The sequence below is a fragment of the Amblyomma mixtum genome, chromosome 6 (genome assembly GCF_055824585.1).
Source record: "Amblyomma mixtum isolate Tamu chromosome 6, ASM5582458v1, whole genome shotgun sequence".
NCBI classification, from domain to species: Eukaryota; Metazoa; Arthropoda; class Arachnida; order Ixodida; family Ixodidae; genus Amblyomma; species Amblyomma mixtum.
The window spans coordinates 30,977,154-31,049,078 of record NC_143017.1 but is presented as its reverse complement, the minus strand read 5'-3'; the positions used below and the strand labels follow the sequence as shown (position 1 = coordinate 31,049,078).

Sequence of the window (71,925 nt, the reverse complement as noted above, 5' to 3'; positions counted from 1 at the left end):
ACTGTATTCCCGCAAATTTCTTAGTCTCATCCGCCCACCTAACTTTCTGCCGCCCCCTGCTACGCTTTTCTCTTGGAATCCACTCCGTCACCCTTAAGAACCAGCGGTTATCTTGCCTTCGCATTACATGCCCTGCCCAAGCCCATTTCTTCCCCTTGATTTCGACTAGGGTATCATTGACCCGCTTTTGTTCCCTCACCCACTCCGCCCGCTTCCGATCTCTTAAATGTTACACCTATCACTTTTCTTTCCATAGCTTACTGCGTTGTCCTTAACTTAAGCTGAACCCTCTTTGTTAGTCTCCACGTTTCTGCCCCATAGGTGAGTACCGGCAAGATACAGCTGTTGTATATACTCTTCTCTTGAGGGATATTGGTAAACTGCCATTCATGATCTGAGAGAACCTGCCATATGCGCTCCACCCCATTCTTATTCTTCTAGTTACTTCCCTCTCATGATGTGAATCAGTGATTACTACCTGCCCTAAATAGACTTACTACTTCCAGCACCTCGCTACCAATTGCAAACTGCTGTTTTCGTGCTAGACTGTTGAACATTACTTTGGTTTTGTGTATGTTAATTTTTAGCCCTACTGTTCTGCTCTGCCTGTCTAACTCATTGATCATGCTTCACAGGTCATGTCCTGAGTGACTTAGCAAGGCAATGTCAGCAGCGAATCTCAGATTATTTCGGTATTCTCCATTAACTCTTATCCCTAACTGTTCCCATTCCAGTCCCCGGAATACCTCCTGTAAGCAGTCAGTGAATAGCATTGACGAGATCGTGTCTCCCTGCCGGACACCTTTCCGTATTGGAATTTTATTGCTGACTTTACGGAGGACTGTGGTACCTGTGCAATCATTATAGATATCTTCCTATATTTTCACATTACACTCTTCTACGCTCTGATTCTGCAATGCCTGTATGACAGCTGAGATTTCCATTGAGTCGAATGCTTTCTCGTAATCAATGAAGGCTATATATAGGGGTTGGTTATATTCTGCGCATTTCCCTATCACCTGATTGATAGTGTGAATGTGGTCTATTGTCGAGTATCCTTTACGGAAGCCTGCCTGATCATTTGCTTGAATGAAGTCTAACGTTGTCCTGACTCTATTAGCGATTACCTTAGTAAATTACTTGTAGGCAACGGACAATAAGCTGATCGGTCTGCAATTCATCAATCTCTAGACCTCTCGTTTCTTATGAATCAAGATAATGTTACCGTTATTCCAAGCTTCTGGTACTCTCGAGGTCACAAGGCATTGCATATATAGGGTGTCTAGTTTTTTTAGCACAATCTCTCCTCCATCCTTCAACAAATCTGCTGTTATCTGATCCTCAGTAGCGCCTTTCCCCCTTTGCATTGCCCCTAAGGCTTTCTTTACTTCCTCCTTCGTTACTGGCAGGATGTCCCATTGCTGTGTTCCACTGCCTCTCTCAGTAACACTCTGATTGCATTAGCTACTCTATAGATTTGTGTAGAACCCTTCGGCTACTTCAACTATCTTATGCATATTGCTAATGACATTGCCCTCTTTGTGTCTTATCGCATACATCTGATTTTCACCTATGCCTAGTTTTCTCTTCACTGCTTTTAGGCTACCTCCGCTCTCTAGAGCATGCTCGATTTTCTCCATGTTAAACTCCTTCCTGTCGGCTACCTTGCGCTTATTTATTAACTTCGACAGCCCTACGAATTCTATTCTCTCTATGGAGTTAGACGCCCTCATGGTTTGCCGTTTCTTAATCAGATCTTTAGTCTCCTGAGATAGCTTTCTGGTATCCTGTCGAACCATCCTTCCGCCTACTTCTACGGCGCACTCTGTAATGATAGCTGGCAGATGGTCGTTCATTGTTTCGACACTACGGTCGTCATCTTCAGTTAAAGTGGAAAATCTGTTCTGCAGCAAAATCCTGAATTCCTCCACTTTCCCTCTTAATGCTAACTCGTTAATAGACTTCCACTTCACTAATTTTCTCCGTTTCCTTTTCAAATCTAAGCTAACACGAGACCTTACCAATCTGTGGTCGCTACAACGGACCTTTCCGAAGACCTCCCCATCCACTAAGATGCCAGGGTGTGCGCACATTATGAAGTCTATTTCATTTTTAGTCTCACCATTGGGGCTCTTCCACGTCCACTTTCTGTTTGCTTGTTTGCGGAAGAAGGCATTCATGATCCGTAAATTATTTCTATCTGCGAACTGCACTAATAACTCTCCCCTGCTATTCCTAGAACCTATGCCATAGTCACCTACTGCCTGGTCTCCAGCCTGCTTCTCGCCTTACCTTCGCATTGAAGTCGCCCATCAGTACAGTGTACTGTGATTTCACTTAGGTCATTCTCGATTCCACGTCTTCATAGCAGCTTTCAACGATCTGGCCATCATGGCTTGATGGAGGCGCGTAGGCCTGCACCACCTTCAGTTTGTACCTGTTATTAATCCTAATTACGACAGCTGCCACCCTCTGGTTAATGCTATAAAACTCCTTTATGGTGCCAGTTCTATCCTGGTTGATGAGGAATTCAACACCTATTTCTTGCCTATCTGTTAATCCACGATAGCACAGTACGTGCCTGCCCTTTAGTACTGTATACGCCTCATCTGTCATCCTCACACCTCACTAAGCCCTATAACATCCCATTTAATACCCGCTAGTTCCTCGAACAGCCTTTCTAGGCTAGCCCCACTGGATAAGGTTCTAGCGTTAAATGTTGCCAGGTTCAGTTTCCAATGGCGGCCTGTCCAGAGCCAGTGATTCTTAGCACTTTGCGCCGAGTCACAGGTCTGACCGCTGGCTTAGTCAGTTGCTCAGCAGCCGCTGGGGACTGAGGGCGGAGGGTTAATTGGTTTGTTCATAGAACGTTGCGGCCAAGTACTACACCAGGGTGGCCAAATCTGGTCACCGAGATCAGGCCGCACCCCAGGCCTGGTTTTACAATTCCATTGATACACGGACGTAGCAGGCCCCGCAGCAGTGGCTCAGTTGTTACGGCGCTCAGCTGCTGACCCGAAAGACGCCGGTTTGATCCCGGCCTGCGGCGGCTGAATTTCGATGAAGGCGAAATTCTAGAGGCCCGTGTACTGTGCTTTGTCAGTTTACGTTAAAGAACCCCAGGTGGTCGAAATTTCCCGAGCCCTCCACTACGGCGTCCCTCATAGCCTTAGTCACTTTGGGACGCTAAACCCCAATAAACCAACCAAACCAAGCACGGATGTAGTGGACAGTTTTACCGCTAGATGGTGTTAGTAGGGAGCTTCACGAAACAGCTGTGCAGACGACATCCGTTTGTAGGTTAGCGTTTGAGCATAGTGTTATGTTTCTCTTGCTGTTGTTTTGTTCCGTCTGCGAAGTTGTTATGGCAAATTTAAAAGAACAAAGAGTCTGTTTGAAATTTTGTTTCCTGCTTGAAAATTAACGGAAGCTTACCAAACGTTGCAACAGGCTTTTAAAGCGGATGTTATGTGCCACACACAAGTTGTCGAGTGGTTTGGGTGCTTTAAACGTGCTGAGATGAGTGTTAAAGACCATGCTCATTTTGGGCGCCCTTCAACATCTCGATGAAAACGTTGAAAAAGTCTGCCATAAAATCAATTCAGATCATTGTGTCACGATCGACCAAATTGTAAAAGAGACAGGAATGGGTTGGAGCTCATGCCAGCGGTTTTGACGGAGCAGTTGCAAATCAGATGTGTTTCCGCTAAATTTGTGCCTCCCCTTCTCACAGGATAGTCAAAAAGACATTCAATTAAATTTGAGCCATGGCTTCACGCTACTGATCCATTATCCTCTCAGATAAAGAGCTTGTTTTTCTGAGGAATTGATACTGTTCGCACATGTGATTACTGTTTTCTGGCGTATAAATGTGATACTTCAGGAGAATAAAATCTGTTGGAAGTTAGCGCTCGTGTTGTTCGTCTCTCGTCTCTTGTGTCCTCGTCTTTTGCTGCGCTACAGTATATTGGTTCAAAAAAGAGATTGAAAGTGATCCATACTTTTTGACCAAAGTCATTACAGGTGATGAGAGTTGGTGTTAGGGTATGACCCAGAAACTAAGCAAGCGTCAAGGCAGTGGAACACTCCCAATTCTCCCAGACAAAAAAACCAAAACTATTGAAGTTGAATGTGAAGACGATGATCGTTGTATTTTTTGATGTTCGTGAAATTGTGCGTCAGGAATTCCCCCCCCCCCCCCCCCCGGTCACACTAATAACCAGCACTTTTATTTGGAAGTTTTAAGACGCCTGCAAGAGGGTGCGCGGAGGTAACACCCAAAATTTTAGCGATCAGGTGACTGGTTCCTTCATCACGACAACGCCCCCCGCACACACTGCCTCACGAGTGACCCACTGTTTGGCCTGTCGTTCCCCACCCTCCGTATTCACCAGACCTAGCCCCGTGCGATTTTTTTCTCTTTCCGAGAATGAAGAAAAATCTAAAAAGGAAATGTTTTCGGTGATTAGGTGGTAAAAACATCTTCAGAGCAAGGGCACTGGACGATATAAAAGTGTAAGAGTTCCGGAGATGCTTTAAACAGTGGGTGCATCGCCTTTAATGGAGAGTACTCTGAATGTGACTGAAGGAATTGTATACAAAATTTCATAAAAGTTTTTGGGCAAAAAATCAGTTTTTTTTGGGTCCCCCTTTGTACAAGCCGCAATGTCTGCCATAAGTGCGGGGTAAAAGTGATGCCCTTCGCATCGAAATTGCAGTAGAGGTATTCCATCTGACTGAAAGTTGGGAATAAACCATTTGCTTCTTGGTAGGAAGTTATTACTAAAAAAAGTTCCGTGCTCTTCTACGTGTGAAGTTGGGACGAGAGTACGCATTGGTCGGATGAGAGAGTTGCAGTGGAGACGTCAAGGGCAAGTGTAGGGTGGCGTCCGCCAGCCAGAAAATTTACCCGGCCTCACATAATTTGAAGACCACTTCCTTGACACCTTGTCAGCATGTATGCAGTCCCCTCACTGGTTAGATCTGATAAAATTTCTATGGAAACCTCTCGCCGCTGCATTTTGTGCATCTGTTTTAGTTTACTTCTTGAGGATGAATGCCACACAGGCATCATGCGTACCTTAAATTGTTTCAGCGTCCTCTTCTCCGTGGCACGTCACTACGGATATCCTGGTGCCTTGTCTGCCGAGTCGTGGTGAACCCAGTAGGTCGCGAATGGCAGTAAGGCTAATGCCAATAAATTGTAGTGTGTCACTGCAAGAGTGGCTTTAGGACTCAAGGCATTAGATTTGTCTGTGTAGCACAGGTATAATAAGTCTTAAACGACTACAGACACCTAATTTTATTGCATGTTTTCTCTCTCAATGATTGTTTAGACATTAGAATACATGGATCATCGCTTGGTGTTTGCCTACGACCACTAAATAATTTATTATGAGATTTCTTTTCTCATGCTGTTTTGGTTTCATCAACCAAAGGGTGGCTGTGACGTGCACTTGAACTTTGTCACATAACGTATGAAAAAACGGCAATATAAACGCTGTTACTACGCAACTACTTGGTTTAACGTGCTTAAACCTTAACACAAACCACCCTGCTTCACGAGATAGAATTTGCAACAAATGACATCTGAGCAGTTATATTTCTATTTTTTTGTGCCCCACGTGAGCAGGTGCAGTGAAGAGGAATCTGAATTCGTCTTTTTGCTGCGAGAACTCAATCTATTTGTTCCTAGCATTCTTATAAACTTCGATTTATTGCCCTGTGTGGCCGATTTCCCTAATTAAATCGAATTAACGTCCGGCTCCCGGCCCTTTTTTTTTTTTTGCATTCTCCCCGTACGGTGGGCGGAGTCGACCAACGCGTGGAGTGCCTTTCACCCAGTCCCGTGGCGGCTTGCCGCTCTGCCATCGGCGGAGTAATACGTAGTAACCGTAGTAGCAAATAGTCCGCATGTATTTTTATTTCTGCGGGCTTATTTTGCGGCTATATTATCTGCGAATGAAACTAATTCATGGAAACCTAAAAAACAAAATAAAGCGAAAGCAAAGTCTCCACGGAGCTGGCTGAAAGGCACTTCACACGTTGGTCGACTCTGCCCACCGTACGGGGAGAATTAAAAAAGTAAAGGCTGGAGCCGGACGTTAATACGATTTAATTAGAGAAATCGGCCACACAGGGCAATAAGTTGCAGTCTCTAAGAATGCTCGGAACGTGTAGGTTGAGTTCTTACTGCAAAAAGACGAGTTCAGATTCCTCCTCAGTGCACCTTTAAGTTCAACTACACATCACTGCTATCGTTCAGTTGATGAAACCGAAACTACATCAAGAAGAAATTCAGTTGTAAATTATTTAGCGGTCATAGGCAAATTCCACCGGGTGCTCCATGTATATCAATGTCTAATGCATTGTTTGAAAGAAGACACAAAAGCAATATTAACGTTTTTGTATTGTTTAAGTGTCCTGTTGAAAATAGAAAAGGAAAACGGAGCAGTGAATTAGAGAGGAGCTGTCCTGTTGTTTCCATTCTTTCTCTGTCTATCAATTAAGCACACAGTTTTTTCAAACTGGATGGGCCAACTGGCTCGTGTAGAAAAATCTGACAGGAACTAGTATTTGCTGAGAGGTTGAATTTTTGTGCCCTGCATCAAAAGGGACGAAGAAATGATGGTCATCAGTGATTTTGCCTTGTACCGTCATCGTGAATGTCCTCTAGGTGTTGATATGGTCTCATGAATACCATTTGGTTGTACTAGAATGAATGCTGAGGACAATAACAGATAGCTCAGCTCTAGTGATGACCGGCTTTTCTGAATACTGCTGTCTTTAAAAGTTTGATTCATACCATTGCATTGTCATCTTGTGCATAACTACAATAAAATGAACTTTGTGGTTTGCGCTAGGTTTCAGACCAATTTTATTTCTTCACATTACGTGCAATTTTTTTGAATGATGTGACTAATTCTTTTTCACTTCCTACCCAGGCCCTCGGTAACCAAAATGAAATACCAAGAATTGTCTTTCAGGACATGGGCCGCATGATTGGTTATTTGTTGCCCACCTCTTGTTGCTATCTTCACGGTTGACATCAGGACTGAATGGATTGAAGAAGAGCGAGGGAGTAGTTCAGATAGGGGGAGAAGGAAACTGGCATAATTGACCAAAAAAAGGCACGCTTACGGGAGTTGCTCTTTTTAAGCTATACTCTGCTCTATACATAGCAGACGGTGCAGCTAAGCCTGCGGAAGTAACTCGCAAAATCATATTTCTCCACCTCGTATCATTCATTCCTCTCGAAGCTTTGGTGACTGTTTAGGTGAAAACAAAGAGCAGTATAAAATGAAGAGCTGACTTTGGAAGTTACGGTCGAACCTGTGAGGTGCTCGGTGTTCGACCTTTTGGCTATAATTTTCGTTCGTTGTGAACTACTTAGGTGCAGATGAAGCCGGAGTGATTTGCCATACTAACCACATATACTGCCACATGTAATTCTTACTTATCGAAATCTTGAGTTGCAGGATGAAAATGCGGCTAGAAGTGAAACGAAATGCAGAAGGTTGCCAGTCATGGTACTTGATATTTGTTGAAACTGTGCCTTTACACCGCACCCTTTTCAATGATCTTTACCTCGTTTCCCATCCCGCCTCTCATTGTCCGTTGCGAAACGTTTCATCTGGCTTGGCCTCAATGCCGACGTTCACAACTGGGCTAGGGTGTGCCTTGCCTGTCAACAGTGCAAGGTTTATCGTCACATTACGACCCCCCTAGAAAGTTTCCAGCCTCCGGACTCCCATTTTGCAGTCCGGGTTACCATTGTAGAATAAGATGTTGCTTCCATAATACAACATTTTGGGCGAGTTGGTTAGTTACATTCATTATTACAGCGCAAAGACGGCACAGAACAAGAAGGGGACACAACAGCGCTGACTGTCAACTAAGTTTTATTCGAGACCAGTAGGGTTTATATACCACCTGGTGATCAGAACGGGAAAACAAACATAAAAGTATAGCTGTAGACATGCGCAAGGGTACAGTAACGGCAGTTATCCGGCACTTGTCAGATTTCACATTCTAGATACTTCATCTCTTTCTGGGACAATGCCACTGATGGTGCGCTTATGCACTCGTCCTGCAGTCTAATAATCATAGCAGCTTCTATTATTTCTCTTGTTAATGTGTCTCGGTGTTTCCCTATGACACTGCATTGCCTGTACATCGGTTTACATTTATCGTCGCTGTCATCTTCTGTGCTGCAGTCCCTGCAATGTTTGGCTACGTGGCCTGTGGTAGCCACACGTGCGACATTGTCACTGTGCTCTTTTAGCCTTTTGTTCAGACAGCGGCCAGTCTGCCCGATGTATTTTTTCCCACAGGACATGGGCAGTGAATATACCACACCTTCTTTACATGGGACAAAATGATACCCGTGTTTCACTTTACACCTGCGCGTTTCGTTAGTCGTGCAGTTAACTTTTTTGCACAAGCTGGAAAGCTTTTCCGGCGCTGGAAATACTACGTCAACGCCTGCCCTACTTCCAATTTTTCGGAGGTTGTGCGACACCTGATGGAGATAAGGCAAAACAACAACCTTTCTTTTTTCCCTTTGCCTAACCGGTTCGCTAATGTGGCGAGGTCTCAGGTTTTTTAGATGCTTTTCTGCCACTGACACTAGTACATCGGATGGATAACCAGCCATCGTAAGGCGATCAACTTGTTTCGCAAAGCTTATTTCCATAGTATGCTGGCAACGCTTCTTTAAAACATTATTAAAAACAGAATGAATTATGGCCCTTTTTACAAGTTTCGAATGAGCTTATGCATATGGCAGGATGGGTTTTTTTGCTCGAGGCTCGTACGACCAACACACATGGGACGGAGTGAAATGAAGGGCGAGATCTAAGAACCTGATAGAATCATAAAGTGGGGTTTCATGTGTTAAAACCAATGGTTTAAGACACTCTGTGAACACTGAATGAATCTTTAAGAACTGCTGCTCAAAACTGAGGTTGTCATTCTGTACTAATACAAAGTAATCGTCAACAAATCTAAAAATGCGGCACACACCAAACCCTTCCAAACGATCTTGCAGTGTTTTGTCACGCAAGGCCAAAAACATATCGCTAAGAACCGGGGCAAGGCACGAACCAATACATATCCCGTCTTTCTGAATGTACATATCCCCATTCCATTCCACAAAAGTCGAACTAAGATAAAACGATAACAAATCTAGGAAGGCATCAGCGGAAATTCCGCACTCGTTTTGGAAGGCTATAACACCATGCTTTTCGATGTGCTTGTTCACAGCTGACAAGATTTCCGCCTGGGGAAATCCTTTGGCAACAGACCCTCCCAGCGCTTCGTGCACTTCTTCCTAAGAGGACTCCAGTTACCGGACAACAGATCCACGTCATGGAGGGCATCTCCCTTCCCGACAACATCAGGCAAGTCCTTGGCCGGGGGCCCAAGTTTGCGGTCGAGCCAAAAACATCGAGACCGGAGCTCTTGGCTATGGTGAAACAAGTTTCCCGACGCGCGGAGAAGACCGAAGCAGACCGTTGCATCTCTGAAGGTGTCGACGTTTTCGCAAAGTACAGACAGGCAGGCAGGAAGCTCCCCTTGTTCAAAACAGTTAATTGGTTGAAAGATAACTCGCTGTCTCTTCTTCCTGCAGACAAGGATGGAGGTTTTGTTGTTTTAACCAGAGATGTGTACATGTCAAAAGCAATAGACAGCATCCTTGCTGTGTTTGACAAGCGTGATGATGTCAAAATGTCGAAAATTAAGAGTCAAGCAAAAAAGCTAACCAACAAGTTGAATTTAAACAAGTTGTCGAGTATGATTGAGAACTGCCACAAGAGCAACCTTGAGATTTTTTTCTCTGCAAAGACCCATAAACCTAACTGGCCGTTTCGTGCAATAGTTTTAGAAGCAGGGACATGGCAGAAGCATGTTGCAAGATACTTGCAACAGAAACTCAACGTTTTAACGATTGATGACCCTTTTAGAATAAGAAATTCTGACGAAGTAATCACCTTCCTAAAAGGATGGGATCACGATAAAAAGCTGCAGGGATTTTCAGTCGACGTAAAACACTTATATTACACTTTCCCCAGGCGGAAATCTTGTCAGCTGTGAACAAGCACATCGAAAAGCATGGTGTTATAGCCTTCCAAAACGAGTGCGGAATTTCCGCTGATGCCTTCCTAGATTTGTTATCGTTTTATCTTAGTTCGACTTTTGTGGAATGGAATGGGGATATGTACATTCAGAAAGACGGGATATGTATTGGTTCGTGCCTTGCCCCGGTTCTTAGCGATATGTTTTTGGCCTTGCGTGACAAAACACTGCAAGATCGTTTGGAAGGGTTCGGTGTGTGCCGCATTTTTAGATTTGTTGACGATTACTTTGTATTAGTACAGAATGACAACCTCAGTTTTGAGCAGCAGTTCTTAAAGATTCATTCAGTGTTCACAGAGTGTCTTAAACCATTGGTTTTAACACATGAAACCCCACTTTATGATTCTATCAGGTTCTTAGATCTCACCCTTCATTTCACTCCGTCCCATGTGTGTTGGTCGTACGAGCCTCGAGCAAAAAAACCCATCCTGCCATATGCATCAGCTCATTCGAAACTTGTAAAAAGGGCCATAATTCATTATGTTTTTAATAATGTTTTAAAGAAGTGTTGCCAGCATGCTATGGAAATAAGCTTTGCGAAACAAGTTGATCGCCTTACGATGGCTGGTTATCCGTCCAATGTACTAGTGTCAGTGGCAGAAAAGCATCTAAAAAACCTGATACCTCGCCACATTAGCGAACCGGTTAGGCAAAGGGAAAAAAGAAAGGTTGTTGTTTTGCCTTATCTCCATCAGGTGTTGCACGACCTCCGAAAAATTGGAAGTAGGGCAGGCGTTGACGTAGTATTTTCAGCGCCGGAAAAGCTTTCCAGCTTGTGCAAAAAAGTTAACTGCACGACTAACGAAACGCGCAGGTGTAAAGTGAAACACGGGTATCATTTTGTCCCATGTAAAGAAGGTGTGGTATATTCACTGCCCATGTCCTGTGGGAAAAAATACATCGGGCAGACTGGCCGCTGTCTGAACAAAAGGCTAAAAGAGCACAGTGACAATGTCGCACGTGTGGCTACCACAGGCCACGTAGCCAAACATTGCAGGGACTGCAGCACAGAAGATGACAGCGACGATAAATGTAAACCGATGTACAGGCAATGCAGTGTCATAGGGAAACACCGAGACTTATTAACAAGAGAAATAATAGAAGCTGCTATGATTATTAGACTGCAGGACGAGTGCATAAGCGCACCATCAGTGGCATTGTCCCAGAAAGAGATGAAGTATCTAGAATGTGAAATCTGACAAGTGCCGGATAACCGCCGTTACTGTACCCTTGCGCATGTCTACAGCTATACTTGTATGTTTGTTTTCCCGTTCTGATCACCAGGTGGTATATAAACCCTACTGGTCTCGAATAAAACTTAGTTGACAGTCAGCGCTGTTGTGTCCCCTTCTTGTTCTGTGCCATCTTTGCGCTGTAATAATGAATGTTGCTTCCACAACAGCCGCAGGCAAAACTGGTTTATTCCAGCTGCTGCGTCTCTTCTTTCATTTTTGCACCTCAGCGCGTAGCACTAACATGTGACCACTAGCGCGTGGCACTAACGTGGGACCACTAGACGAAATATGTCTGTTCTTTTTGGTTGTATGGTCAACTACTTTTCGGGCATGGACTTAGCGTACGCAAACACGTGCGCTAGCGTTGGTAGCGTTGACTGCTATCTATGAAATGGAGTACAGGTGACAACCTTCATGCACATTCAGCCTCGGAGGTCTCTATATGTGAGAGGAAATTGAGAACTGTGGACCTGCAACCTCTTCAGTGGGTCTCAAGAGGCAGTTGATTTAACACTAAGTACCTCTGCCTCTTCGACGTTGGAGGAGTGGTGGCGCTTGTCGGAGCATGACAAAAAGGAAAAAACCCATATCGCAGGTCCATAACTAAAAGCTAACTTATATCCTACACCTGCAGCTAAAGAACTTAAAGCATGGTATTTGCAGTACAGTGGAACTGCAGAGATCTAATAAATAACTATCCTTAGCCCTTCTGTAGCTTTATCCTTACGAAAGACAAACTTGGGTCCACAGAACGTGAACATTCCTAGGGAACTAGCAGTGTAATCCGTGCTATGCCTAGACTACTCCAGTGCAGGAATGCATGTATGCTGATTTGTGCTTCGTTGCCATGTAGAAAGAATGGTTTTTCAGAAAGTGTTCTTTTATTTTATTCATCACTGACACTGGAAGGAGACAGAGAAGGCACAAAGGTAATGAGCCTGGGCCTAAAGTTATAGCGGAATATAAAAAGGGAATGGGAGGCGTGGACTGTCAAGATGAGCAGCTGGCGTCATTGCCCATTATGCGTCGGTGCGCCAAAGGATATAAGAAGATATTCTTTTATGTTCTTGACACAGGAGTGTACAACACCTGCGTTCTACAAGCAAAGAAATGTGAGAAAAAAGGAAGCTGCACTGAATAGAAAATCTGCCTTGCCGAGGAAATCATTGAAGAATCCGCAGCTCTCGGCTACTGCAGACGAGGAGTCCAGACAGCTGGCCCATCTCCCATGCATTTGGAAGCAGCCAAGTGGGCTCATTCCCAAAATCCCTCTTGGCAATGCAAAGTGTGCAAAGTGAAAAAGAAAAAAAAGAGAGCCGGTGGGAGTGTGAGTAGTGTGGAGTTGCGCTACACATGCCCGAATGCTTTAAGCTTTTTCACACAAAGAAAAACCTGTAAAATTCTATTCTAATGCAGATGGAACTCAGGACTCTAGGTTGAGCGAAGGAGTTTTTTTTTTTTTATTATCTGAGCTTTCCCTTTTACTGCAACGGCTTGCAACCGAAGCAGGAACGCGAGCAAAGAGCACCTGAGCTCGGAGCGCCGAAAATGGGCGGTACGGGAGGACCGGCCATGCACGCTACACGCCACAGCGAATGGGCTAAAATGTGACTTTGTTACAACAAGATTAGATTATTCTGGTTGGAGTGAGGAGTGAAATTTGATCTCACTCCCTGCATGAACGGAATCCCACTATCTATGAAATCTGAACACACAATTCTTGCTCTTACTTTCTTGCCAAATAGTAAATCCCTAATGGCTAAAGATTCTAGAGCCATGACTATTAGCCTTATTGCAGAAATGTTGGGGCTTCGATAGGAGCTGTCTTTTACAGATATCATTCCTCATTCCCTCGTATCCTTTTGTTTGGCTTGCGGGTTACAACTTGGTCTTAGGAGAGAATGCAGTAGTAGACTTTTTACAAGTGTTTAGTTTTCTAAAAAAAAAAGATTTGTAGACGTAACTAATAGTTGCAAAAGATTGTAGTTTGTAAACAGAACAGTAATTTTTTTTTTTAACCATGTATTTGGCACAAATAATAGCCTTAGTTGCTTATGCTTCATAAAACCCCCAAAACATGCTCACACAACAGTCATCATCTGGCGTGCTGCCCTGCACTGGGGAACGGGGAGAAGAAAGGGGGCTGTGATCAGTGTTGGTGTGGACAGAAGAAAAGTGGGAACCCTGTCATCAGTGCGCCTAATCACAACCTTAAGCCAATACCTGTAGTGCGAAAAAAACGAAGAAAGTGCCCGCATTGTGTGCAGAGCTTTCCAACTGTGACTGCGCAGTGCAATGTCCTCCGAGAGTGGCCTGCTCTGAATTGCACCGAGGAAATATCCAACGGCAATGTTTTGCATTCATACACAGTGCGTGTCACAAGTACATGCTCCATAGTCTCAAATAAATAGCAAGAACTGGGTCTAGTAGGTTGTTCATGGTGGATTAACGCGCTTAACTTTTCACAAAATGCATTGTCGTCTCTGCAAAGAATGCAAGCTTATGGTCGAAGGAACCACGATCATTTCGCATTCCAATGACAAAATAGAACGACAGATTGCAAAAGCTTTTGAAATCAAATCTGCCGGTGCCGGAATGTATATACGAGCAGTATGTAGTTGTCGTCCGAGAAAGAAGTTGACCTGCTTAGGCTATCACGATGAGTGTGTTTTGTAGTGTGGATCTGCTTACGATTGCTGATATCAATATGTTCTCAATTCTTTATGTGCCACTAATGACTCTAACGTCTTGTGTGTAAAGGAATACCCGTTTGCTCTATTTAAAACTAGTTGTAAGTTCGCGCTCTCTGTTGTGCCGTCATCTCGTTCTTTGAAAAGTTGGGCGCGTTGACCCTCCATAGTCTCATTGATGCCCAATTGAGGACGGTTCGAAGAGTCTGCAAATCCAATTAAATGCAGGTACTACTTATGTGTGAAAGCGACGCCCAATCATGCTCGATTGAGGAGTTTTGCACTGTAGCCTGGAATGCCACGTGGAATGGTAAAGGTCGTGGTTGGGTCCTGCCTTTTAAGACGCATGTTTAGCGTCTGGTTGAGACCAGTGTCACGCTGTCACAATCCTGGTAAAAGTGGAAAGAAAGCAGGTGGCGTCAAGTCTTGATAATGGCACCACTGAATGGAGGCCATCACTAAAGGCACCCGTTGATTCTGTGTCGGTGTTCTTGTTTCCGTGCTGTGTTGAAACAGTGTCCTAAATTTTAAAATGTTTCTTTTTCAGGGCACACATTCGAGGTACCACCTTGTACAAGCATCGCCTTTCATACCTATTTGTGACCTGAGCAAAATGGTTTTCACGAAGGTAAGTGCAACCAGAGCTATGCCTTCGAGCATGGCTAGCACGGACATTTAGCTGCGGGAACACACGGCCACAACCAATACTTTCCCACATGATGCGACAAGGATGCGAGTGGAACGAGAGGTAAGTTCCCTGCTCTTCCTGTATCCGTGCTCTCTCATCTGACCGGATGTACACCAGTTTGAGCAGAATGCCTTAAACAGAAATATGCCCTGCATTTTTGCTGTGCAAGTATTTCAAAAATATATTTGGTTGACATACATAACCGGATAGGTTTTGTTTTAATTTTGTGTAACTTCGACGTAGAGTACCAAAAGGGATCGCAAAATGTCGTGGCCGATGCGCTTTCACGCCTACCTCTTGACTGTGATTCGCAGCAGACGATGCAGGAAGAAATTTTGTCCGTTGTATCAGAGTGCCTAACAAAGGAACGGCTGCAGGTGGCCACTGCTGCAGACAGCACACTGCAACAGGTTGTTGTGCACGTGGTACATGGTTGGGCGCCTAGAAAAGTTTTGCCAGCAGAAGTAATGCCGTACTTTAACGTGCGGGAAGAGCTTTCTTTCGTTGATGGCCTTTTGATGCGCGGCGAGCAGGTAGTTGTTCCGAGTGAATTAACCTCGCTCCTGGTTGGTTTTGCGCACGAAGGTCACCCAGGAATTGTGAGGACGAAGCAGAGACTACGTGATCTTTACTGGTGGCCGCGTTTGAATAAACAGGTAGAAGAAGCAATTCATTTTTGTCATATCTGCCAGGCCGCGGACAAGTCCGCTAAACCGTCGTTTGCACCGCTGCAGCCGGTGACGTTTACAGCGCTACCATGGCAGAAGCTAGCAATGGATATAGTGGGACCGATTGACTGGGCCCCTTCAAACTGTAGGTACATGATATCGCTGATCGATTATCATTCCAAGCGGCCAGAGGTTGCCTTTTCATCTACAGTAACGTCACAGAGTGTGGTCGATTTTTTGCAGACTGTGTTCAGCCGAGAAGGCTATCCGGAAGAAATTGTCACAGATAATGGGCCTCAGTTTAGATCGCAAATGTTTGAAACATTCTTGAGAGAGAGGGGTATTGCGCATCGTTGTTCTTCTCTGTACTATCCACAGGGAAACGGCGCGATTGAACGTTTTAATCGCGTGCTGAAAGATTTCATGCAGGTTGCCCGATTGGAACCACGGCCCCTCCAGGCTGCTGTGGTTGACTATCTCGGCATATATAGGTCCACGCCGCATGCGACAACGGGTGTGTCGCCAGCTAAGTTGCTCCACGGGCGTCAGCCAAGGACAAGACTCAATACAGTGGGTTTGCCGACAAGAGAGGGTGTCCATGCCGGTTCGAATGTTCCTGCTAGGGTTAAGGCGAAGCAGATGTATGCAAAACAGTATACGGACAGGAGGCGAGGTGCGAAAAGACCAGCCTTTAGAGTAGGGGACTTCGTTCGTGTACGCAAGCCAGCAGGCGGTGGGAAAGCGTCGGTAAATTACATGGGACCTTTCAAGATTGTCGGCAGAAAAGGCAAAAATAGCTTTTTGATGAGCGACGGTCGTTGCTGGAACGCGTCTAAACTAGTTCGGGTTCCCTGCAATCAATCGCAGACAATAGAACAATGGGCATGGGAATTGCCTCATCACTACTCGGGTACCGCTGGGCCTGAAAGCCGCGCAGGCGCTGAACAGGGTGAATTGTTGCGATTGCCGGAAACAAGTGCTGAAGTTAATGAAGAAGTGGTTGCTCCTTTAGAGGATTCGGTGGAGCAACCTTTGCGTCGAAGCACTAGGGTACGCCGACCTGTAGAAAGATTTGGGTTTTCTTTACCTGAACAATAAGTGTTTAGTTCGTGTTATTTTGGTTGTTGTAAATTACTATGTTGAATTTGGTTTTCTTTACCTGAACAATAAGTGTTTAGTTCGTGTTATTTTGGTTGTTGTAAATTACTATGTTGTATTTTCAAGCGGGAGGCGATGTTGTATCCTTTCTTGTTTCAGTTTCGTTTCTTTCAGTGTACATATCGCCATCGTCATTCGATATGATTTCCTATATAAGTGGCTTGACTGTGACGAATAAAGGAGAGTGTTTCTGCATACTGCGCTTGCGTGGTCCCGTGTCATGCGTCGTGTCATGCGGAAGAGGAAAAGCATCGGCAATTACTGCCTTGTTCACTTCACGTAGGTCCACACACAACGTAATTGAACCGTCCTTCTTCCTCACGACGACGATCGGTGAAATCCACTCTGATGCGTCGACAGGTTCAATTATATCTTCGGCCAGCAGGCGTTGTATCTCTACCGATACCTGTTGCCGTAGCGTGAGCGGCAGGCGTCGGAGTTTCGCAACGACTGGTTTCACAGATGAACGACAGTTAACATGGTGAACAAAGCCTTTCACATGCCCTAACTGTTCCGTGAACAAGTGCGCAAACTGGTGCGTAAATTCTGAAGGCAGTGAATCAGGGCATGTCACCTGGCAGCAATTCAAGGTTGAGCCGTTGATAGTGATTCCCAGGCTCCGAACGGCATCAAGCCCCAGCAGCGAAGTGCCCTTGGTTGTGACATGAAAAAGCACACTGGCTCTGTTTCCCTTGTAAGATACGTCAGCAAGAAAGCAACCGCTTAACTTGATTTGTTCTCCGGAATAGTTGCACAAATTGGCAGTCGGCGGTCGTAATGAGTACGTGTCGGCTTGATATTTGTGGTAGTGCTCTTCACTGAGCAAAGAAACCGTAGCGCCTGTGTCGACAATCAACGACAATCTTATCTTCCCGATAGAAATGTTGGCTCGAATATCTTTCGCCGACGCATTACGGTCACCGATTTGAAGTACCGTGACGGCGTTGGCCTTCTCGGGCTTTCGAACGGCATATTTCTTTTTCTTCGATTTGCACATGCTTGAAAAGTGACCAATTTTTCCACAAGAGTGGCAACGCTTGTTCCTCGCCGGACATGCAGTCGAGTTAGCCATATGCGATGACGAGCCGCACCTGTAGCAACTTCCTTGCTCAGCGTCTGACCTTTTTCGCACATCTTGAATCTTGTTCACAGTGCTATGCGCGAATTCCCCGAGCTCTTGTTGTGTTTCCTCAATTTGCTTCCCGATGTCAACAGCACGCTGCAATGTAAGCGAAGACCCTTCATAAAGCATGCGTTCACGTGTTGTTCGTGACGAAGTGCCTTCCAATAATTGGTCTCGAATCATGCTATCGGTAGCACTGCCAAAATTGCAAGTAGACGCAAGGTCCCGAAGACTGTTTGTAAATGCTTGAAATGTCTCACCAGGCAATTGTCGTCTTTGGCGAAACCGGCGCCGCTCCACCAAATCATTCGTAGCGCTCGCGAAATGCGTATCCAGTGCAGCAAGCGCGTCCTTGAACTGGTCCACCTCTTCCTTCTTGTCCCCCTTGTCCTCGGCCTTGGCGTCCGCAGTCACGTCTGCTCCTTGTGCAAGGATGCTGTAGAATATTCGCTGGCCTTCAACCCCGAGCGAGTTTAGCAGAATTGCCTTGCAACGCTTCGGCTTCAGTTCATCGCCGCCAATGGCCTCCAGGAAATTCAGGAATACGCGTTTCCACTGCTGCCAAGGCACAGCCGGGTCACCGGGTGCAGGCAAGAAAGGGGGCGGTGCTGGGAAACACCCGAGTGACATGGCTCCGATACTGATCCTCGCAATATGTGGTGTGAGCAAATTTCACTTATCTGCGTTCTTGCGCTCCTCCGGTGTTCTTGCGCACCTCCGGCGTTCTTGCGCTACTCCTGGCCGCCGATGAGATCGTGGCTGCAAGGGCTCCGTGTCGCCTTGCACCGTAGGCGGTTCATCCTCGTCGCCAATATGTGGTGTCTAGTTCAGACCAGACACATGACACTGGACCACGCAAGCGCAGTATGCAGGGCATATGGTGAGCTCAAAAGGGCTCACACCATTGCAGTCTAAGGTTGATGCTATTGTCAAAGTGCCTGCTCCTCACGATGTTGCCACTTTGAGGTCATTTTTGGGTCTCGCTGGTTACTATGCTCGATTTGTGCCGCGATTTGCTGATCTCGTCGAGCCGCTTAGAAGGCTCCTGCGGTCTGGTCAACAGTTCACGTGGGATGATGCGGCTGAGCGTAGCTTCCAGCTTGTTAAGACAGCTTTGTCTTCAAGCCCAGTCATACAAATGTTTAACCCAGACCTTGATGTAATTGTTACGACAGATGCTTCTGATAAGGGCCTGGGAGCCGTTCTTCAGCAACGCGATGGTGACAGCGTACGCACGGTGGCCTTCGCATCACGTGCCCTGACTCCTGGTGAGCGGAAGTACTCCACTGGGGAACGGGAGGCCCTTGCTTGTCTCTTCGCGTGCGAGCGCTGGCACGTCTACTTGTGGGGTAGAAAATTTTTGTTACGTACGGACCACCAGGCACTGGTGACGTTACTTTCAGCTGCCGGTACAGGACGCCGACCTTTGCGTATATCCAGATGGTCAGCTCGACTTTTGTACTATAACTTCGACGTAGAGTACCAAAAGGGATCGCAAAATGTCGTGGCCGATGCGCTTTCACGCCTACCTCTTGACTGTGATTCGCAGCAGACGATGCAGGAAGAAATTGTGTCCGTTGTATCAGAGTGCCTAACAAAGGAACGGCTGCAGGTGGCCACTGCTGCAGACAGCACACTGCAACAGGTTGTTGTGCACGTGGTACATGGTTGGGCGCCTAGAAAAGTTTTGCCAGCAGAAGTAATGCCGTACTTTAACGTGCGGGAAGAGCTTTCTTTCGTTGATGGCCTTTTGATGCGCGGCGAGCAGGTAGTTGTTCCGAGTGAATTAACCTCGCTCCTGGTTGGTTTTGCGCACGAAGGTCACCCAGGAATTGTGAGGACGAAGCAGAGACTACGTGATCTTTACTGGTGGCCGCGTTTGAATAAACAGGTAGAAGAAGCAATTCATTTTTGTCATATCTGCCAGGCCGCGGACAAGTCCGCTAAACCGTCGTTTGCACCGCTGCAGCCGGTGACGTTTACAGCGCTACCATGGCAGAAGCTAGCAATGGATATAGTGGGACCGATTGACTGGGCCCCTTCAAACTGTAGGTACATGATATCGCTGATCGATTATCATTCCAAGTGGCCAGAGGTTGCCTTTTCATCTACAGTAACGTCACAGAGTGTGGTCGATTTTTTGCAGACTGTGTTCAGCCGAGAAGGCTATCCGGAAGAAATTGTCACAGATAATGGGCCTCAGTTTAGATCGCAAATGTTTGAAACATTCTTGAGAGAGAGGGGTATTGCGCATCGTTGTTCTTCTCTGTACTATCCACAGGGAAACGGCGCGATTGAACGTTTTAATCGCGTGCTGAAAGATTTCATGCAGGTTGCCCGATTGGAACCACGGCCCCTCCAGGCTGCTGTGGTTGACTATCTCGGCATATATAGGTCCACGCCGCATGCGACAACGGGTGTGTCGCCAGCTAAGTTGCTCCACGGGCGTCAGCCAAGGACAAGACTCAATACAGTGGGTTTGCCGACAAGAGAGGGTGTCCATGCCGGTTCGAATGTTCCTGCTAGGGTTAAGGCGAAGCAGATGTATGCAAAACAGTATACGGACAGGAGGCGAGGTGCGAAAAGACCAGCCTTTAGAGTAGGGGACTTCGTTCGTGTACGCAAGCCAGCAGGCGGTGGGAAAGCGTCGGTAAATTACATGGGACCTTTCAAGATTGTCGGCAGAAAAGGCAAAAATAGCTTTTTGATGAGCGACGGTCGTTGCTGGAACGCGTCTAAACTAGTTCGGGTTCCCTGCAATCAATCGCAGACAATAGAACAATGGGCATGGGAATTGCCTCATCACTACTCGGGTACCGCTGGGCCTGAAAGCCGCGCAGGCGCTGAACAGGGTGAATTGTTGCGATTGCCGGAAACAAGTGCTGAAGTTAATGAAGAAGTGGTTGCTCCTTTAGAGGATTCGGTGGAGCAACCTTTGCGTCGAAGCACTAGGGTACGCCGACCTGTAGAAAGATTTGGGTTTTCTTTACCTGAACAATAAGTGTTTAGTTCGTGTTATTTTGGTTGTTGTAAATTACTATGTTGTATTTTCAAGCGGAAGGCGATGTTGTATCCTTTCTTGTTTCAGTTTCGTTTCTTTCAGTGTACATATCGCCATCGTCATTCAATATGATTTCCTATATAAGTGGCTTGACTGTGACGAATAAAGGAGAGTGTTTCTGCATACTGCGCTTGCGTGGTCCGGTGTCATGCGTCTGGTTGACATACATAACTGGACAGCCCTGGATTTCATTCTGTGTACCTTTTCCCCTCCGAGGACAGAGATGGTCGTCTGATCCCATTTCTGGAGGGACCTAACTCTCAGATTGGCCGCTTAGCATGTCCGCTGGTATAAGTGCAAGTGGCTTATGTTGCCAGTTTCACAATGCCTTGCATATAAATATGCCTTGCATCTTCGCTGTGCAAGTATTTCAAAATATATTTGGTTGACATACATAACTGGACAGCCCTGGATTTCATTCTGTGTACCTTTTCCCCTCCGAGGACAGAGATGGTCGTCTGATCCCATTTCTGGAGGGACCTAACTCTGAGATTGCTGGCCGCTTGGCATGTTCGCTGGTATAAGTGCAAGTGGCTGATGTTGCCAGTTTCACAATGCCTTGCATATAAATATGCCTTGCATCTTCGCTGTGCAAGTATTTCAAAATATATTTGGTTGACATATATAACTGGACAGCCCTGGATTTCATTCTGTGTACCTTTTCCCCTCCGAGGACAGAGATGGTCGTCTGATCCCATTTCTGGAGGGACATTACTCTCAGATTGGCCGCTTAGCATGTTCGCTGGTATAAGTGCAAGTGGCTGATGTTGCCAGTTTCACAATGCCTTGCATATAAATATGCCTTGCATCATCGCTGTGCAAGTATTTCAAAATATATTTGGTTGACATACATAACTGGACAGCCCTGGATTTCATTCTGTGTACCTTTTCCCCTCCGAGGACAGAGATGGTCGTCTGATCCCATTTCTGGAGGGACCTAACTGTGAGATTGCTGGCCGCTTGGCATGTTCGCTGGTATAAGTGCAAGTGGCTGATGTTGCCAGTTTCACAATGCCTTGCATAGAAATATGCCTTGCATCTTCGCTGTGCAAGTATTTCAAAATATATTTGGTTGACATACATAACTGGACAGCCCTGGATTTCATTCTGTGTATCTTTCCCCCTCCGAGGACAGAGATGGTCGTCTGATCCCATTTCTGGAGGGACCTAACTCTGAGATTGCTGGCCGCTTAGCATGTTCGCTGGTATAAGTGCAAGTGGCTGATGTTGCCAGTTTCACAATGCCTTGCATATAAATATGCCTTGCATCATCGCTGTGCAAGTATTTCAAAATATATTTGGTTGACATACATAACTGGACAGCCCTGGATTTCATTCTGTGTACCTTTTCCCCTCCGAGGACAGAGATGGTCGTCTGATCCCATTTCTGGAGGGACCTAACTCTGAGATTGCTGGCCGCTTAGCATGTTCGCTGGTATAAGTGCAAGTGGCTGATGTTGCCAGTTTCACAATGCCTTGCATAGAAATATGCCTTGCATCTTCGCTGTGCAAGTATTTCAAAATATATTTGGTTGACATACATAACTGGACAGCCCTGGATTTCATTCTGTGTCTTTCCCCCTCCGAGGACAGAGATGGTCGTCTGATCCCATTTCTGGAGGGACCTAACTCTCAGATTGCTGGCCGCTTAGCATGTTCGCTGGTATAAGTGCAAGTGGCTGATGTTGCCAGTTTCACAATGCCTTGCATAGAAATATGCCTTGCATCTTCGCTGTGCAAGTATTTCAAAATATATTTGGTTGACATACATAACTGGACAGCCCTGGATTTCATTCTGTGTACCTTTTCCCCTCCGAGGACAGAGATGGTCGTCTGATCCCATTTCTGGAGGGACCTAACTCTCAGATTTCTGGCCGCTTAGCATGTTCGCTGGTATAAATGCAAGTGGCTGATGTTGCCAGTTTCACAATGCCTTGCATATAAATATGCCTTGCATCTTCGCTGTGCAAGTATTTCAAAATATATTTGGTTGACATACATAACTGGACAGCCCTGGATTTCATTCTGTGTATCTTTCCCCCTCCGAGGACAGAGATGGTCGTGTGATCCCATTTCTGGAGGGACCTAACTCTCAGATTGCTGGCCGCTTAGCATGTTCGCTGGTATAAGTACAAGTGGCTGATGTTGCCAGTTTCACAATGCCTTGCATAGAAATATGCCTTGCATCTTCGTTGTGCAAGTATTTCAAAATATATTTGGTTGACATACATAACTGGACAGCCCTGGATTTCATTCTGTGTATCTTTCCCTCTCCGAGGACAGAGATGGTCGTCTGATCCCATTTCTGGAGGCACCTAACTCTCAGATTGGCCGCTTAGCATGTTCGCTGGTATAAGTGCAAGTGGCTGATGTTGCCAGTTTCACAATGCCTTGCATAGAAATATGCCTTGCATCTTCGCTGTGCAAGTATTTCAAAATATATTTGGTTGACAGGGACATCCCCGCAGGGGGATGATGGTGAACATGCGTCACCACGGACCCGAGCATCCGCGCTTAGCCGTGCGTGGCATCGCCGTGTCCGGGGAAAAGGGGATCCTGGTGGTTGAGCCGATGCCGAGCGTTTGGACCCTTATGGCCCCTCGGCGGAGGCAACACACCACTTTGGCCCCAGCTTCCTGTAGACGGCACCTCCGGCCTGACCCGACCGGGGGAAATCGGCAGTCGCCTTTTCCTTTCCTCCCCTCTATCTTTCACTTTCCTATCTCTTTCTTACAACTCTCCTGTCTCCTCCTGTTTTCTTCGTTTTTTCCTCTTTTTCCTGGCGGCGAGGGTTAACCGTGTGTGACCAACTACCCTGAGTTGAGTCATATTAGGTTATAGTTGAGGTGTACAGCTGGCGTGGGCAGGACTTGCGTGCAAGTTCCTGTCCCGTCCCCGTGTTGGGCTCGATGGTGGGTGGCTGCCACCACAGCTGAATAACAATTTTCTTTTATGGATTCCTTTCCTCAAACAAATGATCGCCCTCAGAAACGAGGGCGGACCGATGTCACTGCGCAGTTCCTGCAAAAAAAAGAAGTCTTCCCCAGATACCATGTTGTACATAGAGGTAACAGAAAAGCAAGCAAGAATCATCTCTCCTTTCATAGTTTCCAAGTCTCTGACAGAATCACTGGGCCTTGGCTACAAGGTGTCGAAGCTAGCCAGTGGGGACCTACTACTGCAAATCAAAGACAAAACACAGTTTTCCAAGCTCTCAAACATAGCAACCTTTGGAGAAATACCTGTTTCCGTCAGTGCCCACAGATCCCTCAACACTGTCAAAGGTGTCATCTCAGAACAAGACTTTCTCACCCTGACTGAAGAAGAAATGCTGGAAGGTCTCAAAGACCAGAATGTCACAAATGTCCAGCGCATAAAAATCCTAAAAGATGACAAAGAAATTCCAACAAAGCACTTAGTTCTCTCTTTTGCGTCCAGCCAACTCCCCGAAACCATAGAGGTAGGTTATATGAAAATAGCAGTCAGACCATACATCCCAAATCCTCGCCGGTGTTTCAAGTGCCAGAGATTTGGCCATGGATCCCAGAGTTGACGTGGCCGCCAAACTTGTGCTAAATGTTCATCACACGATCATGAGTCTGAAAATTGCAATGCAGCACCGCAGTGCCCTAACTGTGAAGGGGATCACCCCGCGTACTCGAGGTCGTGTCCGACCTGGAAAAAAGAAAAGGAAATAATAACCATCAAAACAAAAGAAAACATAACTTTCAAAGAAGCACGTCAACGATTCAGTCAAACACAAGGCACATTCCTCTTCACAGCAAGAACAAATTTCGCCGATGTGGTGCGACGGGGCGGGGCATCACACCAGGCTTCGGCACCTGTCCAGGCCACATGCAGTGAGCCTGGGGCAGGGCCATCCGCGCCCCGGGCAGATGCAGTGAAAGCTGCTCTGCCACTTTCGAAGAAGGGCCCGCCGGCCTCCGGGTTGGCAGCCCGCAAGGCTTCCCCCAGTCGGGAGAGGCCTACAAACCGCACACCCGTGGGTTCTCCGCGGACCTCCAGAGCCTCTAGCGAGGCGATGGACACAACGCCAAACTCGCCCCCGCTTCAGCGGCGGCGCAGCTCGCTTGAGCGAAAAAGAAAAGACAAGAGCCCAGTAATGGCACCCCCAAATCCTCTACTATAACTTCCTTACGACACTCCCAAAAATCATCCAACATGGCGTTCCTTATACATTGGAACTGTCGTGGAGCATTAAATAACTATTCTGATATAAAAGAACTTCTAAACACATTTTCCCCTATGGCTTTATGCCTACAGGAGACAAACTTAGGTCCCAAACACCAGAATATCCTAAAGAAGTATCAAGTCTTTCGGTGCGACCGAGAGCAAGCTGATAGGCTCTCAGGAGGTGTTGCTATTATTGTGCAGAGTGGAGTTGCAACCCGTGAAATCAAGATAAAAACCAAGTATGAAGCTGTTGCAGTCACCGTCCTCCATTTTAAAACCATCACCATATGCTCGGTATATCTACAGCCGCATCTATCAGTAACACTGCATGACTTAGAAACACTTTTACAACAGCTACCAGAGCCGTATCTGGTAGTCGGTGATTTTAATGCGCATTCCTCTTATTGGGGCAGTGAACAAACAGATACTAGAGGCCGTATTTTAGAAGATTTTATTCTATGCAACAATGTCTGCTTACTAAATACAGGGAAACAAACGTATTGCAGTCCCAGCACTAGAAAAATGAGCTGTTTAGACCTGTCTTTTAGTTCGCCTTCTATTTTTAATGATTTTAACTGGGATGTTTTAGACAATCCGTATGGAAGCGACCACCTACCAGTTATCATTAACATGTCATCACCACCATCAGTAACCCTGACAAAACCACGCTGCTGGAAGCTTCATTTAGCCGACTGGGAACTTTTCCGAGCTGAGGCCAGCCTCGATAAAATATCCACAGAGTATTCTAGTATAGATGAACTCAACGAAATATTTACCTCATGTATTATTGCTGCAGCACAGTTAGCCATTCCTCAGACTTCGGGAACGGTACGACCAGGCCATAAACCCTGGTACACACAAACATGTAGAGAAGCAAAAAAGAAACAAAATAAAGCCTGGGGGATCTTCCGACGATACCCAACGCAGGAAAACTTTATAAATTTTAAAAAAGCGAAAGCTAATGCCCGGTATATACGCCGCATAGCTGAAAAAGAATCATGGCAAAAGTTTGTGTCATCAATAAAGAGCTCAATTACGTCGAAAAAAATGTGGGAACAAGTGCGTAGATTAAATGGGTGCTTCTCCGCTTTCACAATCCCTTTTGTGACAGACCCCGACAGACAAACAAACATCAAAGAACAGGCAGACATTTTGGGAGAGCACTTCTCTCAAGTTTCTAGTTCCCTCCACTATACCGACTCATTTCTAAAATACAAAAACACTGCTGAAAAACAAAGACTTCCCACGAATAGCAGGTTGAATGAGACATACAACAGTTTAATAACGTTTGAAGAAATCAATAGAGTACTCTGCACCGGAAAGCAAACAGCACCCGGGCCTGATAAAGTCCATTATGAGATGTTAGCCCATCTTTCAGAACCTGCCGTAGAAGCACTTTTAAAGTTTTTTAATAAAATATGGGTCTCCGGGAAGCTACCTGAGGAATGGAAGAAAGCAGTAATTGTACCTTTCCTTAAACCCGGAAAGCCACCAAGTTCCCCCGGTAGTTATAGACCCATAGCGCTCACAAGTTGTCTTGCCAAAACTTTTGAAAGTGTTCTTAATATCCGGTTAATGTTCGTCCTTGAATCCCGTACACTGCTTGATATACATCAATGCGGTTTTAGGAAAGCGTGCTCAACGGCCGATCATCTAGTCCGCCTTGAAAATACAGTACGAGAGGCGTTTATTCACGGACAACACTGCCTGGCAGTTTTTTTCGACATGGAAAAAGCTTACGACACCACATGGAGGTTCGGTATTCTTCGTGACCTTGCAGATCTAGGCATCTGCGGCAGGATGCTAAACTGCATAAAGGATTTCCTCTCTGACCGTTCATTCCAAGTCCGCCTTGGCTCAACACTCTCGAAAAATTTTAGTCAAGAAAATGGAGTGCCCCAGGGGTGTATTCTGAGTACAACTCTCTTTATTGTGAAAATGAATTCTCTTGCGAAAATAATGCCAAAGTCTATTATGTATTCTACATACGTTGATGATCTCCAAATAGCGTACATCTCCACGAACCTCTCAACATGTGAACGACAAATACAGCTGACGTTAAACAAACTGGCAATTTGGGCTGAAAAAAATGGTTTCAAGTTTTCCCCTCAAAAAACAGTCGCCGTTCTTTTTTCACTGAAGAGAGGCTTACAGACCGACCCCACACTCCACTTAAATGAAACAGTGCTGCCTATTAAAAAGGAGCATAAATTTTTGGGAGTAACATTTGACAGAAAACTTACATTCCTACCCCACATAAATAACCTAAAAAAGAAAGCCACTAAATCACTTAACATAATGAAAGTACTGTCTCGAAAACACTGGGGGTCTGATAGAGCATGCCTCCTACACATCTATCGCTCCTTGACACGTTCCATCTTAGACTACGGATGCGTAGTGTACGGATCAGCACGGCCATCTTATCTGAAGAAACTAGACCCTACGCATAACTCAGGCCTTCGCCTTTCATGCGGCGCTTACAGAACATCGCCCATAACCAGTCTCTACGTCGAGACAAATGAACCCCCACTAGAAGTCAGAAGAAACGCCCTTACATGTACATATGTTTTCAAAGTGAGATCCTTGCCAAAACACATCTGTTATTCCATCGTAACAAAGTGCCCTTCTAGAATAATATTCAGGAACAAACCACAAGCTACCAGGCCTCTGATTTTAAGGTTCGAAGAGATATGCCAGAATCTTGGCATAGCTGACACATTACCTAACATGGCTCAAAGACGGGACCCACTTGCCCCATGGAATAATTTTCACACCGACTGCGATCTCACGCTTACACAGTTCCGAAAAACACAAACTCCCTCACAACACATCATCCAAGAATTCCTCGCACTCGAGGAAAGGTACAGTGGCTTTGAAACTTTTTATACTGACGGTTCAAAAACAGCCGATTGTGTTGGAAGTGCCGTAGTACAAGGAAGATGGGAAAAAATAATAAGACTTCCGCAGTATGCATCCATCTTCACTGCTGAATGTTATGCCATCTGGGTTGCGGTAGAGAAAATAGTAAATGAGAACATAAGCAACAGCGTTATTTTCACAGATTCGCTCAGTGTACTCACAGCGCTTCACATCAGAAATGCAGTCACGCCACTACTCGGCGACATCATATATAACATAATAACAGCCACTGCCCACGGACTAAACGTCAAATTCTGTTGGGTCCCTAGCCACGTCGGTATAAAAGGAAATGAAAGAGCAGACGTATGCGCAGCTCAAGCCCGGAACAAACAAATCGAGAAAGTAGATTTACCGTTTAAGGATTACATGAAATTAGTACATTTTAAACTAAGGGATAAATGGCAGGCAACATGGAATAATACAATAAATAATAAACTCCACTTGGTTAAGCCTGTGTTGGGCGAATGGAAAACATGTACTCACCAGGAACGCATTAAGGAAGTCATTTTATGCCGTCTTCGCATAGGACACACACACCTCACACACAACTTCATACTAACAAAACAAGACAAACCTATATGTGATGCATGCGGAGACGACCTCACCGTGAACCATTTGCTATACTCATGTCGAAAGCTCGAAACACTGAGGAAGAAACATTTCACACGGTTTTACAATGAACAAATCCCTTTTCATCCATCACTGGTTTTGGGAGAGAATGCACTTGTCGACTTGTCTTGCACATTTAACTTTTTACAAGAAGCAAATATTCTAAACAAACTATAGGTTACAACAACTCTAACACATAAATTCTAGAAACATGCATTTAACCCCGTGCTTTACAATTTATTGACATACCTCATCTTGCCTTACTTGTTTTTGAAACACCTCAGCCACTGTCTCATTCCTGAGAAGATGGCTGAGGTCCCTATTCCATCGGGTGGGAACCTCGAGATCCTTGTCCAGCCAAGGATGGCTGCTGAGGTTACCGACCCTATTTAAAGCTTTTACCATCAGTCACTTCTACAATTCTCTCATATTTTTACTAGGTTGCAGGAATTAACTTTTTAGGCCATTTACACCGCCGTTCATTTAGACTTTTGTACAACATCCTATATAAAACAATTTTATACCCTGAGCTTGGCGCATGATAGCCTTAGTCGCTTATGCGCCATAAAACAGAACAAAACACACACGGTATAAGTGCAAGTGGCTGATGTTGCCAGTTTCACAATGCCTTGCATAGAAATATGCCTTGCATCTTCGCTGTGCAAGTATTTCAAAATATATTTGGTTGACATACATAACTGGACAGCCCTGGATTTCATTCTGTGTCTTTCCCCCTCCGAGGACAGAGATGGTCGTCTGATCCCATTTCTGGAGGGACCTAACTCTCAGATTGCTGGCCGCTTAGCATGTTCGCTGGTATAAGTGCAAGTGGCTGATGTTGCCAGTTTCACAATGCCTTGCATAGAAATATGCCTTGCATCTTCGCTGTGCAAGTATTTCAAAATATATTTGGTTGACATACATAACTGGACAGCCCTGGATTTCATTCTGTGTACCTTTTCCCCTCCGAGGACAGAGATGGTCGTCTGATCCCATTTCTGGAGGGACATTACTCTCAGATTGGCCGCTTACCATGTTCGCTGGTATAAGTGCAAGTGGCTGATGTTGCCAGTTTCACAATGCCTTGCATATAAATATGCCTTGCATCTTCGCTGTGCAAGTATTTCAAAATATATTTGGTTGACATACATAACTGGACAGCCCTGGATTTCATTCTGTGTATCTTTCCCCCTCCGAGGACAGAGATGGTCGTCTGATCCCATTTCTGGAGGGACCTAACTCTCAGATTGCTGGCCGCTTAGCATGATCGCTGGTATAAGTGCAAGTGGCTGATGTTGCCAGTTTCACAATGCCTTGCATAGAAATATGCCTTGCATCTTCGCTGTGCAAGTATTTCAAAATATATTTGGTTGACATACATAACTGGACAGCCCTGGATTTCATTCTGTGTACCTTTTCCCCTCCGAGGACAGAGATGGTCGTCTGATCCCATTTCTGGAGGGACATTACTCTCAGATTGGCCGCTTAGCATGTTCGCTGGTATAAGTGCAAGTGGCTGATGTTGCCAGTTTCACAATGCCTTGCATATAAATATGCCTTGCATCTTCGCTGTGCAAGTATTTCAAAATATATTTGGTTGACATACATAACTGGACAGCCCTGGATTTCATTCTGTGTACCTTTTCCCCTCCGAGGACAGAGATGGTCGTGTGATGCCATTTCTGGAGGGACCTAACTCTGAGATTGCTGGCCGCTTGGCATGTTCGCTGGTATAAGTGCAGTGCAAGTGGCTGATGTTGCCAGTTTCACAATGCCTTGCATAGAAATATGCCTTGCATCTTCGCTGTGCAAGTATTTCAAAATATATTTGGTTGACATACATAACTGGACAGCCCTGGATTTCATTCTGTGTATCTTTCCCTCTCCGAGGACAGAGATGGTCGACTGATCCCATTTCTGGAGGCACCTAACTCTCAGATTGGCCGCTTAGCATGTTCGCCGGTATAAGTGCAAGTGGCTGATGTTGCCAGTTTCACAATGCCTTGCATAGAAATATGCCTTGCATCTTCGCTGTGCAAGTATTTCAAAATATATTTGGTTGACATACATAACTGGACAGCCCTGGATTTCATTCTGTGTATCTTTCCCCCTCCGAGGACAGAGATGGTCGTCTGATCCCATTTCTGGAGGGACCTAACTCTCAGATTGCTGGCCGCTTAGCATGTTCGCTGGTATAAGTGCAAGTGGCTGATGTTGCCAGTTTCACAATGCCTTGCATAGAAATATGCCTTGCATCTTCGCTGTGCAAGTATTTCAAAATATATTTGGTTGACATACATAACTGGACAGCCCTGGATTTCATTTTTTGTATCTTTCCCCCTCCGAGGACAGAGATGGTCGTCTGATCCCATTTCTGGAGGGACCTAACTGAGATTCCTGGCCGCTTGTCATGTTCGCTGGTATGGACGCAAGTGGCTGATGTTGCCAGTTTCACAATGCCTTGCATAGAAATATGCCTTGCATCTTCGCTGTGCAAGTATTTCAAAATATATTTGGTTGACATACATACCTGGACAGCCCTGGATTTCATTCTGTGTATCTTTCCCCCTCCGAGGATAGAGATGGTCGTCTGATCCCATTTCTGGAGGGACCTAACTCTGAGATTGCTGGCCGCTTGGCATGTTCGCTGGTATAAGTGCAAGTGGCTGATGTTGCCAGTTTCACAATGCCTTGCATAGAAATATGCCTTGCATCTTCGCTGTGCAAGTATTTCAAAATATATTTGGTTGACATACATAACTGGACAGCCCTGGATTTCATTCTGTGTATCTTTCCCTCTCCGAGGACAGAGATGGTCGTCTGATCCCATTTCTGGAGGCACCTAACTCTCAGATTGGCCGCTTAGCATGTTCGCTGGTATAAGTGCAAGTGGCTGATGTTGCCAGTTTCACAATGCCTTGCATAGAAATATGCCTTGCATCTTCGCTGTGCAAGTATTTCAAAATATATTTGGTTGACATACATAACTGGACAGCCCTGGATTTCATTCTGTGTATCTTTCCCCCTCCGAGGACAGAGATGGTCGTCTGATCCCATTTCTGGAGGGACCTAACTCTGAGATTGCTGGCCGCTTAGCATGTTCGCTGGTATAAGTGCAAGTGGCTGATGTTGCCAGTTTCACAATGCCTTGCATAGAAATATGCCTTGCATCTTCGCTGTGCAAGTATTTCAAAATATATTTGGTTGACATACATAACTGGACAGCCCTGGATTTCATTCTGTGTATCTTTCCCCCTCCGAGGACAGAGATGGTCGTCTGATCCCATTTCTGGAGGGACCTAACTGAGATTCCTGGCCGCTTGGCATGTTCGCTGGTATGGGCGCAAGTGGCTGATGTTGCCAGTTTCACAATGCCTTGCATAGAAATATGCCTTGCATCTTCGCTGTGCAAGTATTTCAAAATATATTTGGTTGACATACATACCTGGACAGCCCTGGATTTCATTCTGTGTATCTTTCCCCCTCCGAGGACAGAGATGGTCGTCTGATCCCATTTCTGGAGGGACCTAACTCTGAGATTGCTGGCCGCTTGGCATGTTCGCTGGTATAAGTGCAAGTGGCTGATGTTGCCAGTTTCACAATGCCTTGCATAGAAATATGCTTTGCATCTTCGCTGTGCAAGTATTTCAAAATATATTTGGTTGACATACATAACTGGACAGCCCTGGATTTCATTCTGTGTACCTTTTCGCCTCCGAGGACAGAGATGGTCGTCTGATCCCATTTCTGGAGGGACCTAACTCTGAGATTCCTGGCCGCTTGGCATGTTCGCTGGTATGAGCGCAAGTGGCTGATGTTGCCAGTTTCACAATGCCTTGCATAGAAATATGCCCTGCATTTTCGCTGTGCAAGTATTTTTGGTTGACATACATAACTGGACAGCCCTGGATTTCATTCTGTGTACCTTTTCCCCTCCGAGGACAGAGATGGTCGTCTGATCCCATTTCTGGAGGGTCCTAACTCTGAGATTCCTGGCCGCTTGGCATGTTCGCTGGTATGAGCGCAAGTGGCTGATGTTGCCAGTTTCACAATGCCTTGCATAGAAATATGCCCTGCATTTTCACTGTGCAAGTATTTCAAATTATATTTGGTTGACATACATAACTGGACAGCCCTGGATTTCATTCTGTGTACCTTTTCCCCTCCGAGGACAGAGATGGTCGTCTGATCCCATTTCTGGAGGGACCTAACTCTGAGATTGCTGCCCGCTTAGCATGTTCGCTGGTTGGGTGCAAGTAGCTGATGTTGCCAGTTTCACAATGGCTTGCATAGAAATATGCCCTGTATTTTCCCTGCGGAAATATTTCAAAATATATTTGGTTGACATGCATAACTGGACAGCCGTGTGCCTGCTGCTAAGCTGCCGTAGATGTATTCGTTGGCTGCACTCACCGGAAGATAGAGAATGCGCATAATGAGTGGTCGTATGGCTTCGTCGAGGCGCTCCCAGGCTGCCTTCCCCAACAGCCTGCACTACATGGAGAAGTTGAGCGCTTTATATACGAATGTTTTGACAGCGTCCAACCTCTGCCCCGGGGGAGCATTGAGGTCAGCAGACGGCTGCCTACGCTGATGGCTTTGTTGACTGTTGCCGTGTCCGGGAACATGCTGAATCCATTGGGGCATCCTAGAAAAGACTGAGGCTCACAGTCATTAATATTTGAAATGACGGTGCTGTTGATGGTGAAACCAGTTAGTCTCGTTACCACTGCTGTCTTGCCGGAGAGGTGGAGGGTCTTGCACTTCGCAGGGTTTTTTAGGTCCAACCTGGAAGAGAGCGCTGCCACTTTGTTAATTCGCGCTTGAAGTTCTTCCGGGTTGTCGGCGAGTGGGGTGAGGTCGTGTGCATAGTCCAGGATGTTTGCTGCTGCTCGTGTCCCTGCACTTCAGCAGCACTGGGTCGATGAGAAGGTTGAAGAGGAGCCTGCTGAAGGGGCGGAGATGTCGATGGGCTGCGTCGCTCCGTCCTTTGCCACGATGCGGGTGGTGTTGTCGCGGTACAGATCGGCTACGATGGCGCAGAAGTCGTCCCCGGCGCCGGCTCCTCGAAGGGCGTCCACGATGGCGTTGTGGGCGACGGAGCCGAAGGCGTTGGCGAAGTCTAGGAAGGCGACGCAGAGCTCCCCACGGCCGGCCCGTGCCGCGTCAAGGCTCTTCTGCAGCACGAAATTGTGTTCGAATATGCCGTCGTGCGGCAGGAACCCCTTTTAGCAGCGCGAGAGCGTCTCGTGCTCTCCGAACCAACGCTGCAGCCTGGATGCGAGACAACCGGCGTACAGCTTTGAGATCGTCGAGCCGAGCGCAATGGGGCGCCAGTTGGTGACGTCCGCAAGTTGTACCTTCTTGCGGATGAGGATGGTCCTGGATTCCTTCCACGTTGGGGGCACTCTCTTGAACTTGACGCAGGCGTTGAAGACCAGTCAGGAACTTGGCTTCCGGGTCGGTGGTGCGCCAGTGGTGGTAGGTGATGCGGTCGTTGCCCGGGGCGGTGTTCTCGCACTTGCGCAGCTTGAGGAGAACTTCTTCCTCGGTGAAGTCGTCTAGGGGGAATTCGGTCGCTTCGATGAGGCTGGTCTTGTTGAGAAGGAGGGTGGTGTCTGCTTCTTTTGCTCCCCACATGGTGGTGAAGTGGTCCTGTAGATCTTGAAGAGGGACCGGGCAGAGCGACGATTCACCTTCCACAATCAGGCGTATGGCTCGACGGCGATTTCTGCGGTAGAGCGACTGGATCTGCTGAGCGTTCTTGGGGTTGATCGGGCGGCGCGGCTTACCACCCGCCGGAGCCGGCGGCAGCTTTACCGCCTTCCCAACCTCCGCGATGGCTTCCTGCAAAACAGAGAGAAAGCCATCCCAACTCTCCTCAGAAACAGGCTCGTGCAGCAAACGCCGGAGGCGCCTGGTGTGGTCGGCGAGAACGCCCTCGTCCTCGGTCAGGGCTGCCAGGGGGTCGATGCTGTTCTCTTTCTCGTTGTGGCTGGTCTCCGCTTCCTCTCCTTGCGTTGGGCCGTCCTCTTCTTCCGGGAAGGTGGGTTTAGGCGATTCTTCTCGGTCGCTCTGCGTCGAGATGCGCTGCTCGTTGCTGGCTGGTGCAGGGCTTGCTGGTTCGTCTTCGGTGTCCGAGTTTCCTGCGGAGAAAAGAGAAGGCGATGAAGGTGGAGGGGGCGACCACGATGACTCGCTGCTCGGTGGAGGCGAGTCCGTTGGTTCCATTTCCGATGCGGCGCCTTCGGACGGTGCTGGAGAGCGGTGAGTCCTAGGGCGAAGCGTTCTGGACGGCACGGGACAGGGCTGAGGCGAGTGCGGTGGTTCCGTTTCTGACGAGGTGTCCTCCGACGGGGCTGGAGAGCGGCGAGTCCTCGGGCGACGAGTCACGGATGGCACGGGACGGGGCGGCTGAGCCTCTGACGCCGCTTTCCTGCGGTGCCACAAGTGGTGGTTGTCCAATCCCTTCTTGGTACTAAAGGATAACGGACGGTCAGAGCACTTGTGGCGGTTCTCCGCAGCAGCGGCCTCCTCGAACCTCCCTCCGGCAAGGCATCCGTGAACAGTCGGTCGGACCCAGAGTTCCTCGTTGCACAGGGCGGAGAGGTTCACGATCTGACGAATGCGCATGCCATGGTTGCCTTCTAGGTGTCGAACGAGGGACTGCCGCCTGGATGTCCACACGGCCGGGGCATACGCCATGGAGCATCCCTCTTCCGTGCATCAGAACGTGCGCGCCAGAGGGAAACACAACGTTAATGTGCTTCCATCACGGCGCGGCTGCGATCCGGGTTGGCTTGGGCTAGATGCGGTGCTGGTCGGGGGGGACGCCATTCTTCTGAAAAAAGGGAGAGAAATAGAGAAGTCGCGATGAAATTCGCCGATTACATGCAGCGAGGGATATCCCTCAGTGCAAGCGCACGGCGAAGCGACTTCAGAGCGCGTGGCGCGATGCCTCCGGGCTGTCAGCGGCGGCCGAGCGGCCGGGCTGGCGCGAGGAGTAGCGGAGGAAGCAGGAGAGAGCGAAAGCGAGCGGCCCAGACGGGCGCAGAGGCAGAGACAGGCCTGAGCGGACGGGCTCGACGCTAGCGAGCGAGCGAACGCACAGACAGAGGGAGGGGGAAAGCGGAGACAATAGGTTGCGCGCACTTGCTGCGAGCAGCGAGCGAATGTACAACGAAGGGGAGAGAGAGGGGCCGCGCGCGGCACAAAGCAAGCGAGCAGAGAGAGAAAAACAGGTGGCCCTAACACGCCCAGAGCGAGCGAGCCGAGGAGGAAGGAGAGAGAGGTAGAGAGTCAGCTGCCAGGGGCGGTAGAGTAAAGTAGGTCAAGAAGAGAGCCTCCTCGGACGGAGCGCCCGGTGAGACGAGAAGGAAGGAGAAAGAGGGAGGGTGAAAAAGGTGACAACAAAATACACTTCTCGCCGCAAAGGACGAGTCAGATAATGAAAAAACACTCAAAATACAAAATATTTCATGCACACTTCTCGTCAAGTGACGAGCCAAATAAGGAAAGAAAAAGACACAGAACAATAGCATGCACACTTGATCATGCAACAATAATCATGCAGCATGCAACGATGATGATCCGCCCAGGCAGCAGGAACCGTGTCGCCAGGTGACGGCCAAGCTCGCGGAGAACCAGCGACCAGCAAGTCCTCGGCGGGCCAAGTCAGGCTGCACCTGGCAGCGACTGAAAAGACAGATACACAAAAAATACAAAAAAACACACAAAAAAAAGTCGCAGCACGAAGGACAGATACACAAAAGTGCAGAGTGGCGTGCCCCCAGACTACACAAAGAGAAATTTATTGCGTACAAACCAAACATGGGATTCAGTACAGACATATATATACTAAGGAGCCGGCTCCGAGCGGGTAAAACAAATAAGCGCAAAAGAAAGCAACCGATATACAATGCACGCGCAGAATGCCAATATACAATGCACTCAATATGGAATGCACTCAATATAGAATGTACTCATACAAGGCACTCACTCATACAAGGAAAGGAAAATGCACCACACAAAGGCCACCACAACAAAGCGAAGCTGCTAAAAGGAAAGGAAAAGAATGCAGCACTCAAAGGCGCAGTACATGCTGCCTTACACAAAGTTCAACATAACGCTTCAAGGCACTGAGAGAGGGGGGTGGGGGCTAATATTGTAAGGCTGGCACTCCCAGCCTGCCTCCCCGCACTACAAAGAAGCGCATGTGCCAGTGCTGCAGAAAGAGCGCCTCTCCGTCCTGGTCCAGCCGGTCAGACAGGAAAGTCCACAGGAGGAGGCGCAGATTCTGCAGCGCTGGGTACATTGCCCGGGCAGGCTGCCTGCGGGCAGCTAGGCAGCGTCGCCGCCACAACACAACATACACGCAAGCGACCACAAGTCGCGCAAAGAGGCTGCGCTGGCGCCGGGCTCCGGGCCCACCGCGGAGAGAGATGCGCCACACGAGGCGCCACATAACGCACGCAACAGCGCATTCAAAAAATACATGTTGAATAGTCTCCGGCGCACTGCGATTGGGGCACTGATCATTGGGGACGGCACCCCATGCCGCGAGACGTTGGTGCGTTGGAAGCACCCCCCACCGTCGCTTCCAGTCGAGGTCGCGAACTTCGCTGGGAAGCGAGCTCGCGGCCCAAACCCGCCATTTTCGTTGCGCGGTCCGCCTAACGTCCTCAGGGTTGAGGCGCTCGCGCGCGATGAGTTCGCTTATCTGCGTGACTGGGGTGTCAGCCACATCAACACCGGGCAGGTCGGCCTCGAGAGCCAACCGGAAGCCCGCGGCGGCGCGGTAGAAAGGCAGCGGATGCTCGGCCTGTGGGCCCGTATGCTGCTCGGGGCGAACGCTCGGCGAGCAGTGCTGAGCCAGTAGAGCAATAGCGAACGCCCCGGGTAAGATGAGTTGGCGACTAGCGCGCCCACCCACTTAGCACTCAGAGCCCATGTCACCGTGGCAACACACGGCAGCCCGAGTCCTCCTCTGTTGCACGGGAGGTGCAAGTTGTGACGAGCAACGGGAGGGGTACCCCCGTCCTACAGGAACGCGCCGACAAGGGACGCGAGACAACCCGCAGTCCGACGCGGCATCACGGCTACTCGAGCTACGTACTGGACGAAGGCATAGGCTCTAGACTTTACCACCGCGACCTTGGCCGCAAGGGAAAGCTAGAACTGAGCCGCCCCTGACAAAGCGCTTGTCGTTCGCGCCACGACGACATCCCACGTGCGAGGTGAGACGCCGCTCTGCTCGAACAACACGCCGAGTACTCTGACGGCGTCCACGAAAGGTACCGGGATGGGCAGAGGGTCGCGAAACGACCCAAAGCGGAGGGCGTGGCTCTTTGTGGCGTTGAGCTCCGCCCCGGACAACGCCGCATATGCGGCAAAGGTGTTGAGAAAATGACGGAAACTTTCGCTGTCACGGACAAAGACTGAAATATCGTCTGCGTAGGCCGAGACTACTACCGTCTCCAGTCCCGTCATCGGAAAGCCGCGGATGCGTGGGTGTGAGGCAGCACCTCGCAAGAGCGGGTCCAACGACAGGACGAAGAGAGCCGGCGACAGGGGACACCCCTGGCGCACACCTCGCGTCACCGGAAAAGGCGGCAAACTCCTTCTGTTGACTAAGAGTTCGCTGGTTAATCCAGCGTACAACAGGGCGATGCGGTCGATGAAGGTGTCAGCAAGACCGAAACACCGCAAAACTGCCCACAGATAGGCGTGTTCGACCCTGTCAAAGGCCTTTGCTTGGTCCAGGGATACAAATACCCCCGCGCGTGAGCGTCAGTGACGCAAAGACGGACCGTCCCGGCACGGCGCACGTCTGAAAAGGACTGACGAGGCTCTCCAAAGAGGGTCGTAATCGTCTGACGAGGAGCGAGGCAACGATCTTGTAGTCGCTATTCGATAGAGTGATCGGCCGCCACGCACCGGGGCGCGACGGCTCCCCACCGTCTTTTGGGGTCAGGACGATCCTTCCCTGATTGAAAGAGTGAGGCTTCACGCCCTCCTCCAAGAAACAGTTCACTAGGTCGGTCAGGAGGCCGCCGAGAAGATCGAAAAACTCCCGGTAAAAGGCCACGACTAGGCCATCTGGCCCCGGCGCACTGCCTCATGTGTTTGACAACGTCGAAAATCTCCTCCCTCCCGCGTGGCAGGGGTGCAAAGAAAATCGCCCACCTCGGTGGGTAGGCGCGGCAAAGTGCCGCAAAACTCCGCGACTCTCGCCTCGAACGACTCCTGGTGGCCGAGGCCCTGTGTCGCGAACAACTCGGCGTAAAAGTCGCGAAAAACGCGCGCGATGTCGGCTGGATCGGACGACCTGGAGCCGTCTGCCAGCTCGACGTCCTCAACGTGGGCTGGGCGGTCGCCTCGAAGGGAGAGACTGCGCGCGTGCATCAGGTCGGACGTGTCTTCAAGAGGGACCCGAAGGTCCGCGGCTGCGCGTGAAGCGCGAGACCCCTCCTTTAAGATGCGGTGGTACCTAACGCGGAGGACCTCCAGGTACTCCCGCATGGCGAAGGTGAGGTCGCCTCCCCCCTTGACAATGCGCATTCTGCGCAAGACATCGTTCAGGGCTTGCGTGTGGCGCACGCGCTTGCTCTTCCCTGCCCCGATCAAGATCAGGCGCCACTGGCACTTGAGGGCATCCCACGCGTCGGGTGAGACGGTCCAAGCCTAAAATCGACTCAGCTAGGGCCGTTCGGAGGTCTGGCACGCTAGTCTCATCGTGCAACAGAGACGCATCCATGCGCCAAGTTTCGGAAGCACTACTTCGCCCTGCCGCGACTCTCAGCGTGACCAAAACGGGGAGGTGGTCGCTGAGGTCGCGGACGCCTGCCGGGAACTGAACTATCTCGAACGAATCGAGGGACGAGTGGAGAGAGGAGGGGAGATAGACTCTGTCTATCCTACTCGCACTCTGGCCTCTCGTGCGAGTGGCTGCGAAGGCGTTATCGTGCCTCAAAACCCAGGCGTCGGATAGGTTCATTTGCCGCACTAGCTTGCCGAGTTGATGTGCGTGATAATTATAGGCACCTTGTCCTGGCCCCCTAATGTCTCGCGTGGTGTCCAACACACAATTGAAATCCCCCAAAAGGACATGCGGCATGAGATCAAGGCAGTGGGACGCGACCGAGCGGAAGAAATCGTTGGTAAGTGCGCGCGTTACTGGCCCGTACACATTAACAAAACGCGTCCTCCGCAAGTATAGAAATATGTCTGCGAAAAGTACACGACCGTCATAGCCAAACGTACAATGGGCCCCCGTACGAAAGGCCGGGTTTAGAAAAACAACGCCCACACCACAACACCGCGATTCCGTCAGGGAAAAGAAAGCGTCACAATGAAAACGAGAACGAAATGAAATAACATCTGCAGGAGTGCGGAGGTTACACTCCTGCAAAAACAAAACGTCAATGCGAAACGAACGTGCAAGGTGTAGCACCTCCCGTTGCTTATCAGGAGAGCGAAAGCCCTGCACGTTAAAAGAAGCAAAACGAAACACAGCCATCATGGAATTAAAAAGCAAAACAAAACAACAAAACTAAGCATCGAAACACGTGAACAAAACAAAACGGTGACGGACTCACGGTACAGTTCTGCGGCAAAAGTCTGTGGGCATGTCAATACACCGGCGCTGAGGGGGTGGTGAGTTGCTTGGGTGGCTTCCCGGGTCCCTGCTGGCGCCCAGGCTGGCGGCCCCGCGGCGACGATGCAACGCGGTGACAACGGTTGCGCGGTGGCAAGGTCCGGCCGATGCGCGCGGCTGAGGCACAAACACAGTCACACACGCACCAACACACACCACCGCACAAACACCGTCCATCGTTTGCTAAACGCGCCGACGGAGCCAGCGCGCCGAAAAGATAACGGCGCCGCAGAGCGTCGAAAGAACGGCGCTCGCGCGGCCGCCGAGCAGGGGGAGGAGGAAAAGGCCCGGCAGGGCCTGAAGTCCGGCGAGGAGGAGCCATGGCGGAAACTATTCGTTTCCCTCGACGTCCATGTGGACGCCGTCGTCGTCTGCCGTCCTCGGTTTCTTCTTCGGCGCCTGGGTGGCCGAAGAGCAGGTCGCGCCGCCGTCTGACGACGAGGAGAGCTGGCGCTTGGGGTCGTCGAGCTCGAGAGCCTTGCGGGCCCCCCACACCAACTTAGCTGCGCACGGGCCCTGCGGCGGCAGGGCGACCGGGATGTGCAGCGCCATAGGTCGCGACTCGCTTGAGCCGTCGCTGCTCGGGGCGACCTTCACGGGTGTGTGCAGGGCGTCACTGGGAGAGGGCGAGCCAGGCGACGCGGTGTCCGTGCCCTCGTGCTGCGCCGCCGTGGGCGCGTCAAACAGCGAGGCCTCCAAACTCGGAGGTTCCACAAAATAGGACTCGCCCTGCGAGTCGTCAGACTCGGACGAGGTCGATTCCGCGACGTCGGAGTTGCCCGTGGACAGCTCCGTCGCGGATTGGCCGGACGTGGTGCCCGCCGTCTCCGTGCCCGCCTGGTCGTCATCGGGCTTGGTCGCGGCGTCGTCCCGCACGTCAGCCCCCTCGACAGGGCTCGCCGCCGCCTGTGCCGCGCCACTCGAACCGGCGCCAGCCCCCTCAGGTGTCGCCTTCGGCCCGGGTTGCACACCAGGCTCCTGGGAAGGTCTGGCTGCCGCAGCAGCCGCGGCCGCCGCGTAGGACCGCGGCACGACGCAGTCGGAGGACGGGTGGTCGCCTCCGCACCTCTTGCATACCGGCTTGCAGTTGGCGCCGATGTGTCCGTACGCGCCGCACCGGCCGCAGCGCACCGCCTTACACGTAGCGCCGAAGTGGCCCTCGGCGCCGCACCGGGAATAGACGCGTTTCATGCCTCTGTACTCAATCATGGCTCGAACACCGGCCACCGTCAGGAAGTTCGGTGGAGCCCGGGTCATCTCGAGCTTCACCAGGCGCGTCCCTTTCCCGATGCGGTTCCTGGACTGGAAGGCGACCTCGGTGATGGCGCGCACCTTCCCGTACGGTTGGAACGCCGCGGCGAGGTCCTCGTCGCTGACGCACGGGGGGAGACGGAAAACCGTCACATGCACCACTGGAACCCCCATCTGCTCCAGTGGCACCTCCTTTCCGGCGATGAGCAACGCGCCCACCGCCACCATTTTCGCTGCCTGCGCCATGGAAGCCACGGCCGCCAGGAAACGCAAACCACCAAGGTGCTGCAAATACGTCAGCCTCCCGACTCCGAGCACCTCCTCGAGCGTGTCGATGAGGCGATCGGCCGGAACAGGTTCCGGCACAGTAAACAAAAAGCATTGCGCCTTTGTGGGGCGCACTGCAGGGCAGGGTTAAAGTGAGCTAGAAGGGGGTAGTGGGCTCGCTGGGGCTCTTTCCCTGACGCGGTATATGTTACACGCACGGGGTGGCGCCACCGGCAACTTCACTGTAGCGCTTTGCTGGTTGAGCAGCTTTCTCGCGACAGTCTGGCTTGGAAAAACTCGCTGCCTTCAGTCACATTTGTTAGACTTGCATGGAGCAGGTAGACAGACGTCGAATATAATAATAAATAATGCTGCTACCGGTAGCACACGATGAACTAACAGGTTACCGTGTTCGAACCGCAAACGCGTTTCTGGCTCCTCTCCGGTGTACCTCCTGCAACGCAGATCAGAAACATGAATGCACACCTGTATGAAAATGATTGCGGTGCCCAATAGCCCCGCTTTCTGAGGATTATTATTCACGGCTTCAAGTATACGAAGCGTGCAAGGACATGCATACGTTCTTGGTATTTCTTTGGCTACAGCTGTAGCTGTCAGCGCCGTTTCGTTGTGCGCATTTCTTTTGGCTCGTGAACTTGCTGCTCACACCGTTTCTGGAACAGAGCTACCTAAAATTGTTGTGTTCAACATAGCTTAAAAGCTTGCAGCAGCACATTCTCCACTACTGGCGCTTGTTCAATGTAGATAAAGTATCTCAAATAACTGTAAAATGAAATGGCTATTAGCGCATGTGCAGTTTTTACATTGACATGAAAACTAACCTATAGGAAAGAAGTGAGGCCGCACCATGGAGTTCTGAGCACATGAAAACCGCGATTTATAGGACGTGCATGGTTCATGAGCAGCGGCTCAACTTTAAATGTTTAGTTTTTTCTCGCTTCCCTGATCCGCCAGCATTCCTTTCACAAACACACAAAAAAATGCAACCGTGTCGTTAGATAAAAGCTGATAACGTTAGCCGTGAGACGCGAGGCATGCTGTGGCCCCCGATTTCTTGCGAGAGCCTTTCTTTTACAACTCCGAGTACATCCATGATGCTGTCCGAATGCAGCTAGTTGCAGGAAAAACACTCCGTGAACATATTTTCTAGTTTGTTCATGTAGCTGTACAGCTGACCTGACGGATACAGCAGTCTTTTATTTATTTATTTATTTATTTGGCACCTGCATTGCCTTTCGGCATTACAGCAGGGGGGCACTTCACATTCAAAAAACAAGAAATCATGCACTTAACAAGTGAAAAAAGGCTTCATTAGGTAGAACATTAACAATATGTGGCGGCAAAGCATTCCATTCGCGAATTGTTCGCAGAAAAAAGGAATAGCAGAGTATACCTTTAGAAGCTTTAAGTTGTGGTCCCAATTCGCTTCGAGACAGGCGGCTTCATATATTTTGTTCCGTCTATCACTCTTGGAATAGAAAATGTTATGTAAAAATTTTGATCTCAGATTTTTTCTTCGAGTTTTAAGTTCTGGCCACTGAAGATTCCTTTTGCTTTCTGAGATACTGAGTGTCCTGGAATTATTTCCAAATACAAAGCGGACTGCCCTGTTTTGTATTTTTTCCACTTTATCAATAAGTTCCTGTGTGTGCGGGTCCCAGCACACTGAGGCATATTCGAGTACCGTGCGGACGCGAGTAAAATATAGCTGTTCTTCGAGATGTTGTGAAAGGTGGCTCCCTGCGGTGCCATGGTTAGTAGGCTTGTACAGGCTTCGCAATTCGTTTTCACTACATTTTCTATCAAAGTACCCAGAAATGTAAAATGTCAGCCTAGAATCACTTCTAGCTGTATGCTGGCTGTGGTCAGCAGATGTCGGTGCAGTAACTGGCTGACCTAGTTACACTCGTAGCTGCATTTGTGTTTTCTTGATGTGACAGCGTGTCAGCACAAGTCTATATCTGGCAATGCGGCTAGCTCGCCCTGGTCACAGTTCCCCTGGCTTACTGTCTTTACAAGACCACTAAATGAAAGACATTATCAAAAACTGTGTTGGGAGTGGGGCCGTCACTGCTACCTGATGACTGCCGGATAATACCTAATAGGTTTTCAAAGGGGTCCTGACTGGTTCTTGACGTCATCCAGTATTTGTATCAAACTTTCTGCGTAAGATAGGCTGGTGTACTGATTATGGCAACGCGCAAGACGCGAAGGCAAACAGCAGCGGCTGCAGCGGCGGCAGCGGCTCAAACGCACGTCAACGCACGCTCCTACAGTGAAGGCGGCGGTGGTGCCGCCTCGCGGGGGCGCGGAGAAGTAGAATCTGTTGACATAGACGGCGTCACCGCAATGCATGGCGGCGGCTAAGGAGTGAGCCCACTACCCCCTTCTAGCTCACTTTAGCAGGGTCTCTCCATCGCGACGGGGCCCGGTCACCACGGCAGGAGCGCGGCGCCGGGCAGCAGGACGGCAGGCGGGACCTCCGGAACGTTGAATCCGGGGGCCCGCCGGGAGCAGCGCACGCACGAAAAAACTATCGCGAGCGGAGCGCAGCGCGACACGTCCGTCGCAGCCAAAAGGCCGAGAAGCGATAATCCCGATAAGCCCGGGCTTGAAAACCCTCTGGATTGGCAGCTCAAGTGGCGCCACATATCGACGGACGGTACAGCAGTTGGTTATTTGGCAATTGCGAGCGGCATCGCATGCCCTTATCATGCCAGCCGGAGTGTCTAACATGGTAGGAAGTATTTTCACAGATAACGCTCGTTATCGGGTAAACACCAGCCAGTCTGAGTGATAAGCGAAAGAACAGGTCATGAGGGAGCACCCAGCGCACCGGTAACAGCGCTGGTGCCATTTCTCATCTCTCAATGGACAATCACGGCAGGAGAACGAACAGATAAGCAAGTAGGTCTCGAAAAAATTACAAACGGGAAATTGGGGAAGGGGAGGGGGGAAGTAAGAGTGGAGCGAGTGCGCTGACCGTTCTCTAGTCGTGGCTACGAAGAGAACAGATTTTTTTTCAGAAATGTTTCGGGACATTTCCTTGTTCCTATTTCAGCATATCTGATTATTGTTCGTTCCTTTTTATCGGAAGTCTCGTCTGTAAGCTTTATTCGCCCGCGTGTGTGGAGTGTGTTTGCTCTTGTGCGTGTTCGAAGTGTTCCAACACGTAACTGCGAGGTCCGGCGAAGCGCAACGCCCTCATTTTGCAGCCACGTGTGTGGAATAGACTTCGCGAGAAGCTGCGATAGTGTCGCTCACTACCAGCTTCTTGAAGAGGCGCGAGTAGCTTTTGCTACAAAGAGGCCTCATCACTTTGTCGTGGTTGGGGTCCCAAGAGCCGAGCGCTCCAACGACTGCCTTGATGCTGTCCCGCTGGAATTTTCGCAGCAGGTACTGGCGAACGGGCTCGTACTTGACGACTTAATTCTCCCGTGCCGCATCGAAAGCAGTTTTGCGATTGTCAAAGGGGCAAGTGACGTCAATGACAATCGCCGACTCCCCTCGCGCCAGAACGAGGTCCGGCTTGAGGTTAGTCGTTCCCACGGGTTGGTTCTCGTGGGTGACGGTGAATCGCTTCTTCGCGGCCGTCTTCAGCTGGTTCACGATTTTTTGTGCCGGGTCTGGTAGGCGGCGCTCTGACGCATGCAGTGGCAGAGAACGTGGGGGAGGTTTTCCTGTCCGTGTCCGTATACTCTGCACCGCTGGTCTCCTGCACGCACCCACGGCCTGGCCCCGTTCAGTGGCAGCAGGTTCAGCCTCGCTCTGTGGATGAAACGCCAGTCACAGAAACGGGTAAAGAGACCGGAACGCATGAAGTGAGAGCTGCTAGGATCAGCGGTGACGCACTCCATCACCTTCCCCTGGCTGGGTTTTTGTCGGAGAGTGTGATTTCGTGCGCTCGTCGCGATCGATCGCAGCTTCTTCACAACCTTCTTTCGGTGCTTCGGCGCCAAAGCTACGTCGGCGCAGGTGATGTAGGGGGCACCGTCCCGCATCTCCCACGTAACCTCGAGTCGCCGGGATGCCTTGCGCGCCTCCGTCCATGCGGACTTCAGCTGCGTGGCTCGCACCCTGAAGTCGCCCTCCGTCTGCCCGCTGAGGTAGGTTGCGACGTCCGTCTTGGTCACTTGTCGTCCTAGTCTTTTGGTCGTGACCTCGGTGACTGCTCGCTTCGCCAGGTCTCGAACCTCTGCGTCGTGAGAAGAGAGCAATTTAAAGGCGCTGTCGATGCGGCAGATGTCGCTGAGCTCCGCTGCGAGGGGGATTCCCGCCGCACCCGCTGCTGCGCTGCCGTAGATGTATTCGTTCGCCGCACTCACTGGAAGGTAGAGAGTGCGTTTGATTAGTGGTCGCTGGCCTAGTGAGAGTAGGTGGCGGGCAACAAGGGGTGTGCCGCCGTCCCACACGAACGTGACTACGAGGCCAAAGCAGCGCAGCACAGCGAAAAGATAGCTGTGGCTGACGCTGTCGAATGCTTTGGCCTGGTCGAGGGCTACGAAGGCGTCATTTACTCCCTTTGCACATGCGTATTCGAAGACATCCCTCGTGAGGGTCAACGAAGCGAAAACCGATCGGCCCGGCACAGCGCAAGACTGGTAGGGGCTCACTAGATCCTGCAGGTAGCATCGAAGGCGCTGTACAAGCAGTGTAGCTACCAGTTTATAATCCGTGTTGAGGAGGGCAATCGGCCGCCAAGACGAAAAGCTCGACGGTGTCATACCCTCCTTTGGCAGGAGAACAATGCAGCCAAGTCCGAACGAAAGAGGTTTTGCCCTGCTGGCGAGGAAATGGTTGACCATCCGAACAAGTAATCCGCCAACTATGCCGAAAAAGGCGGAGTAAAAACCCGCCAACAGCCCTTCAGGACCGGGCGCCGTCGACTGGTTCGTCAAACTCAGTGCTTCCCTGACCTCTTCGGTAGTCGCTGGCGCGGTGAGAGCCGCGCGTGCCTCGTCCGGGAGCTCAGGAAGGGGCCCGCAAAAGGAGCCGACTGCTTCTCGAACCCTTCTCTCTCGCCCTGGCCCCGGGAAGAGAAGAGGGCCTCGAAGTGTGTGCAGAAAGTCTGCCGGATCACTGCCTGGTCTGAGGAAAGTGTGTCGTCATTCAGTAAGACCTCTACGCGTGTTACCCGACCTCTGTTGCGACCCAGAGATCTCTCGTATCCGAGGTCTGCCGTGTCGTCGAGGGGCATGCACCAGTCCGCGGAGTGGCGCGACGCACGCGAGCTATCCTCAAGGATACGATGGTAACATACGCGAAGAGCATCAAGGTATTCGCGCATCGCGAAAGTAAGCTGGCCGCCGTTTCGGACGATGCGCATGCGCGGGAAGATGTCGTTTAGCGCGGAGGTTACGCGGACGCGCCGCGCTTTGCCCGCGCGCACCAAAACATCGCGCCAACGGGACTTAGAAGTGTCCCACAGCAGGAGTGAAATCAGATACTTCAGAGACCGAAACACTCAATAAATCGCGAATCTCTGCGAGACACGGATCATCGTTCAGCACCGCTCCATCCATGCGCCACATCAGGGGGCTGTAGGACTGACCAGGCGATGCCCGTAGGGCCACTACGACCGGAAAATGGTCGCTAAGGTTACCCGCGCCAGGCTGGAAGGGGTGTACCGCGCATTCAACTAAGGGAGGGATCAGAGTGGAGGGGAGGTAAACCTGGTCAAGCCGGCTCGCACTCTGGCCTCGAATGCGTGTCGCGACAAAAAGGTCGCCAGACAGGTTCACCCACGCGTCCTCTAAATCCAGGGACGGAACGAGCTTTTTAAGCTCTTTCGCGAGGTAAGCTGAGGCTCCTTGTCCAGGCCCCCTGATGTCCCGGTGCGTATCAAGCACACAATTAAAGTCCCCCAGCTGGACATGTAAGACATCCTCAAGAAAGAAGGACGATATCGACCTGAAAAACTCGCCTGTCAAACTGCGCATGACTGGCGCGTACACATTCACAAAGCAAGTCTTGCAATCATTAAGGAGTAAGTCGACTGCAATCAAGTGTCCGTTGAGACCATACATGCACTGAGCACTTGATCTAAATGCCGGGTTCAGGAACACCACACCCACGCCGCAACACCATGAGTCCGTTAAACTAAAAAAAAAAACTCATCGATAAGGAAACGTGACTTAAAAGAAATAACTTCGGCAGGAGTGCGAAAGTTGCACTCCTGCAAAAACAAAACATCGATACATAACGAACGTACAAGGTGAAGCACCTTCCGCTGCTTATCGGGAGAGCGAAAACTGCTCGTTAAAAGAAGCGAACCGAAAAACAGCCATCATAAAAATAAAGCGGAGAACAATAGAACAAAGCGAAACAACAAAACAAGCGAACAAAACAAAATGGCGACAGACGCGTGCTGGCCCCTGCAGCGCTTGCTCGCTGCCTGGCATGTCGCCGTCTCGTGGCCGTAAGCGCCACAACGCCCGCACCGCGTGGCAGTGCAGGCGGCACCCAGGTGGCCCTCGCCCACCGCACCTCGAGCAAACTCGCTTCATCCCGCGGTACTCGAGCATGGCGCGGTGGCCTGCCACGATCAGGAAGTTCGGGGGTGTCCGCTGCATCTCTAGCTTGACGGTGCGGCAGCCGTTCCGGATGGTGCCCCGGCTCTTGAATACGGGCTCCGACACCGCCCGCACCTTCCCGTACGCGCTCAGGGCCGCAGCGAGGGCGTCGTCCGGGACGGTGGGTGGCAGCCGGAACACCGTCACATAAACCACTGGCGCCGCCATCTGCGCCAGCGGTACAGATTTCCCACCGACGAGGAGGCTCCCCGCCGCTACCATCTTCATCGCCTGAACCATGGAGCTCACGGCACAAAGGAACTTCGTTCCGCCGAGGTGCTGCAGGTACTGCAGCCCCCCGACACCGACGACCACCTCGATGGAGTCAGTTAGGTCATCCGCTGGAACAGGCTCCGGCACTGTGAAGTAAAAACATTGCGCCTTCGTGGGGTGCACCTCGGGAGGGCCATGTTGCGAAGCCCTGGACACCACGGCAGCAGGCCTGGTGCCGGGGCAGGAGCAGCAGGTCCTCCGGGGTCGCTGGGGGGTGGGCGGGATCCGGGCGGGCCGCCCGCCGGGAACGAAACCTACGAAGAAAACTGTCGCGAGCGGAGCAGCAGATTAAAGAGAATTTTATTCCGTAAAATTCCGTACAAGGGACTACAGTCCCTCAAACAGGCAAAGTTGCAACACAGCGACTGGCGTCGCTCAAAAAACACAAGTCGCAAAAAGATACAGGGAAGCGACAACATTCGCCGTATACACACAAACACCACAAGTGTCCGGAGTGTCCGTAAATGTCCAAAACGCGCGGGGGGAAGCACGCACTACAGCTAGTACATACTACCAACGCGCACAAGATACACTCAGTAAGGCAGGAGCCGCACCGTCACGCGGCGCCCGCTGGCGGCGATGAAGCGAGTGCTCCACCACCGGAGAAATTCTTCTTGGAGTGTTACACGGTCCAGGCACGCCTGTTCGAAGAGGCGCGCTTGAACCCGCTGGAGCAGGGGGAACATGGCTCGCTGCGGTCGGCCCTGGAGAGACGCGACGCCACGCTGACGCCATAACACAAAAGCGCCACACAGAGTAATAGGCGCACAAAAAAGTTGCGCGGCCTGGTGTGCGCGTCAAGGGTTACAAAAAACATACGGGACATAAGTCTCCAAAAAGTGCGCGCCACGACGCACTCGAACATGGCGTGCTCGAGGGTCTCGGTCGCACCGCACTGGGGACACCGCGATGAAGGAGTGATACCCTACGCGGCGATGCGGACCCCCGTCGGAGGGACACTCCAGCTTCGCAGCCAGCCAAAGTCGCGGACATCTCATGGTAACGTGTTCGACGTCAAGTCCCGCCACCGCACATGCCTGCTCTGCTGTAGCTGGCCGGGTGTAGCCTCCTGGATAGCAAGGAGCTCGCAAACGCGGGAGGCCTGCATCTCAGAGACGTCGACCTCGGGCAGTGTGGCAATGAGGGACTCGGCCTTCTGGCCGAGTCCCTTACCGTATATACACGAAAAAGGGACCACAGTCCCTTGCGAAAAAGCGAAAATACAGGGCAGCGACTAGTGTCGCCCTATAGAACCAGACACTGAAATACAATAACGCGACAATAGTCGCCAAACGCACAAGATCTTCATTACACAGGGGTCCACAGAGTTCCAAGTGTCCAAGCGTCGCGGGGGAAGCACGTAGTAAAACTACCTAACCACCACCGCGCACAGCACACTTAGTAGGGGAGTAGCCGCACGGTCACGCGGCCCCTGCTGGCGGCGATGAAGCGGGTACTCCACCGCCGCAGAAACTCCTCTTCTGGCAGTTGTACTCAATCCAAGCACGCCTGTTCGAACAGGCGCGCCCGTACCCGCTGGAGCAGGGGGAACATGGCTCGCTGCGGTCGGACCTGGAGAGATGCGATGCCATGCTGGCGCCACAACACAAAGGCGCCCACACAAAGAAGCAGGCGTACAAAAAAGTCGCGCGGCCTAGTGCGCACGTCAAGAGTAACATAAAACATGCGCGAGAGGAGCCGCCAAAAGGTACGCGCCACTACACACTCGAAGGGCGCGTGCTCGAGGGTCTCGGTCGCACCACACCGGGGACACCGCGAAGAAGGAGCGATTCCCCACGCGGCGATGCGGACCCCCGTCGGTAGGACACTCCAGCCTCACAGCCAGCCGAAATCGCGGACGTCTAGTGGTAACGAATGCAACGTCAAGTCTCGCCACCGTACCTGCCTGCTCCGCTGTAGCTGGTCGGGTGTAGCCTCCTGGATTGCTAGGAGCTCGCAAACGCGGGAGGCCTGCGTCTCAGAGACGTCGACCTCGGGCAGGGTGGCAGTGAGGGACTCGGCCGTCTGGCAGATATACCGGAAGAACCCTGGCTGCTGTTCGGCTGAAGGACCTGTGCATTTACCAAAAAAGAGGCGCCGCGAATTCCCGAGGAGGTAGGCGAGAAGCCCTCTCCCTGGGTAGTCGGAGGCGATGACTAGGTCGCGGACTCCTCGAACAGCAAGTACGCTGCACATAGTGCGCAGGTTGGGCAGGCTGAACCCGCCCATGTGCGTGGGAAGATGGAGGAGCGCGTGAGTGACGGACTCCGTGTTTCCCGCCCACAAAAAACTGCCACAAAGTGTGGCCAAAAGACGCGTAAAAGTGCGTGGCGGGCAAGCGACGCGGGCGATGTAAAAGAGCGACGCGCACACGGAAGATCTTATCACAAACGCGCGCTCCGACAGCGAGAGGTGGAAGTTCTCTGCCACTGCCAGACGTCGCTCTGCGGTCGCTCTCAGCTCGGACCACGTTTCTCGGGCCACCTCTCCTGAGAGGAACACGACACCTAACACCTTTACCGCCGCTACCCACTCTACGTCGCCCAGCAGGCTTGATGAGAAGGAGCCAAAGCGCAAAGCTTTGCACTTGCCCCTGTTAAGCAGGGCACCGGACAGCTCGCTATAACTCGAAAAAAGCCGCAAACATGCTACGTAGCTGTCCTCGTCCCACAAAAACAGGGACACATTGTCGGCGTATGCGGAAACCTTGACCTGACCTTGACCTGGCAAAGGGAATCCGCGCACCGATGGACTCGCTGCTACAGGCCGATTCACACGACGGACCGTACGTGTGCATACGTCAGCACTTTGAGGGGCGCGCTGTCGGCCGCCATCCATCCATGCATCCAGCGCGCCTCTCAAAGTGCTGACGTATGCACACGTAGTGCGCGGGCCGCGGGCGAACGGTCCGTCGTGTGAATCGGCCTTATGCAGCGCAGGAACGGGTCCAGGCATAAGACGAACAACATTGGCGATAGGGGACAGCCCTGTCTAATGCCGCGTTCTACACTAAAGGGGTCGGTTAACGAACCGTTAAACAACAAACGGGCTGTGAGGCCCGTATACAGCTACTCTAGACGCTCCAAGAACTCCAGCGGAAAGCCGAAAGCCCCGAGGACGCCGAATAGGTAGCGGTGCTCGACACGATCAAAGGCTTTAGCCTGATCGAGCGAGACGAAACAACCCGGGATTCCCGTTCTCGAGGTGAACGTGAACAAGTCACGCGTTAGTGCGAGAGACGAGAAAACCGAGCGTCTGGGCACACTGCAGGTCTGCGCAGTGCTTACGAGCACCGCTAAAACCTTGCTCAACCTTTTGGCCAGCAGTGACGCCACGATCTTGTAATCTGCGTTAAGCAGAGTGATCGGGCGCCACGCCTGCGGGTCAGATGGGCACCCGCCGGGCTTCAGGATGAGCACTACACGGCTCTCTCTAAAATACTCCGGCCTCTCGCCGTCCCTTACAAAGGCGTTCACCATCCGGAGAAGGTGGGACTCCAAGACGGTGTAGAACCTCGCATAGAAGCTGGTGGGTATGCCGTCAGGGCCTGGAGCTGAGGCGGCGTTCATGCCTTTGACCGTGGCGAACAGCTCGTCGGTGGTGACCGGGGCACTAAGCTGCGCGCCTAAATTGTCCGGAACTTGCGGTAGACTGGAGCAGAAGCTACGGAGGGCGTCCATGAAAGGGCTGGTGGCTCGCCTTTCGGTCCTAGAAGCAAAGAGCAGCGAAAAATGACGCGTAAAGGCGTCACGGATGACAGACGCGCTGCTGCTCCTGGTCCCGTCCGGTAAAACGACCTCGTTGACGCGGACCTGACGCGATTCATCGAGGCTGCCTGCCCGTACCTGGCGTAGCACGGTGGGGTCCGACACGGGCCTGCCCTGTGCTAACGCTCGGGATGCCGCACGCGATGAGTGGCGTAGTAGCGTGTGATAGCGCGCCTTTAATAAGCTCAGGTAATCGCGCATCGCGAAGGTGAGCGGCTCGCCTCGCTGCACGGCGCGAATACGGGCGAGGGTGGTGTTAATCTCACCCATGATGCGCTTCCTTCGCTCCCTGCCTTCGCAAACCAAGAGCGCTTGCCACGACGCTTTTCTCTCGTCCCAAGAGATGGGACCGTCATCGTTTCCGCCCGTGTTTCCCAGCGCGTGTTCAAGCGCTACCACGCTTGACCAATCTGTCAGCAGACATGGGTCCATACGCCACGCGTCTACACGTGGGGCGCCCCCGGCGCCCAGCCGATGGCCAGTACAGCTGACAGTGGTCGATGGTCGCTAATGCGTGGGGTGCCCGGGGGAAACGCGAGCACGTCGCAAGAAACAACAAAACACTCCAATTCTCGGGGAAACAAAAACTTGTCCAAACGACTGGCTGACCTGCCCCGCTCCCATGTAGCACCAAAAACTTCACCGTGGAGCTTCACCCACGCGTCCGTCAAACAAAATTGAACACAAAGGTCACGGAGGGAGCGAGCCCCGGCGTAAGGCCTGCCTTGGCCAGGGCCGCGAACATCACGAACGGGGTCTAGAACACAGTTAAAATCGCCAACTAAAAAACGGGTAACAATCTAACAGAAAGGAATCTAATAAATCAAAGAAACTAGAAGAATCGGAACGGCGGGCTGGCGCGTAAACCACCAACGCTCTGACGCGCATTCCACCCAGGAAGAAGTCGACCGCGAGGGTGCGGCCGTCGACGCCGTAGGTGCAATGCGCGCCAGAGCGGAGGGAACTGTTGACAAAAACGACGCCAACACCGCACGAAACAGAACAAGTCAACGAAAAAAAGGCTTCAACACAAAACCGGGTTTTAAAATCGGTCACCTCGCGTGGGTAGCGGAGATTACATTCCTGTAAAACCAGGATGTCGACGCCCTGTGCGCGGGCGAAGTGCATAACCTCTCTCTGCTTATCCGGCGATCGAAATCCCTGAACATTCAGGGAGAGGAGGTGCACTAACGCCATGATGGTAAGACAGGGCGCCGACGTTATGCCTGTACAATTACGCAGCCCCGCCATGAGCGGAGCTTGGCACCGGTTTCTTAGCCTGGGGCGGGGCAGTCCCGTCGGAACACTCCTCCGAGTCCTGCCTAACGTGCTTCCCCGCTAATTTTCCCGTGTCTATTTCCTCGACCGACTGCACTCGTAAATCGAGCAGCTGGCTCACCAAGGCGATGTCGCTCGTTGCTCCCGTCGCCGTCTCTGGGGCTCCGGGTGTCGTCGGGACGCTGGCGCTGGCGGTGCGAGGCCCCTCCTCCTTCTCGGGTGGTGGGCGGCGGGGGGCACGACGGGGGAGGCCCTGGTCGGCCGAAGTAGTGAGTGCCTGGCGCTGCTCGGGCGTCAGATCCCCGTCAGGCGCAGCACGGAGCCGCCCTCGGGTGAGGCGGCTTCCTCCGCGGAGGATGTGGAGGAGTCGGTGTCCCGGCTCGCGTCGTCCCCGGACCCGAACGGTGATAGGGGGTCGGGGGAGAAGGCCCCCGTTGTGCCGGAGACGGCCGGTGACGCCGAGGAATCGAAGCCGTACAGCTCCTTGCCCTCGGCTGCCGTGTCGGCAGCCGTGGTGGTCTGGCTGCCTGCAGCGGTTGATTCGGCGGGGTCCTTCTCGAGGGTCTCGGCCGGGTGGTGCTCGGCCTGGACGACCGGGGTGCTCTCGCCCTGGTTCGCAGGTTGTCGGCTGGGTGGGGCTCGGACGGCTCCGTCGTGTGGTCGCCTCCCGCTCGTTTGGGCGGCTCAGGTGGTGGAGGCGCGGGCTTCCTGGCGGCAGCGGCGTCCGCATAGGAGCGCGGCCGCAGGCAGTCCGCCGCCGCGTGAGGTCCGCCGCAACGCCTGCAGGCCGCTTGGCACCCAGCCATATCGTGGCCGAAGGCCTCGCAGCGCGAGCAGTGCGGCGAGCGGCACGTTGCGCCGATATGGCCCTCCTGTGCGCAGGGAGAACAGATTTTGCGTACCCCGCGGTAATCGCACATTGCGCGGTATCCCATTACAGAAATAAAGTTGGGTACCGCCTTGCGCATCTCCATGCGCACCAGCCGCTGGTGGTGGTGGTGAAAAACATTTATAATGCAATAAATATTTACAGAGAGGTGATTGGGGTAGGCCCTATTGGCCCTTTTCCCTAACAATACTAGGTAGAGCCCCTATTCCGGGGCCCCATTGGCAAGCAACGCCGCCCGCGTCCGGTGAACCAAGGCTTTTTGGGTCTTTAGGTCCTGACAGCCGAGCAGGGCCGCCTCCCAGTCCTCTCTGGTGGGGTTGGGGTTGGGGGGATGGATGGGTTTGATTGACACGCCCAAACCATGTGGAAGGTGTCAGCCACCTCCCCACAGAACTGGCACGTGCCATCAAAGGATGCGTTGAAATGTTTTAAGTACCGCCGGGCACAGTACAGTGTTAGTAAGAATTTTGATGAGGAGGCGCTCGTCAGCGCGATCCAGTCCCTTACAAGGGGCCGGGTAGCGCCGGTGCTCCTCCTTGTAGTAATCGGTGATGTGTTTGAATGTAAGGGCCAGATTGTCTGATTGGGAGTAGGCGCCCAAGGACAGGGAGATAGCCCGGGGAGAGAGTGCGCGGGCGGCCTGATCGGCCTGTTCGTTTCCCTGGAGGCCCTGGTGCCGGGGGCCCAAATCCAACTCCAACCGCTCCAACTCCAAGATCCAACTCCAGCCGCTGGCCGTTGTCGACGTGCCGCCGGCCTTTCAGGAGCGGGTGGGTGACCGAGCACCTTGCCGTAGGGGCTCAGCGCCGAGACCAACGAGGCGTCACCGACGTAGAGGGGCAGCCGGAACACGGTGATGGTTGACGGCAGCAGCTCCAACGCAGGTGACCGGGACCGGGACGTCTTTCACTGCGAAGGCGCCCGCTGCGAGAAGCTTTTGCGCGGCCGAGGCCACGGCGATACAAAACTTGAAGCCCCCCTGGTGCTTGAGGGACTCCAGCCCCTTGGGGCCAATGACTTCCTCGATGCCGTCGATTATGTCATCGGCCGAGGCTTCGGACTTCAACGAAAAGTTGAAGAATGCGCCTTTGGAGGAGGCGCTCGGAAAGTTGGTCCTCCGGGGGGACCGGTTGGCGACATGCTGGAGCCGGGCCGGGGTCCGGGTTCAGCAGGCAGTTGGCTGGTGGGTGGTGGGGGGCCGCGGGCAGCACCTCCACCGGGTTCCTGGGACGGCAGGGGGGCGGCAGGCATTCTCGGGAAGCCGGCCGGCAGCCGGGAGCCGGGGCGGTGATCCTCCAGGGGGGTGGCGGCGGCTCCTCCTGGGGACGGGGTGGCGGGGTCCAGGGGTCCGCTCCGCTCCGGGGTTGGGCTTGCTTCTACGAAGACGGACAGCCTGACGGCCGCGGTCTTAGCCAAAAGGCCGAGAAGCGATAATCCTGATGAGCCCGGGCTTGAAAACCCTCTGGATTGGCAGCACAAGTGGCGCCACATACCGGCGGACGGTGAAGCAGTTGGGTATTTGGCAACTGCGAGCGGCATCGCATGCCCTTATCACGCCAGCCGGAGTGTCTAACATGGTTGGAAGTGTTTTCAGAGTTAACGCTCGTTATCAGGTAAACATCAGCCAGTCTGAGTGATAAGCAAAAGAACAGGTCACGAGGGAGCACCCAGCGCACCGGTAACAGCGCTGGTGCCATTTCTCATCTCTCAATGAACAATCACGGCAGAAGAACGAACAGATAAGCAAGTAGGCATCGAAAAAATTACGAACGGCAAATGGGTGAAGGGGGGGGGGGAGTAAGAGCGGAGCGAGTGCGCTGACCGGTCTCTAGTCGTGGCCGAGAAGAAATTTTTTTCAGAAATGTTTCGGGACATTTCCTAGTCCTTTTTCAACATATCTGATTTTTTGTTCGTTCCTTTTTATCGGAAGTCTCGTTTCTAAGCTTTATTCGCCCGCATGTGTGGAGTGTGTGTGCTGTTGTGCGTGTTCGAAGTCTTCCAACACGTGAATGCGAGGAGGTCTGAAGCCTCCTCGTCGTCGGAGCACACACACGACCTGTGCTCATCGGACGTCGCATCGGAGCTCGCTTCGTCGGACGGCGACGCGAGGGTCGCCGTGGAGTTCGAGACGTCGTCAGCGACGTCACAACGAGACTCCATCTCACGCGGCGTGCTCGTGGGCTCGCCGTTGCCCTCGGGGTCTGGGGGCTCCTTCGGTGAATCCGGGGGCTCGCCCGGCACGCCAGGCGGCTTGTTGGTCGCCACCCCGTCGGTGTTGTCCTGCGGGCGGGCGGCGGCACCTGCAGCAGCGGCAGCGTAAGAACAGGGGAGGACGCAGTCGGACGTCGCATGGTGACCGCCGCAGCGCTTGCACGTCGCGCTGCACGACTCCGACTCATGCCCGAAAGCGGAGCAGCGCCCGCACTTCGCCGCCTTGCAGGCCGCTCCGAGGTGGCCCTCCGCTCCGCACCGCGAGCACACGCGCTTCATTCCTCGATATTCGAGCATAGCGCGGTGACCCGCGACGGAGAGGAAGTTGGGCGGCTGACGTTGCATATCTAGCTTGGCGAGGCGGCACCCGTTCCGCATATGACCTCGGCTCTTGAAAACGGGCTCCTTGATAGCCCGCACCTTGCCGTAGGGAGCCAGGGCTGCAGAAAGGGCGTCGTCGGTGAAAGACGGCGGCAGACGGAAAACCGTCACGAAAACCACTGGTGCGGCCATCTGCACCAGCGGCACTTCTTTACAGGCGACGGAGAAGCACCCCGCCGCCACCATCTTCGAGGCTTGCGACATCGTGCTTACAGCACACTGGAAACGGGTTCCGCCGAGCTGCTGGAGATATTGCAGCCCCCCGACACTGACGACCGCCTCGAGCGAGTCGATCAGGCCGTCCGCCGGAGCAGGCTCTGGCACCACGAAGTTAAAGCATTGCGGCTTTGTGGGGCGCGTTCCGGGTGGCAGGAGATCCATGGCCACGCCCTGGGCACCGCGGCAGCAGGCCTGGCGCCGGGGCACGGACGGCTGGACCTTCGGGAACGCTGGAGCACGGGGCGGCGACCGAGAACGGGGCGCCCGCCGGGACCAGCACACACACTGAAAAACGATCGCGAGCGGATTTAAGAGAAGTTTATTGGACCCCAATATATGCAAGAAAAAAGGACTACAGTCCCTCACAAAAAACGAATATACAGGGCAGCGACTAGTGTCGCCCTATAGAACTAGGCACTGAAATAATACAATAAAGCGACAGTAGTCGCCATGCACACACAAAATGTTCACAGCACAAGGGTCCACAGAGTTCGAAGTGTCCAAGCGTCGCGGGGGAAGCACGCAGTAAAATTACCTAACTACCACCGCGCACAGCACACATTTAGTAAGGCAGGAGCCGCACGGTCGCGCGGCCCCTGTCGACGGCGATGAAGCGGGTGCTCCAACGCCGAAGAAACTCTTCCTCGGGGAGCATGACTCGGTCCAGGCACGCCTGCTGGAAGAGGCGCGCCCGAACCCGCTGCAGCAGAGGGAACATGGCTCGCTGCGGTCGGCCCTGGAGAGATGCGACGCCACGCTGGCGCCACAACACAAAGGTGCCCACACAAAGAAGCAGGCGTACAAAAAAGTCGCGCGGCCTAGTGCGCACGTCAAGAGTAACATAAAACATGCGCGAGAGGAGCCGCCAAAAGGTACGCGCCACTACACACTCGAAGGGCGCGTGCTCGAGGGTCTCGGTCGCACCACACCGGGGGCACCGCGAAGAAGGAGCGATTCCCCACGCGGCGATGCGGACCCCCGTCGGTAGGACACTCCAGCCTCGCAGCCAGCCGAAGTCGCGGACGTCTAGTGGTAACGAATGCAACGTCAAGTCCCGCCACCGTACCTGCCTGCTCCGCTGTAGCTGGTCGGGTGTAGCCTCCTGGATTGCTAGGAGCTCGCAAACGCGGGAGGCCTGCGTCTCAGAGACGTCGACCTCGGGCAGGGTGGCAGTGAGGGACTCGGCCGTCTGGCAGATATACCGGAAGAACCCTGGCTGCTGTTCGGCTGAAGGACCTGTGCAATTGCTAAAAAATAGGCGCCGCGAAGTCCCGAGCAGGTAGGCGAGAAGCCCTCTCCCCATGTAGTCGGTGGAGTTGACTAGGTCGCGGACGCCTCTAACAGCCAGCACGCTGCACATAGTGCGCAGGTTGAGCAGGCTAAACCTGCCCATGCGCGTTGGAAGACGGAGGAGCGCGCGAGCGATGGTCTCCGTCTTTCTCGCCCAGAAAAAACTGCCGCAAAGGGTGGCTAAGCGGCGCTTGAAGGTGCGCGGCCGACAAGCGACGCGAGCTACGTAGTAGAGCGACGCGCACACGGTAGATCGAATCACGAACGCGCGCTCGGACAGCGAGAGATGGAAGTTCGCTGCCACTGCGAGACGTCGCTCCGCGGTCGCTCGTAACTCGCTCCACGTTTCGCGAGCTACCTCCCCAGATGAGAGGAAGACGACGCCTAACACCTTGCAGGCTGGAACCCACTTCACCTCACCTAGCAGGTCGGACGCGAAGGCCACGAAGCAGAGAGCCTTGCTCTTGCCCCTGTTTAGTAGGGCGCCGGACAGCTCGCTGTAACAAGAAAATAGCCGACAAAACGCTACGAAGCTATCCTCGTCCCGCAAAAACGGGGACACGTCGTCAGCGTATGCTGACACCTTCACCTGCCCTGGCCAGGCAAAGGGAAGCCGCGAATAGAGGAAGACTCTGCTACGCGGCGCAGGAGGGGATCAATACATAAAACAAGCAACAGCGGCGCGAAAGGGGACAGCCCTGTCGAATGCCGCGCTGAATGCCGAAAGGGTCGCTCAGTGCACCGTTAAAAAGCAAGCGGGCTGTGATATCTGAGTACAGCCGCTCCAACCGCTCTACGAACTCGGGCGGAAAGCCGAAAGCCCCGAGAACGCCAAAAAGGTATCCGTGCTCGACCCGATCGAAGGCTTTAGCCTGATAGAGCGAGACGAAACAACCCGGAATTCCGGTTCTCGAGGTGAACAAGAACAAGTCACGCGTTAGTGCGAGAGACGAGAAAACTGAGCGTCCGGGCACAGTGCAGGTCTGCGCAGGGCTTACAAGCACCGATAAAACCTTGCTCAACCTTTTAGCCAGCAGCGACGCCACGATCTTGTAGTCTGCGTTAAGCAGAGTGATCGGGCGCCACGCCTGCGGGTCAGATGGGCACCCGCCGGGCTTCAGGATGAGCACGACACGGCTCTCTCTAAAAGACTCCGGCCTCTCGCCGTCCCTGACAAAGGCGTTCATCATCCGGAGAAGGTGGGGCTCCAGGGCGGTGAAAAACCTAGCATAAAAGCTAGTGGGAATGCCGTCAGGGCCTGGAGCTGAGGCGGCGTTTTTTTATTTTTTATTTATTTATTTACATAATACTGCAGACCTCATGTGGTCCAAGCAGGAAGGGCAGATAAGGCATAATTACAAACGCCATAAGTTATTACATAGGCAAAAGGTTTACACACGACACAAATGAGGAAATACACAATTCAAAGGAAATACATTACACATCAATCTGCACACAAGAATTCATTTCTAAGATTATTTTCAAATTTATCACTAGATACAATCTGTTCGGACAGTGCATTCCAATCGTTTATTGTGCGCGGAAAGTAAGAATATTTAAACGAGTTTGTTTTTGCAAAATATTCGAGCACACCTTGCGCACGCCTCGGTAGTCGCACAGGATGCGATGTCCCAACACGTTGACGAAGTTGGGGACGGGCTTCCGCATTTCCATGCGCACGAGGCGCTGCCCGTTGCCGACGTGCCGCCGGCCCTTGAGAACGGGGTGGCCCACCTCGAGCACTTTCCCGTAAGGGTTTAGTGCCGAGGCGATCGAGGTGTCGCCCACGAACAGCGACAGTCGGAAGATGGTGATGTTGACCACTGCTGGTCCAACGCAGGTGACCGGGACAGGGGTACCGTTCACGGAGAAGGCTCCCTCTGCAAGCAATTTCTGAGCCGCCGCAGCTGAGGCTACGGCGACGCAAAACTTAAATCCCCTTTGGTGCTGGAGGGACTCCAGCATCTTGGGACCAACAACAGCCTCAATGCCGTCGAAAATATCGTCGGCCGAGGCCTCGACTTTTACTTCAAAAGTGAAGCAATGCGCCTTCGGGGGAGGCGCTCGGAAGGTCGGTCCGCCAGGGGGACCGGATGAAGCCATGCTGGTGCCGGGCCGGGGACCGGGTTCAGCAGGCTGGTGGGTGGTGGGGGGCCGCGGGCAGTACCTTCGCTGGGTTCCTGGGATGGCAGGGGGGCGGCAGCAGGCATTCCCGGGCAGCCGGCTGGCAGCCGGGCGCCGGGGCGGCGATCCTCCAGGGGGGTGGCGGCGCCTCCTCCTGTGGGCGGGGTCCAGGGGTCCGCTCCGCTCCGGGGTTGGGCTTGCTTCTACGAAGACGGACAGCCTGACGGCCGCGGTCTTAGCCAAAAGGCCGAGAAGCGATAATCCTGATAAGCCCAGGCTTGAAAACCCTCTGGATTGGCAGCACAAGTGGTGCCACATACCGGAGGATGGAGAAGCAGCCGGCTCTGTGGCGAGTACTGGCGGCGACACAGGCCCTTCGTCATGCCAGCTGGAGGATCTAACTTGCTGGGAAGTACTGTCAGAGATAACGTTCATTATCTTTCTAACACCAGCCATTCTGAGTGATAGGTCAAAGAACAGACCATGGGATGGCACTCAGCTTGCCCATACAATAATGGTGGTGTTTGTCATCTCTCCATGAACAACCACTCCGAGATATGGCACGAGGAAGAACTGATAAACAAGTGCACCTTGAAATAATAAAAAACGGTGAGGGAGCGGGAGCAGCAGGGCATAGTGGGCTAACCAGTCTCTAGTCAAGGCCGGGAAGAGATTTTTCAGCAATGTTTCTGGACATTTCCTAGTTCTTACCGGCATATCTGATTTTCGTTCGTTCCTTTTTATTAGAAGTCTCGTCTCTAAGCTTTATTTGCTCGTGTGTGGTGTGTGTGTTCGAAGTCTTCCAACTCGTGACTGCTGAGGTCCACCGAAGTGCAACACCCTCATTTAGCAGCCACGTGTGTGGAATAGACTTCGCGAAAAGCCGCGATGGTGTCACTCACTGCCAGCATCTTGAAGAGGCGCAAGTAGCTTTTTCTACATAGACGTTTAATCACTTTGTCGTTGTTGCGGTCCCAAGAGCTGAGCGCTCCAACAACGATTAGCTATATGCTCACCCGCTGGAATTTTCGCAGCAGGTTTCGCAACGGGTTCATACTTGGCGACCTTACTCTCCGATGCTGCATCAAAAGCAGTTTTGCGATTGTCAAAGGGGCAGGTGACGTCACTGACAATCGCCGACTCTCCTCGCGCCAGAACGAGGTCCGGCTTGAGGTTGGTCGTTCCCACGGGTTGGTCCTCGTGGGTGACGGTGAATTGCTTCTTCGCGGTCGTCTTCAGCCGGTTTACGATTTCATTGTGCCGGGTCTGGTAGGCGGCACTAGGACGCATGCAGTGGCAGAGCACGGGGGGGAGGGTTTCCTGTCCGTGTCCGCATACTCTGCACCGCTGGTCTCCTGCACGCACCCACGGCCTGGCCCCGTTCAGTGGCAGCAGGTTCAGCCTCGCCCTGTGGATGAAACGCCAGTCACAGAAACGGGTAGAGAGACCGGAACGCATGAAGTGAGAGCTGCTCGGATCAGCGGCGACGCACTCCATAACCTTCCCCTGACTGGGTTTTTGTTGGAGAGTGTGATTTCGTGCCCCCGTCGCGATCGATCACAGCTTCTTCACAACCTTTGTTCAGCGCTAAGGCGCCAAAGTTACGTCGGCGCAGGTGATGTAGGGGGCACCGTCCCGCATCTCCCACGTAACCTCGAGTCGGCAGGATGCCTTGCGCGCCTCGGTCCATACGGACTTCAGCTGCGTGGCTCGCGCCCTGAAGTCACCCTCCGTCTCCCCGCTGAGGTAGGCTGCGACGTCCGCCTCGGTCACTTGTCGTCCTAGTCTTTTGGTCGTGACCTCGGTGACTGCTCGCTTCGCCAGGTCTCGAACATCTGCGTCGTGAGAAGAGAGCAATTTAAAGGCGCCGTCGATGCGGCAGATGTCGCTGAGCTCTGCTGCGAGGGGGATTCCCGCCGCGCCTGCTGCTGCGCTGCCGTAGATGTACTCGTTAGCCGCACTCACTGGAAGGTAGAGAGTGCGTTTAATGAGTGGCCGCAGGGCTTCGTCGCGGCGCTCCCACTCTGCCTTACCCAACAGTCCGCACCGCATGGAGAAGTTGAGCGCTGGGTATACGAATGCTTTGACACCGTCCGACCTCCGCCACGGGGCGAGCATTGAGGTCAGCAGGCGGCGGCCTACGCTGATGGCTTCGTCGACTGTTGCCGTGTTCGGGAACACGCTGAATCCGACTGGGCTTCCTAGAAAAGATGGGAGATTCATAGTCATTATTGGTTGCTATATCAGTGCCGTTGATGTTGAAAACAGTTGATCTCGTTCCCGGGGGTGTTGCTGGAGAGGTGGAGAGTTGCACTTTATAGGGTTTAGTTTTAGGCTCAACGTGGAATAGAGTGCCGCCACTTTGTTAAAGCGCACTTGAAGTTCTTCCGGGTTGTCGGCGAGTGGGGTGAGGTCGTCCTCGTAGACCAGGATATTGTGCTGCTGATCGTCGCCCTGCACTTCCCGCAGTACTGGGTCGATGACGAGGTTGAAGAGGAGCCCGCTGAGAGGGCAGCCCTGGCGAATTTCCGTGGAGGAGATGTCGCTAGGCTGCTTAGCTCCGTCCTTTGCTACGATGCGGGTGGTGTTGTCATGGTACAGGTCGGCAACGGTGGCGCTGAAGTCATCCCTGGCGCCGGCTCCTCGCAGCGCGTCGATGCTGGCGTTGTGGGCGACGGAGCCGAAGGCGTTGATAAGGTCAAGGAAGGCGACGCAGAGCCCCCACGGCCGTCCCGCGCCGCATCAAGGAGTTGCTGCAGCACGAAATTGTGTTCGTACACGCCTTCGTGTGGAAGGAACCCCTTTCGGCTGCGCGAGAGGGTCTCGTGGTCTCCGAACCAGCGCTGCAGCCTGGATGCTAGGCAGCCAGCGTACAGCTTCGAGATTGTCGAGCCGAGGGCGATGGTGACGTCTTCAAGTTGTCCCTTAACTTGATGCAGGCGTTGAACACTGCCGTCAGGAACTTTGCTTCTGGGTCGGTGGTTCGCCAGTGGTGGTAGGTGATACTGTCGTTTCCGGGGCGGCGTTCTCGCACTTGCAAAGCTTCCGAAGAACTTCTTCGGTGAAGTTGTCGAGTGGGAATTCAGCCGCCTGAATGACGCTTGTCTTTTTGAGCAGAAAGGTGGTGTCTACTTCCTTGGGTCCCCACGTAGCCGTGAAGTGGCCGTGAAGATCTTCAAGATGGACCGGGCAGAGCAAGGATACGCCTTCCACGATCAGGCGTGCGGCTTGACGGCGATTTCTGCGGTACAGCTACTGTATCTGCTGAGTGTTTTCAGGGTTGGTCAGGCGGCACGGCTTACCTCTAGCCAGAGCCGGCGGCAGCTTTACTGCCTTCAAAACCTTCGCGATGGCTTCCTGCAAAATAGAAGGGAAGCCACCCCAACCCTCGTCAGACACAGGCTCGCGCAGCAGACACTGGAGGCACCTGCTGTGGTCGGTGATAACTCCCTCATCCTCGGTCAGGGTCAGGGGTCGATGGTGTTTTCTTCGTCGTTGTGGCCGGTCTCCGTTTCTTCTCGAGTTGGCCCCTCCTCTTCTTCAAGGTCGCATTCCTCACTGTGTCGAGTTGGGCTGGCTTGCAGACTGCTTGTTGCTGCCTGGTGCAGGGCTTGCTGGCTCGTCGTTGGTTTCCGAATCCCCTGTGGAGAGAGGAGAAGGGGTGGCGATGATGGCTCGATGCTCGGTGGAGGCGGGTCTGTGGGCTCCGAGTCCGAAAGGGAGTCTTCAAATCGTGCTGGCGGCGAGGTACTGAGGGCGGCACGGGATGGGGCGGCTGAGCCCCTAAGGCCGCTTTCGTGCAGTGCCACATTTGGTGATTGTGTAATCCCCCCTTTGAAGTAAAAGGACATTCAAAGGCCAAGGTCATTTTTGCTGTCAGCAGTCAAGCAAAATGTTCCTTGGTGGGGCTGACAACAAATAGCCAAGAGGAGTGCGTTTGATGAGTTTTCCTTTCATGAACTGCTTACACCCATGCCTTCCAAAATATTCACGCATGCTTTCATCGATTGTAGCTTTCTGAAAGTGGTGTATACAAAAGAAATTTTTTGTTCATAAGCTTGAACAGTGGCCGCATCTGGTCAAATCTGTCATTCTGAGGCAGGCTGTTGTCTCCAACATGCAGGTAAGAAATGATTGCTTTGAAATGGTTCTGCCTCATCGAGTTTGCAGCGAGTTCGCTGTGGCATTCATCGGAGATTTCCCATAACGTTCTTCAGCGACGTACAGGCACATACCCACTAGGAAGAAGTACACCTATGACACACCTAATTTCTTCTTCTGTAACCCCTACGTTCCGTTTTTTTTGCTCCGCATAACGGTTGGTTTCCTGCTCGAGAAATGTGACAATGTTGCTTGCAAAGAATTTTTCGAATGCTTCTGCCAGAGAAACGAAACTTTTATCCTCTTGGTCGTTCAACCACTCACTCTGAGTTAATTTTGTATTGAAGTCCCTCTTTTTCCATTTAGCGCTCGATTTGGTGACCTCTTTGGCTTGCTCGCCTTCGTCATCGTCTTCGCATGACGTGTTATTGAGGTCCACAATTTCCGCTCAAAGGACGCTTCCAGGCAAAGCGAGCCATGTCAGTCATTTTCGTTGCCGTTTTCTGCGTGAGTCAGTGGTTGCAAAATTTTCAGTGGGCAATATTGCCAGTGTTGAGGTTACGCTGCTCCAGCGTCAGCAGTGTCTAGCACAAAAAAAGATCAGTCGTATTCATATTTTCTACTTAGTGTAAATGTTTGAACAGTATCTTTTTATTTTGTAGTTACAGAAGGAAGCCATGCAGTGCGGTGGAAAAAAAAACGGTGCTCCAATAACCGTGTCTCATCAAAGCCTTTTTCATAATAGCTGCCAAAAGAACACGAACTATAAAAAAATGTATGATGCACATGATGGTGCAATGTGTCCATGAGCGGCACGTGAGTAAGCAGCACCATGCTTATCCGTGTGGTATAATTACGTATCGCTTCCGTCCCTTGTTCTAAATATAGGACGGCTGGGTTTACCACGTCATAACTTATGATTTCCTGTTGTTTGAACAACACAAACTGATTCCGGTTAATTGCTGAACTCTTATGAGTTGGTCGACAAAGTATTGCAATTATTTGATAACAAAGAAAGTGTCACAACTGCCTTTTCCTGCTGCTCGATGACGTCTTTCGTACAGAGTGCAGAGAAACAGTCCGCTCGTGAAAATAGGAAGGACAGGCAATGTGTAGGCTTGCACACATTGAGACAGAGGCCTGCTTGATTCTCTGTAGGTGGCGCTAGTCTTCAGTTAAAGAAATAGTGATATTACATTGCATGAAAGAAGCGTACTACGTATAGGACACTGTGCATGTATGGGTTAACGTAAAATTAACCTTTGACCTTGAAGCTCGCAAACTTCTCGACATTCATCAGTGTGGTTTTAAAAAGGCATGCTCAAGACCTGACCATTTTGTCCACCTTTAAAATAGTCAGAGAAGCATTCATACATGAACAACACTGCCTAGCAGTTTTCTTCGATATGGAGAAGGCTTATGCTACCACCTGGAGGTTTGGCATTCTTCGCGACCTTGCAGACTTTGGTATATCTAGAAGGATGCTGAACTGCTTTAAGGATTCTCTGTCTCAGCGTTCATTTCATGTACTCATAGGTTCTACCCTTTCCAAAAAATACATTCGGAAAAATGAGGTACCGCAGGAGTGTATCTTAAAGGGCCACTGACCAGGGTCCGGACATTTTTGAAAAACAAGCCCACTGCATAGATGAGGCATCGAAGATAACCTCTGCAAAATACTAGAGCCATGCGCGCCCCGAAAAGCTGCGAAAATTCAAATCAAAGCCCGTTCGTTCTTTCCTTCCTTCAAAAACGGGCCCGGCCCACTACTCTGCACCCCGCTGACGTCAAGGGGGGCTACTTTCGCTAAAGGCACTCCATTGGTGCATCGTTCTGACTGACGGGAGAAGGTTGGGCGTGGCCTTGGCGTCGCGTCGTCTGCACAACGCTTTCCGCAGCGCCTTCTGTTCTGGCTCATGCCTACAAACCCGCATGAAGGAACAAAAAAAAAAAACTGCGGAGGGAGCGTGCGGCGACAGCCTTGAACCCTAGCCATAAAAAGTAAAAAAACAGTAAAACTGAGGGAGTTGGCTCGCCCCCCCCCCCCCCCCCCCCCCCGCCGTGATCCCGTCACGAGACGCTCTGCGTGCGCGCTCCCTTCTCAGTTTCTTTTCTTCTATGCGAGCCCCCCAAAACAAGGTTTTAATTAGTAGTGCAGCAGAGCCTGTCCCTCGCTCGCCCACTTTACCGCTCCGCACACATACCGCTTATCTTTCGTGCATCTTGCGTACGCCTTGACTCCAATGAATGACATATGCTTTGGAGCGGAGAAAAGACACAAACACACAGAACACAAACACGCATGGAGAAAAGCAAACGGGCGGTTGCCGGGTCCGCGCTTCGCCGTGTGTTTCGAACACAACCGACTTCCGCCCCTCCGCTCGTGAAACGGTGGGGAGGCCTAAAAGAAAATGAAAAGGTGGCTCGTTAACTGGGAATGACAAACAGATGTATGAAAGGATGCGCTCGCTAACAAGTCTAGGTGGTCGAGCCGATCGCGCCTCTCGATCGTTCAGTGTGCGGAGAAAATGCAAAAACCAAGAAAAGAATTCTATTGAAGGCGGGGCCATGACGTCGCCCTGTGACGCACTCCACAGACACCACGCCTCCGGCTTACACCGGAGAAGGAAGGGGTGATTTTGCCTTGCCGAGCCTACTCGACGAGGAGCGGGAGAGAAAAATTTCGAGGAGGGAATGGAAGGAGAGGAGGCTCGCTCAAAGTGAGGTAGAGTGTGTCTGCTGGCCGCGGGTGGGCAGGGGGCCTTTAAGCACCACCCTCATTGTCGTGAAAATTAATTCCGTAGCTAACATCCAAGGTCCATTATGTATTCTCTATATGTTGATGGCCTGCAAATAACGTGCATGTCTAGTACAAATGACACAATTTGTGGTTTGGCCAGACATAAATGGTTTTAAATTCTCCTTACAAAAAAGTGTGTTCTTTTTTCACTTAGAAACGCTTTGAAATTTGATCCCGCCTTCTACTTAAATGGAATTATACTTCCAGGTAAATGAAGATGAATTCTTGGAAATAACATTTGACAAATATCTCACTTACTGCCACACATAAACAAAGCACTGTCTCGAAAACGCTGGGTATCTGACAGAACATGTCTTTTACAGATGTACCAGTCTGTGCTACGTTCTACCCTAGACTAAGGATGTGTTATATATGGGACTGCGAGGCCATCTAAAGCGACTGGACTCAGTGCATAACCTTGGTTTATGTCTCTCAAATGCGCATGCAGAATATCCCCCATAAAGAGTCTGTATATCGAAGTCAGTGAACCCTGTCTTACGGACAGAAGAACTATGCCCACATACACATATGTCCATTAACTTTTTAGGCCCTTTACACCGTCGTTCACATAGACTTTTGTACAACATCTTATATAAAACAATTTTCTGCACCCTGAGCTTGGCGCATGATGGCCTTAGTCGCTTATGCGCCCATAAACCCAATACAACACACATATGTCTTGAAAATGCGTTCCCTGCCGAGCACGTCTGTTATTCCATAGGTACAAGGTGCACCTCCATAAGAGTGTTCAACAACAAACCCCCGTCAATCAGACCTCTGCTTTGAGGATATTTGCCAAAGCTTGGAAATGCTGGATACCTTTCCTGGTGTCGCCTCAAGGCACAACCCACTATTCCCATGGTACACCCTTCCCACTGTATGTGACTTAACATTAACATACTTCACAAAAAAAACATTACACAGACGCATATTACAGGAGTGCCGTACATTACAAGAAAAATATGTGAACTACATAGAATTTTACAGTGATGGCTAAAAAAAGCAGGATACAAACACCACATGGATACGTATTACAGGAGTGCTGAGCACTACAAGAAAAATATGTGAACTACACAGAATTTTACAGTGATGGCACAAAAACAGCAGAATACAAACATCATACAAACACATATTTCTGGAATACCGGGCACTACAACAAAATTATGTGAATTACGCAGATTTTTACAGTGACGGCTCAAAAGCATCAGAATACAAACATCAAACAGACACACATTACAGGAGTACCGGACACTACAAGAAAAATATGTGAACTACACAGAATTTTACAGTGACGGCTCAAAAACAGCAGAATACAAACACCGCATGGACACCTCAGCTACTTTCTCATACCTGAGAAGAAGGCTTAGGTGTCACTTTCATTGGTTGGGAGCCTAAATGTCCTTGCCCCACAAGGATGGCCACTGAGATTTCTTGACCTTTAAAACTTTTAGCATTAGCCATTTCAGAAATTTTTCCCCTTTACCTGCACTAGGTGGTATGAAATAACTTTTTAGGTCTTGTACACCACCTTTGTTTTTAGTTTTTTTCATAAACTCCTGCTCAAAACAATTTTTCTACACCTTGTGTTTGGCTCATGATAGCCTTAGATGCTTATGTGCCACTAAACCCAACACAACCAAAGTGCAATGGACGAGGCTTAGTGAGTTTTCCCTCTACTCGTGCACGCATAGTGGGCCCGCTCAGGAAGCCCCGAACTTATCGCAAAAGGCGCCCGTTCACACCGGCCCCTTCAAGCACTGCGAGAATTGGCGCATGGTGAACGTTGTCAAAAGCTCCTGCGACGTCTAGTAGCAGTAGCAGCGCAACTTGATCAGCCGCCCTGGCATGCTCCAGTGGTATGGCAACATTCGATATGGAATCGGCGGTGCGCCGCAGCCTATGGAAATCTGGGTGCCGCTCGTCAAACAAATCCACCTCCGCAGCCCGCTCGTTCAGACGCTGCAACGCGATGTGCTCCATGAGCTTAGTTTCCACCGTTGGAAAGTCGCATTTTTTTAGCTTTTTGCAAAATATTGTTGCGTTTCACCCGTGACCGGAACTGAACGACAATATTCGTTTTTTCGGGCTTGCTTGTGGGAACGCAATGACAGACTTCAAGATCAATTTCTACGATGGGTTCAGGCTGTTCCGAGTTTGGCTAAGATGTCGATGACTGATTCATCCTGTGTCTTTTTCACGCCCTGTATGTCGATGTTGTTTTTCCTAGAATACTGTTCCGACTGAACAACCCTACCTTTAACATCATCATGCAGCCTAGTGCGAAGTGCCTCATTTTCTGTTGCAAGTTGAGCGCTTACAGCCATCTCATCACTCAGTTTCTTGTTGATTTCCTCAATTGTATGGGCATATCCTAGACTGTTGGTCAGCGACCTTTGCTCATGTCAAAGCTTGCGAATTTTGTTGTGTAGTTCTCTGTCCATTGCCTCCCGAATTGCTTTATGCTCTAGCTTTATTTCGTCCTTCAGTCTTGTCAACTTGGCCCTCATCTATTCCTTCAACTGGCGAAGCGACTTAAAAAACGTGACTTAAAAAACGTCGGCGGGAGTGCGAAAGTTGCACTCCTGCAAAAACAAAACATCGATACATAACGAACGCGCAAGGTGAAGCACCTCCCGCTGCTTATCGGGAGAGCGAAAAGCCTGCGCGTGAAAAGAAGCGAACCGAAAAACAGCCATCATAAAAATAAAGCGGAGAACAATACAACAAAGCAAAACAACAAAACAAGCGAACAAAACAAAACGGCGACAGACTCGCGGCACAGTTCTGTGGGCAAAGTCTGTGGGTGCGGTGACACACCAGCGCTGGGGGGGGGGGGGGGGGGGGGGGGGGGGGGGGGGGGGGCGAGGCGCTGGGGAGGCGAACCGGGTCCCTGCTGGCGTCCTGGCTGGCGGCCCCGCGGCTACGGGGCTACGATGCCAATCGGTGCTAACGGTTGCACGGTGGTAAGGTCCGGACCGATGCGCGCGGCTGCGACACAAACACACAGTCACACACATACCAACACACACCACCGCACAAACACTGTCCATCGTTCACCTGATGCGCCAACGGAGCCAGCGCGCCGAGCAGGGGAGAGGGTAAGGCCATCACGGCCCGATGTCCTGAGAGGGGACGCCATGGCGAAGACTACGCATCTTGGGAGAAGTCCATCGGGGCGTTCTCCTCCTCCGCCGTCATTACTTTCTTCTTGGGCGCGAGGTTGAGCGGAGACGGGCTGCTGCCCTCGGACGACGAGTGCTGGCGCTTGGGGTCGTCCTGCTCCAGGGCTTTATGTACACCAGCCCGGACCACCTTCGCGGCGCACAGGGTTCGACGCGGTTCGGGAGCCACCAGGATATGCACCCTCTGCGGGCGCAGCTCGCTCACGCTATCGCTGGTGTCGCTGTCCTTGATGGGCGTGTGCAGCGCAGCGCCGGAGTTGGACGTCGTGGGCGACTCGGTGCCTGGCTCGGTGTCCTGCAGTTGTGCCGCCGTCGGCGCGTCAAAAAGGGCCGCCTCCAGGCTCGGAGGCTCCGACAGGGGCGACCAGCGACGCGTCGGAGTCTGTTGAGCCGGACTGCTCGGAGTCGAAGACGCCTTCGGTCTGGTCGGCCGAGGAGTCGGTGGTCTCGTTCTCCGCCCGGTCGTCAGTGGAGGCCGCTGCGGGCTCGCCGCTGCTCTCAGGTGCGACGTTCGCCGCCTTGTTGGAACCGGCGGCCGCGGGTGCGGCGTACGAGCGGGGCTGTCGGAAATCGCGTGCTGGCCCCCGCAGCGCTTGCACGCCGCCTGGCAGGTCTCCGTCGCGTGTCCGTAGGCTCCGCAGCGTCCGCACCGCGTAGCAGTGCAGGCGGCACCCAGGTGGCCCTCGCCGCCGCAGCTCGAGCAAACCCTTTTCATGCCGCGGTATTCCAACATTGTGCGGTGGCCCGCGACGGTCAGGAAATTGGGTGGCGCACGCTGCATCTCGAGCTTGACGGTGCGGCAGCCGTTGTGGATGCGGCAGCCCCGGCTCTTGAATACGGGCTCCGACACCGCCCGCACCTTCCCATAGGCGCTCAGGGCCGCCACGAGGGCGTCGTCCAAGACGGTGGGTGGCAGTCGGAACACCATCACATAAACCACTGGCGCTGCCATCTGCGCCAATGGTACGGATTTCCCAGCGACGAGGAGGCTCCCCACCGCTACCATCTTCGTCGCTTGAGCCATGGAGCTCACAGCACAAAGGAACTTCGTTCCGCCGAGGTGCTGCAGGTATAGAAGCCCCCGACACCGACGACCGCCTCGATGGAGTCAGTTAGGTCGTCCGCCGGAACAGGCTCCGGCACTGTACAGTTTTTCATAAA

The 71,925-nt window shown here is 51.7% G+C and overlaps 3 pseudogenes; all 3 read right to left on the bottom strand.

Moving 5' to 3' along the window:
- Positions 1–44,881: 44,881 nt before the first annotated feature.
- LOC149338718 (uncharacterized) lies at positions 44,882–46,401 on the bottom strand (annotated as a pseudogene).
- A 1,778-nt stretch (positions 46,402–48,179) lies between these two features.
- LOC149338717 (uncharacterized) lies at positions 48,180–53,486 on the bottom strand (annotated as a pseudogene).
- Positions 53,487–61,523: 8,037 nt separating this feature from the next.
- LOC149338716 (uncharacterized) lies at positions 61,524–62,799 on the bottom strand (annotated as a pseudogene).
- Between the last annotated feature and the right edge of the window lie 9,126 nt (positions 62,800–71,925).